This window comes from Seriola aureovittata, chromosome 17 (genome assembly GCF_021018895.1).
Source record: "Seriola aureovittata isolate HTS-2021-v1 ecotype China chromosome 17, ASM2101889v1, whole genome shotgun sequence".
NCBI classification, from domain to species: Eukaryota; Metazoa; Chordata; class Actinopteri; order Carangiformes; family Carangidae; genus Seriola; species Seriola aureovittata.
Window position 1 is genome coordinate 7,969,938 of NC_079380.1, and position 67,581 is coordinate 8,037,518.

At 42.4% G+C, this 67,581-nt stretch overlaps 4 protein-coding genes across 5 annotated transcripts; 3 read left to right on the forward strand and 1 right to left on the reverse strand.

Moving 5' to 3' along the window:
* Positions 1-2,995: 2,995 nt before the first annotated feature.
* ccndx (cyclin Dx) lies at positions 2,996-6,912 on the forward strand. The gene is made up of 5 exons (XM_056400754.1): positions 2,996-3,007; positions 4,681-5,013; positions 5,121-5,336; positions 5,906-6,232; positions 6,400-6,912. Exons 1-5 carry the CDS (start codon positions 2,996-2,998, stop codon positions 6,547-6,549), a joined length of 1,038 nt encoding a protein of 345 aa, XP_056256729.1. The 3' UTR covers positions 6,550-6,912.
* A 512-nt stretch (positions 6,913-7,424) lies between these two features.
* Positions 7,425-13,540, forward strand: nucb1 (nucleobindin 1). Of its 2 annotated transcripts, none has more exons than XM_056402587.1 (13): positions 7,425-7,508; positions 8,942-9,065; positions 9,184-9,291; positions 9,425-9,557; positions 10,128-10,231; positions 10,456-10,641; positions 10,750-10,840; positions 10,916-10,974; positions 11,156-11,248; positions 11,335-11,424; positions 12,622-12,792; positions 12,912-13,032; positions 13,129-13,540. In XM_056402587.1, the coding sequence occupies exons 2-13, from the start codon at positions 8,946-8,948 to the stop codon at positions 13,212-13,214; spliced, it is 1,362 nt and encodes a 453-aa protein (XP_056258562.1). In that variant the 5' UTR covers positions 7,425-7,508; positions 8,942-8,945; the 3' UTR covers positions 13,215-13,540. The 2 variants fall into 2 exon arrangements, with proteins under 2 accessions (XP_056258562.1, XP_056258563.1); XM_056402588.1 differs by having other exon boundaries at positions 13,447-13,540.
* A 6,396-nt stretch (positions 13,541-19,936) lies between these two features.
* ppfia3 (PTPRF interacting protein alpha 3) lies at positions 19,937-51,008 on the forward strand. The gene is made up of 31 exons (XM_056401451.1): positions 19,937-20,105; positions 21,302-22,032; positions 27,315-27,416; positions 27,575-27,814; positions 27,899-27,958; positions 29,377-29,505; positions 29,636-29,728; positions 30,333-30,385; positions 30,514-30,607; positions 30,796-30,930; positions 31,641-31,724; positions 32,027-32,158; positions 34,071-34,133; positions 34,222-34,301; positions 34,884-35,064; positions 36,061-36,254; positions 36,543-36,780; positions 37,820-37,953; positions 38,674-38,828; positions 38,987-39,086; positions 39,185-39,266; positions 39,383-39,583; positions 40,754-40,819; positions 41,330-41,356; positions 41,549-41,724; positions 42,003-42,100; positions 44,683-44,858; positions 46,756-46,824; positions 46,925-47,087; positions 47,668-47,729; positions 48,028-51,008. Exons 2-30 carry the CDS (start codon positions 21,664-21,666, stop codon positions 47,718-47,720), a joined length of 3,747 nt encoding a protein of 1,248 aa, XP_056257426.1. The 5' UTR covers positions 19,937-20,105; positions 21,302-21,663; the 3' UTR covers positions 47,721-47,729; positions 48,028-51,008.
* Positions 48,457-60,550, reverse strand: LOC130185149 (uncharacterized). The gene is made up of 2 exons (XM_056401452.1): positions 60,016-60,550; positions 48,457-54,584 (listed from the first exon to the last, which is right to left on the reverse strand). The coding sequence occupies exon 2, from the start codon at positions 54,563-54,565 to the stop codon at positions 53,114-53,116; it is 1,452 nt and encodes a 483-aa protein (XP_056257427.1). The 5' UTR covers positions 54,566-54,584; positions 60,016-60,550; the 3' UTR covers positions 48,457-53,113.
* Positions 60,551-67,581: the final 7,031 nt, after the last annotated feature.

Here is a 67,581-nt window from a genome sequence, read left to right on the forward strand (position 1 = left end):
ATATATATATATATATATATACATATATATATATATACATACATATATACATATACATATATATATAATATATATATATATAATATATATATATATATACATACATATATATATATATACATACATATACACATACTGACTATGTGATCCTTATGAAGGGATGAAGACTGTTTGGTGAAGACTTTGTTACTAAAGTGTCAGAGGCAGGGGGCGCTGTTGAAGTATTTTTCTTTAATGTACCCATGAATGTTACAATCCAACATGTTTAAACACTATAGCTGTAATTGCAGTGCTTTTTCTTTATCATTGTTGTCCTCTTCCTTCTCCATGACAGCTTGTCGCTTGTTTACATGTCCTCTGTCTCTGCCGTCCTCTCTACTCTCCATCGTCCTTTTGATGCTGCTGTTTTACCTTTTCACAAGTTATTTTATAAGTGTTTTCATCTCTGCTTTGTCACTTTTGTCTCAGTGTACTCTCAGAGTATTATGTTGAGTTCGAGTTAGATTTCCCTGCCGTCCCCTCACCACTGTTGTTCCCTGCATAGGGAAGAAGATGAAAGATAAACTCACTGGCAGCACCGTGTTAGTACTGTACGATGCCATTCCAGTCCTATGCAAAGTTTTTGCATGCCTTATAGTTTTCACATGCGGTGTGGTAATATTTAAAGCCTTGTAATTATATGTATAATGTCATACCATTTTCATCTGCTGATTATTACCAAATAAATGGTTGCATCTTAACAAAGCAGAGTATTCAAACACATTCTTTTCTTTATTTTCTTTTTACTTACCAGTCTGTCTCTCTCAGGTCTGTTCGCAGCCAGGACTTTGAGATTTTGTGTTAATAAAAAAAAAACATGATAAACATGAAATAAAATTCCCAACCTTTTTGTCTTGTGGCCCTGCACAAATGCATGGTTTTCATTTGAATATCTGTCTGAGGCCCAAACAGGAAAAATTATCCAATATTTTACAAAAAAAAAGCAAAGATCAGAGAAACGCCTAAAGAATAAATACATTTTTATGTAGCAATGTTTTTTTTTTCTTCTTCTTCTTTCCTGTCTAATTGATAATGTCACGACTCCTCAGATTTATGTTGTGACCCTTTGGAGGGACCAGACCCCTAAGCTGGGAACCTCTAGAGCAAATTACCTAACTGTATATAAAGAATAATGTAAAGTGCTGAAAATATTTTGTTGATAATACTTTTGTATTTTTATGTATTTTTACTTAAGTAAACCTTGTGAATACAGGAATTTAGCTTTTTCACATCATTGTAAGTACTTTTACGAGATGAGAGTGAAGGATCAGTACCATATGTTCTGTGTGTCAAACCTTAGTCTGTAAATTAACTGGTAACTTAAGTTGTAAAGCAAATGTAGTGAATTAAAAATTACAGTATTTCCTTCTGAAATGTAGTGGAGTAACAACAATAGAGAGGAAATACTCAGGTTAAGGACAAGTTCCTCAAAACATTGGATCTGGCCTGTGTGAACTCATTAAGACTCAGATAAAAAAATTCAATATGATTAAAAGCTAAAGTGTGAATAACTGTTCATAAGACGCTGATAAAACTTTTGGGATCAAACTTATAAATAATAATTACTCCAGTGTAACAGTAACAGCGCTTTGTTTACGTGGTGTCTTAACTTGTGAACTGGTTAAACTTTGCCCTCTCCCCTCTCCTCCCCCTCCGGCCAGCAGGTGTCTGTGCGAGGTGAATGGCTGAGGGGAAAATAGGACCTCTGTTCTCCACTGTCCTGGGAAATGAGCTGGAAAATGAGGGGCGGGCGAGACACACCCCCTTCTCAGGACCCGCTGCACTTTTCTTTTGGCTGGTTGCTGTCTCTTTCCCCCTCGATCCATGTTGTTTGAATACAGCTGCGACGTATGAATTTAGCAGGGAGGTTAAACAGGCCCACGATCTGTCACTCTCTTTCTCATGCCCCCCCCCCTCCATCCACACCAACCTGACCTCACTTGACTGGCAGAGCCAAACTTACTCAGTCCTTCATTCAAACTCAATCTGCTTTCAGCCCCTCTCAAAGCCTGTTTTATGGGCAAAGGCCTTGTCAACAGCTTTAAACCCCATATTCTCTCACTCAGGCTACAATCGACCAAGTGTTGCAGGATTATGGGCTCTTCATCTTGTCATTATGCTGAGTGTCTTAGAAAAGCTCTTATCTGCAGTAGATGATGTGGCTGTGCATCTACTCTCTGCGCTTGATGTTTCAGTCACGGGGTATGACTTCACTCTGGCCGTGTATTTATGATCATTTTACAGATTTCAGTATAATTAGGCTTATTGTCACTTATGTTTCATGGGCTCTTTTATTTCATTTAAATGTAATTCATCCTGATTTTTCCTAGAGTATATCACTGGAATTGTTTTTATCTGCTGTATCACACAATCCAAATAATATATTGCCATCCAGTTTGAAACTTGAGTTTTGAAAAGTGCTCTGTAGAGCTCTATAACATTATTATTATTGTATAATTATTGTATAATCCAATATTATAATATATAATAGTATCACACTATTTTTCTATTCTTTCGGTTCTTATACAGAGTTAATCTTATAATCTGGATACACTTTGCTGATACTTATTTATTTTAGTTAAGTGTCATTTTCAATAATGGATTTCAAGTAAATTATGTTGCCATTTTGCTACTTTTATTTTTAAAAGGTCTGAATCCTTCCTTCCACCACAGAATGTGACAAAATATGAAAGAATCAGTTCTATAAAATGATGCCTGTTTGAGTTAAAGCAAAGTAACTTGAATTAAATTCATTGCTTTCTCTCTATTGAATATAGTATAGTTCCTAAACATGTTCTGATTGATCCCATGAAGTTTATTTGTCACGGAAGGGTTTAAGTTACTTTTATGTTTCATACATGACTGTGAATCTACTGTTAGTTGTAGTCAGTAAAAACGATCATCACCTCCATGATGAATAGAGTATGAATTATTGATGCTCAGCTGAAATCAAGTCATGGTGATCGTGGTGTGGTCGTCCATTTAACTCCTATTACTCCACTGTTTGAAACACGAGCTGCCATTGAAGCCTTAATGTGTGAAAAGCCACCTGTAATGACTGTGTCAAATACAATCTGTATTCTCCACTGGTGAGTGCGACCCCATTGTGACCGTCAGAGGAGTCCCCGGGGAGTGTGTGAAAAGTGTGTCTACCCCATGAATGTGTGAAGTGTGTGTGTGTGTGTGTGTGTGTGTGTGAGGAGCCAGCAGCAGGCAGAAGGCCAGGGGCTGTTGTCTGACACTGATTTGTAAAGGGAGACAATACGGCTCATTGACCTGCCCGGCTCCACTGTCTGTTGCACATACCTCGCCCAGCCCTCCCCGGTGGCTCCTCTGCTCTTTAAACACGAGCAGCAGATTGCCACAGGCGCAGGGAGGGGAGGCCGACGGGACACAGGTTGCTTTGACAATGAGAGTCCTCAGAGAAGAGAGAGAGAGAGAGAGAGAGAGAGAGAGAGAGAGAGGGAGAGAGAGAGGGAGAGAGAGAGAGAGAGAGAGAGGGAGAGAGAGAGGAGGCTCGGGGCCAAAACTTTGATGAGCACATTTAAAAAGAGAAAAGAAAATAATAATAAAAAAAAACTCACTTTAGCTACGTTTTCTTCTCTCTCTGACTGACTGTTATGTGAAATATAAGATTAAAGCTGCAACATTCACTGTTTTCACCCAAATGTTCCTCCAGTCAGACTCAAACAGTTCTATCACAATAAAATCTGTTTGCATCCTTCATCACAAGTGGGTTGATGACAAACTAAAGAGTGTGGCTGCAAATAAGGATCATTTTCTTTATCAATCAACTTTCAAATCACTTTCTTGATTAGTTTATTCATTGGTTTATTTATATTTACGATCTCTGCATCCAGCACTTTCTCCTTGTGTTGTTTGGTTTATGCAAAGTCAGAAAAAATTGAAATAATTCTAATAATTGTTGCTTGAAAATTTGTTTTAAGAGTTAATCAATGATAAGAATTGAATTATTCTTCTTAACAAATTTGATTTTTAAGTTTAATTGTGGTAATTTGGCCTGAAAAGGTCAAATTATCAGTTTTATATATATATATATATATATATATACAGTATATACATGTATAGGATTTAGGGATTTAGCATGTATCCTGTGTTTGGCGTGTTTCCTGCGCTCCTCACGTTGTAAACAAACACCCTCATCCTTTTGTCATCCCATTCCCATTGTCAGAGTCTGGAGGTGACCTTTTCTCTCCTCTCACCCCTCGCAGCCTTTTCTTTTCCTCCCTTCTCTCTTTCACTGTCGAAGACAAGCTGTTGCTCTGTCCCTGCGGGCCACTCCCTCTCTTGTCTGCTCCTCTTTCCTCCTCCCCTGCCTCCCTCTCTCCCCTTGCTCTCCTTCGTTCTCCCTCTCCCCACCTGTTGGAGCGATTGTTGCACACACTGTATTGTTGTCTTCTTATTATTTTATGTCACTCACGAGGGTCCCCACCCCCTTTCTACGGCTTTTTTTCCTTCCCCTCTCAGCCACTCCCTCTCCCTCTCTCACCCTGCTGGGTATAAAACTCAGTGGAGGCAGCTGAGGGGTGATACTCAGTGGAGCACCACAGGAAGACAAAGTTTCAACAAGGACAAGAGAGGATCTGCTTCTGTCCACCTGCACAGCTCCTCAAGTGACAGAAGGACGGTAGCTGCTGTGTTTCTTTCCCACTTGGACATAAACAGTTTAATTTTACCCATCAGGCTGTGCAGATGGACAGAGGCATGTCTGTTTCTCTGTGGTGCGAGGAGGTGGAGGACGACCGGAGTCAGGGTCAGAACGATGCTCCAGCGCAGGGCCACATCAGGGGCTCGTCTCAGCTGCGAGCCGCCTGGGACCCCACTGTGTCGGGGCATCGTGTCATCCAGAGGCTGCTTCACGTGGAGGAGAGGTACATGCCCTCCATGCTCTACATCACCCTCATCCAGCGGGATCCAGAGCGCAGGGAGGAGCTCGCCAAATGGGCCCTGGAGGTATGAAACTCTCTCACGCTCTAGTTTCCTAATTCTCCTCATGATGCTGGATGAGTCGTGTCATCGTGGCAGCTGTGAAACCAGAGTCCTCTGTCTTTTCTCTCCAGGTGTGCTGTGAGTGCGGCTGTGACGAGACAGTGTTTCCTCTGTCTGTCTCTCTGATGGACAGGTTCCTGTCTGCCTCTCTGTCTATACCTGTTTCACCGTACTGCCTGGCCGCCAGCTGCATCCTCATCGCCTCCAAACTCACAGAGTGTGACAATGTCACTGCTGACACTCTCTGTGCAGCAGCTGAGTACAGCTTCCAGTCTTCCAACCTGCGGGTGAGTCCATCACTTATTAGTCATTTTAGAGACTTCAATCAATACAATCAAGGCTGTAGTGATGGATAAGGAACAACAACGATACACTTAAATACTGTAACTCTGGCCACATTTAGTTAAAACAAAGTAAGTGGAGTTTTTGGGGGTCATTTCCAGCTGTGGGCCCCAAATATTATCACCAACAATAATCACACTGCAGTAACACTGTGTTGAGTGTTACATGACTGGACAGTCATAGAAACTATGCTGCAAACTGGGGAACTCAAACTCAGATGCCCATCACTGGTTACCAGAGCCCAAAATGATGCACATGGACAATGCAATTAGAGCTGCATCCAACAATTATAATCATGATCAATTCATCTTCTGATCATTTTTTAGATTAATCTCTTGATGGGTTTGCATCATTGTTTGTTTCAGTCAGAAGACTATCCCTGAACTGAAATGCAGCCTTTAAGACCAAGAGAGGACATTTAATCTCATAATATTCTGACAAAGAATAACTATTCTTATAATATCATACAACTCCACCCTTCCTAACTCTTACACGCACCTCTTCCCTCCATCAGGAAATGGAGCGTGTCATCCTCGCCACCCTCCGATGGGACACTGCAGCAGTGACCCCTCAGGACTTCCTCCCACATTTTCTTGCCTCCGTGGAGCAGACAGGAGAGGAAGATGGTGGTGAGTCTGAGGAGGAGCGGCTGTCCACCCTGCGGCGGCACAGCGACACTCTGGCTGCCATGTGCGCCTGTGACTCCCGGTTTCTGGGAGCACCACCGTCACTTGTTGCTGCAGCATCACTGAACTGTGCACTGCGAGGTCTGGGCAACAAGGGGCCCTATCAGCTGGCTCTTATGAGTGAAGCACTGGCAGAGCTGTGCCAGAGTGACCTGGTGAGTGTATTCAGAGGGGAGTCTGAGGCTGATTTGGAATGGGAGTTGCAAGAATAAAGTAAAACACAAGTTTTGAGGGACCTGTGTGTTTCATAGTCATGCCAAATGCAGGAAGAGATTTGCATCTACTACAAAATCCACTCATTTTCTCTGTCTTGCTTCCCCAGGCAGTGCTGCAGTGCTACAGCGAGATGATTGAATACACCCTCCGCCAGCGGCTGAGGAGTGGGCTCCAGCAGGGCCCCATGGAGAAAGATGAGGAGGTGGAGAATGAAAGGGCCGGGACCCCCACTGACATGAGAGAGATTGATTTCTAAACACTGTGTTGCATAGAAAGTGTAAATCAATCAAAACCCCTCAAGTTCATCAGTCAAACTGATATAAATTGAAAAGGACCTCAACATGCTGTGACATGGTTTTATATATTTTGAAATTATTAATTATTATTGAGTGATTGCTAATTTATTTTTTACTTTATTTATTTCTGAGCAATTTTGCAACTATGTTGTGTTTTCCATGTGCCATATTTTATTATCTATTTCTATTAATTTTATTGTAGGACTAGACGTTATTTTGATGCATAATATTTATACTTTTAATTTATTATCACGTGCAATTGTTGACTCTTTTGATGTTAATTTATTTCAATATGCCATGACTTTGTGTTTTTAAGTACTGAATTAAATATACAGCAAATATATTTTTCAAACAATTAAAAAGTTTTGTACATAGTTTATTGTCAACTGTTATTTACAAATGGTACAATGATGCCTTCACGTGTTATTCATAGGTACGTACTTCAGAGCTCTTTAGGTTTGTTGCAATCTATGTTTGCAATTCATCTGCCTGTAGTGTATAACCATGGATGATACATCCATGTGTACAATATAAAAAATCCCTCCTGGAGATTCACACAAGAGGAGATTTTGATGGCTGCTTTTACTTAACTATATATTTTTATAATCACTGTTTTGAGAATATTTTTGCATTAACAACACAAGACACCAAAAAAAACTGGCCAAAAAAATATTTGATATTGAAATAACTTAATAATTTTCAATTTTTTTCATCATGAGCGGACATTACTTTCACTGTGACAGCTCAAAATGCGATGTTAATCCTAATATCTTTATTCATGAAGAATACAATAATGTTTTTATTATTTCGGACGTCCCTGAATGCTGCATGGTGTCCTGCTTCATGACGTCATTTTTCACCGACAGAGAGTACAGGTCGTGCTTTGAGCATTGGATCAGAAATTAAAAACACATCTGCGGTAAGCGATGATCTACTTAAAGGCGTTTTTCTGTTAAGGGAAATGTAAATTATGGGTTTCATACCAGCAGTTTAAATGGAGAATTCACAAAAAATCGTAAGATATAAACGGGACAGCGCAGGAAGAATTGTGCCAGATTCTTTTTTTCCCCCATAGCTTGCGGCTGCTGTAAGGGAAAACTAGCACCTGTGATATTACCTGTAAAATTGCGTTTAAAGAAGTAATAGTGTTTAGAATCTTGTAAAAATCAAACGTCAATGATCACATACCAAACATTTAATCTCACGGGTGAGTACAGCCACAGAAACATCAGATTTTGTCTTGAATCCCAATCTCTCGAACCCCTTATCCGCATCCGGTTGTCCTTCCTTAAGCTAGTTAGCCAACTAGCTACAAACACGAACGTTGCTATAAAAACGAGAGTCCCATTGAAACGGTTTTTTATATTTAATGAACTAACACTTCTGGCGTCCTTCACTGAATTTATAATTTTATTTCAACGCGCAAAAGACGTTTCCCTGCTCAAAGGTGATCCTTGCGCCAAATTCCATTTGTAGAATCTAATGTTATCAATGCTTAATATCGGTGAATAAACACACGTCCAGAAAGTTTTAATCTTTAGATGAATGACAAATCTCTTAAGTCCCCTGGTAAATTCGGCATATAATGTTCACACCAGCCACCAGCCATTCACGCTAAATTTCATTGGCTCAAACTGAGATCCTGTTATCAGTGGGTACGTTTACACCCACTAGGTACACAGAGTTATACAGGTTATGATTGGGGATTTGTGTGGTATTCATATTCATGCCAAGGTATGCTTTGGACCTGTGACTGTAGATAAATATGATGATGAATAATATTTAAGTGAAAGTCTGGCACTGTTGATATGGAGGATACATTGACCATCTATTGTTACTGTTACTGGTGAAAACATGTAAACATCCAATTCAGCAGAGTTCAAATGCAGCATTGTTCAGGCAAAGATAAATTGATGCTCACACATCCTTAACTTCTCTGTTACAAGCCTGTAGGGTCTGAAGACAATGACCACAAACCTAGATAGAGGTATAGTCGGATTTCCCTGTTTTTAAGGCCAAGCTAATAAAAAAATGGTACTTTAATAAGATAAAATAGAATAAAACAGATTGAGATTCAATGAAAATATAAAAAGCTGAATAAGATTAACGTGAGCATGTGTAGTCTTTGAATAGGCATGATGGATATGTGTAATAAAGATTTCACTAAAAAGAAATTGGGGAGAGTAGAAGATGAACCGGATTATTTTTGAATGAGGTTTGGCTCACGACACATTCCAGTAAATACTGGTGTCATCCGCTATGTGGGAGATCTGACGCTCTACCAGCCCTTCATCTTGGCTAGTTTTTTTTTTTTTTTTCCCCTCACCTCTGCCTTCGTTGTTTATTTTGCAGGAGGATGAAACTGAAACCTGGCTGGCTGTTGCTTCTCTCCATCTCTGCTGGGGTTTGGTCAGTACCCATTGATCGCAATGGAGGCAACCAAGAAGCTAAAGAGGAAGTACCGGAGGAGAATGCGGTAACGTTCTCTACAACCTCTTGGTTTTTTTTGTTTTCTTTTCCAGTTTGACATAATGAGGTTTAGCTGAGATTCATTTTGGTGTGAGTAACGTGTCCTTTACAACACACTGTTGCAGGACACTGGCTTGTACTACGACAGGTATCTCAGAGAGGTGATCGAGGTTTTGGAGACAGACCCTCACTTCAGAGAGAAACTGCAGACAGCAAACACGGAGGACATTAAGGTGAGCATCCATCTCTTGCTGTTTCTCTCTTAATTCTCACCCACTAAGCTTCTTTCTTTACCTTTTACAGGTACCAAGAGCATCTGACATTTGATTTGTTCTCCTCACCTGGGTGTATTGTGTTCTCCGTCAGAACGGTCGTCTCAGTAAAGAGCTGGACCTGGTCAGTCACCACGTCCGGACTCGCTTGGATGAGCTGAAGCGGCAGGAGGTTTCTCGTCTCAGGATGCTGCTGAAGGCCAAACTGGACAGCACCAACACACAGAGTGAGTGGACTCGTTTTCGAAGAGAGTGTGTGTTCAGATCGGATCAGATTTACATGTAATTAATGATCCCTGGATAAAAATTGTGTCGCTTTTGTAAAGTATTATTTTTTTATTAGCAGCTTAATCTTTTATACTACTATATTATATATATATATATATATATATAATATATATATATATAGTGCTCATTTTAGATTATGCAAGTGGGGAAAACAATCAAATACTTACTTTTTTCTTTAAAAGCTATGAAAATGGTGGCATCATGTTTATAAAATACAGTATGGGCAAATCTTGTAGCTGTTCATTGTTTTTGCTGAATTCACTCAGTCAGTGAAAACAAACAGATGAACAGTGTTGTCATTTTCAGTTCATTTGGATACTGTTCGTAATTTTTATGAGCAGAGCAGATGGAAGAAGCAAATGTAAAGATGAATGTCCAGAGAGTTAAGATATTAATCGTTAGCTGAGATGAGCTCAGCCTTCGTACAGAGGTGTTTTCAAGTGTATGTACAGAACATAAAGGAAGTCATATCTAGCCTGTGGTTGGTAATTCATGTATCTTCTGTGCAGGCCTGCAGATGGACCACGCCTCCCTGCTGAAGCAGTTTGAACATCTGGATCCACACAATCAAAACACATTTGAGGCCAAGGACCTCGAACTGCTGATCTCGACAGTAAGATCCTCCAGCGGCGGAGTTTTGTTGTCTCCACGAGTGAAGAGCTGATTGATCGTTTATATGTTTTGATCAGATTTCAATGGAACAGAATCATATTTATACTGATCAGACTCCAGGGTGTGAAAACACAATGGCAGATCTGTTACTGCGGTCTTGCTTTGTATTAAATCTGACCCCACTTGGCCTCAAAGAATTCAAAGATGATTTTTTTTTTTTTTTAGGCCACGAAGGACCTGGAGAACTATGACGCCGAGAGACACGAGGAGTTCAAGCGCTACGAGATGCTGAAGGAGCACGAGAGGCGGGAGTACCTGAAGAGCCTGGACCAGGAGAAGAGGGAGAGAGAGGAGAAGAGAATGCAGGAGCTGAAGGAGAAACACCGCCAGCACCCCAAAGTCAATGCTCCGGTGGGCGACACATGCATCCGTGTTTATCATCAGTGGAAACGAGTGGAAGTGAATCATCCTTTCTTACGTGTTCTTCCCTTTTTTTCTGCTTCGCTTTGTCGCGTTCAGGGCAGCGTCGCTCAGCTGCGGGAAGTTTGGGAGGAGACGGACGGACTGGATCCACAAGAGTTCAACCCTAAAACCTTCTTCAAACTGCATGGTGAGTAACAGCACTTCCTGTTTAACCCCTGTGTACTGATGAGTACAGTTATCACAACTTCTCTGTCCTGTTTAGATACAAATGAAGATGGTGTTTTAGATGAGCAGGAACTGGAGGCTCTCTTCACTAAGGAGGTAAAAAAAACAACCTTCAGCACATCACGGCCGACCCTTAAAATCCCATGACACAGCATCAGAAGTGGATGATCATCAATTTAAAAATACAGCTGTTTGTGTTCAGCTCACCTTCAGAAAATGAAAGTGGTTTACACAGCGTCCCCACGGCAACTAAAATCTGTTCGTTTCCCTCCTGCAGCTGGAGAAGGTCTACGACCCAAAAAATGAGGAAGATGATATGATGGAGATGGAGGAAGAAAGACTGAGAATGAGGGAGCACATCATGAAGAATGTGAGTCTTAGTTATTTACTTTCATCTCCCGCAGTCTTCACCTTGATTTCTCTGCCCGGCTTTGACCGATGTTTCCGTGTCTGAAGGTGGATACAAACAAGGACCGGCTCGTCAGCCTGGAGGAGTTCCTCAAGTCCACCGAGAAGAAGGAGTTCAGTAATCCCAAAGAGTGGGAGGTAAAGAGCCCAGAGGTGGCCTCACAGGTGGGGAAGTGGGTGGGTGGTCAGGCAGTGCTGTGCTGTACTCATGCACTTGGAGCCGCTCCCATGAGTGGCTGCTGTGAAAAGCATCGGTGTAGTGCTTTGTTCACTCTTTACTGCTTGGCGGTGCACAGCAGGACCGGATTGAAGACTGGTTCATACTAACGTGTAGTCAAAGTTATTATCAGCTTCAGAGAGGCGTTTAAGTGTGAAAATCGTGGCGAGGACACTGAATATTTGTAACTTGTAACTTCTCCTGGTAAAGAATAGATTATAAATGCCATATGAAGTACGTGGCATGCCTAGGTTTGCGTTCAGATATTTAGAGTGTACAGTATTACAGCTGTAAAGTAGACAGTACAAAGAAAGGAAAACTGCAAAATGTCAATATCAAATACTTAAAGAAAGATAAGTCATAGATTATTATAATATGTACAATTAGATATTTAAATATAACAAGAAATAACTGCAGATAAGGGATCTTGCACAGATCATTTGTGGTTTATTTCTTCTAAATATGTCGTACTTTTTACTCAACTATATGTATTAGCTTTGAAAACTTAGAGTTGCTTGTAATTTTTAGGATATATATTTTATATGAAAAAAACCATTAATTTATCAATCATGATATATAGATTTAACTACCCAGCAGCGTGTAGAATAGTTCAAGTTAGCTCCACCTGGACCGACTGCCACAGTAAAATACGGCATATAATGGCGTAACATCTTTCATATTACTAATACTTGTGTACTTTTCTTTAAGGGATATTTTCAATGCAGTACTTTAACCTTTAATGGAGTATTTTTTTTATACTGCAGTACTTTTACTTAAAGAAAGGATCTGAATACGTCTTCCACCACTGACGGTGTGTGATATGCAGTTGCAAACATTTCGCTCCAGACTAAATCTTGAAGTCGTTCTGCAGCTGCTTCATAAAAATTTCAACTCCAAGCAATCGCTGCTGTTTCTCTACACTGCAGCTGAATTACTTTCTATTTGAAATAGTGAGGGAAAATATCTTTAATATCATCCAATATACAAAATACACCATGACATCTGATGTCACACCCTAATAAACGTAATAAACATGGTAACTTTCACACATCAGTGTTCACTCACAATGCAGAACCATTTTAACAGTGGCGTCATGTGTTTCTCTTTCCTCCCTCCAGACTCTGGACGCCAAGCCGGTGTACACAGAGGAGGAGCTCCAGCGATTCGAGGTGGAGCTAAGGGACAAAGAGGAGGAGCTGAAGAGGAGGGCGGAGACTCTGCGTCAGGAGCAGGAGCTGCTGAAGGAGCGAGGCAAAGCTCTGGAGGCCCAGAAGAGAGAGTACCAGCAGGTAGCTGTTGCACTACATCTCATACCGACCCTGATCCCTTGATCCCTTGACATAGGTGGAATCATATGGGGTCAGAATTCAATTGCATAAAGTCAACAACCAAGGGTTTTTAATTTCAGGCAGTATTAGAGATGTCCCAGAGACAGAAGGAGCAGCAGGCAGCAGACGGGCAGCCTCCTCCTGCAGGTCCTAACGGAGAACTACAGTTTCAACCAGAGACACATAAACCTGAAGACAAAGGTAAACAAACTGAGATGTGAAATATGTGTTATTGTTGGCATGGGTTTGTGTTGTAATAGTTTCCAGTGAAGTGAACATTCCTCTTATTTCTCACAGAGGCAAAAGCCCCAGCTGATCACGAAGCCGAAGCCCAGAATAATCTGCCTGCTGAGCCTCCGCAGAATCTGCCTTTACACACTTAGTGCACCACACTCGGATAGCCTTAACACACACACACACACACACACACGTGCACAGGCGCACACTCTGATTTGCACTGACACAGAAATCCAGATGGGTTCTAACAAACTGAATTATGTGAACTGGATGTATAAACTCAGACTGGACTGGGCTCGTGAATCTTAAACATATTGTTCTGTGTGTTCATTTCTGTGGTCTACATTAGATTAAAGAGCTGACATCTTGTATTTTCAGAAATCCTCCCATCACAGTGAAGTTTTCATTCATGCAGGGCGCTCGGTGTAAAATCGTCAACAACTTCAAATAAAGTTCATTTAAAACCTCTGAACCAGACTCAGATTACTGTCCCTCCTGTTTCCCATATTACACGTTTATTAAAGCAACGTCTTCCTGGAGAACATCTCACAAGCTGTTAATATAAACTATACAAAAAATAATCTTTAAGCTTTTTTTCTTAAGGTTAGAAAAATACATTTTGTATCTGGTGTGTTTGCAGTAAAGATCCAGTTTTTACACAGTGACTTTTGCAACCATGTTCAAGACATTGAATTATTATGCATTTAAGGTGTAATGTGTAAAATCTGGCCAGAATTTAACTTTAAAATGTTTAAAAAAAATGAACTAACTAAGGAGTATTAGGGCCATGGATGAGAAAAAAAAATGAGAGGAGGAAGATTGTTTTTTCATCATGCACTTTGAGAAAAAAAGTCGAAATTTTGAGAGTAAAGTCAAACTGAGTCAGAAGAGGAAGATTGTGCTCCTGAGCTCCACGACTTCAGGATCAAATAACTTGATCAGTTGTCTTATTGTGTCTTGTAGTACAACATATCCCCTCTGAGTTGCACGCAGGTGTAACCAACGGTATCTTTGCGTTTGTCCATTACCCGCTATTTCAGTTTGCACGACCGGCGGCCACCTCAGACGCAGTTTTCGGCACAATCTCTTCAAAGTCCTAATGCTGACAGCTACACTGTGTTTATGAGCCAAAAGAGAAAGAATTTCTTTGTTGGGACCTGGAAAACTCGTGTTGTAGTGTTACAGAATTCATTCAATTCAGAATCCATTACAGAATGGCTTGTGGTTCTTGAATCTGGCTGTTCAGATAGAGGTGTGAAGTCTTAAGTAGACTGTTCAACAACCTGGGAAACTGTAGGTTACTTCACATGCATGTGCCTTTGATACACAGCAGATAATAGCCAAAATAAATGAGCAATCTAGAATCTAATGTTGGTACCAACACGTAACGTCACAATTTCAAACGCTCTCACTGCAACGTGCATATGTATGTACATGCGTGAGTACATGCGACTCTAGACTCTCAATGTTGTTTTCTCTCTTTTCGTCATTTATGTAAATATATACAGTATATACTGTGTGTGTGTATATATATATATATATATATAAATAGGTTACACTACATCTACAATACTAAAATCTAATTAAATTATAATGGAGTTTCTTAAACTATACTATAGTTGATGTTCATTGTTTAAAACTTTGAGAAGGAAAAGGTTTGATGTGTAAAGCCAATATTTCTGACAGTTAACTTTAGGTGAAACAAAGGATGTACATACTCTTCCACTTTTTTAAAAGAGAGGAATTGTTTTAGCCTTTCTATGTTTTTGTGAAATAAAAAGGTTTAATTGAAAAATCAGAATTCACAACAAAACTTCAGTGTACATTAGATGAGATGATACAAGCCTTTATTGATCACAGCTGCACAAAGACAGAAAAGTAAGAAATAAATAAATAATATAATGATACACAATAGTAATAAAAATATTAACTATACAAGAGGAACCAAAAAAGAAGTGTGTGAGTGTGGAAGCTGGGTGTGTGTGTACATAACACACACCATGGTTTCACCCTGTTTAAATGTGTTTTTCTGAGCCCGGCCTCCTCCTCCTCCTCCTCCTCCTCCTCCTCTTCCTCCTCCTCCTCCTCCTCACCGTGTATCTCACAAGACTGCGGGCCTGTTGTTCGCTGTCATGGCTCCCCGGGGACCTGCTGATCCTTGTTGTTGTCCAGCTGACGAGATGCTCCCCTGGCCGCCGCTCAGTGCATTCCTATCAGCATTCCTCTAACCCGCTGACCTCCTGTGACCCCGCGGGGCCCCTCCTCTCCTGGTGTCCGTGCAGCTGCTTCCTGTCTGTCGCCGCTGTCACTTCAGCCAAATGAAGACGTCTTCAGGAGGATACCTGGGTATTTATGAAGATTGAATCTGTAAGTTTCAGACACAGCAGATTTTCCATCAATATAGAGACAAATATCCTTTTTAGATTAGACCCCATCTGATTTGTGTATGAACATGTAGATTTTATATATACAGGTTATGATATTTTCTCTACCCGTGTCAGCCCTCGTCAGTTCCAGGCAGTTTTAGCACAAATGCAAGTGTTTTTAAGGAGAGAATCTCACATACTCTTCGTAATTTCATTGTTATCCTCCTAGTGAAATAAACATTTTAAACCTAAATTTGCATAGAAGCAAAACTCCCTCCTTATTATCACTTTTCCTACAGATATACATCCCATTTTTCCCATCATGCATTTTTCAAGATCATTTAAAAAACAGAATGTGGCAAAACAACCAAAAAGTAAAGAAAAATGACTGATATAAAAAGTGTCAACAACACTGTTGATAGGAAATCTAAGAAAAATATATACATGAAAGGTAAATGAATATAACAGAGCCACTTGAACACCTTTAAGGATAATATCTTGTATTACATTTACAATCAAACAAACCCAGTATTTAATTCGTGAGAAGATCCCAACACCACTGCAACATTAAATAAAGACTGAATGGTTTCCCATCCCATTTTGTTTATCACCTTTTCTTCCCATTCGGAGCAACAATAAGTAATGAGCTTCTAAAGGAATATTTCCACATGAAATGGTTGAAATCATATTCATGTGTTAGGATTGTCCACATGATCATGTCCGTCCTTATTTCTTCATCTGCCGAGACACAGATTTTTATAAATGTCATACGTCATTCTGAGCTGGTTCTGGCTCTTTTTCTCCTGGTGAGACCTGAGTCAGGTGTGTTGTGTTGCGTTGTGTCCGTTGGTCTGCAGAGGGCATCGTCCACCGCAGCAGCTCCAACATTTCATCCAGCTGCTTGTGACCAGAGGTGGCACCGAAGCTGTCAACACAGTGTCTGCAGCTGGGTTAAGACGTCACGGTAGGAGGGCGTGATGTTGTGTAATGTTGTGTGCACACCATGCTCTGCTACCAGATCATTTTAGTGCTAAATTTCAGAGGCAAATATTGTCCTTTCTATTCCACTACACGTGTCTGTTACTTAGTACATACGGATTTCGCCCAAAATATAAGATGATGTCTTAAAATGTGAAGTGCTACAGATTAAAACTATATAAAATGTATATATAAAATATATGAGGACTTTCACATTTTGCTGATACTTCCTCTGCACTTGTATGTTTTAAATGCAGGGCTTTCACCTGTGACAGTGACGCTCTTCTTTAATACACAGAGGGGTTTTTGTGCATCACATACAATTTGACACACTTTTTCATTAGTTAAAATTACAATTTTTTTCCTGTTTTAACAAATGGTGCAGTAACAGTTACACTGTCAAACAATAACTTATCACTGTGAAAAGAAGCCGTCTTCTTTTGGTACTTGGGATACTGTAATTTGTACTTTAACTTTAGTCAGGTTAAATAGCTGGGCTTTTACTGGAGTGTTATTGCATGATGGTGTTGTTGATGTTTGTATCACCGTAAAGGATTCGAGTATTTCCTCCTCACTGATCATGGACACCGTGACTCATTCGATCCCTCAAAGATGAGCAAACACTGCACTTCTGTAAATGGGGCCTCCTCCTTTGGCTGTTAGAGAGCTTTTAGTGATGAACCTAGTTCAGATGACTCTGCCAAACCACAGTGTCTACGTGCTTTTCCATTCCTCTCTTTTTTAAAATCTCTGATGAAGTCACATGAAGTTGGCCGACGCTTCCTCGTGTGTTTGTAGCTCATTGTGAATTTTTACGAGGCAGTTCATCAAGTCTGTAAACAGGAGAGCTTGGTATTCACTGACTCATCTCTCAGGCTGCTCTGATCAGTCTGTCTGAGACTGATAGTCACATCTCAGTGTGAAAAATAAAACACTGAACAATAAATAAACAGAGTGCATGTCGTAAAATAGATAAATAAGCAGAACATCGATTAGTCAGTTGCATATGCAGGTGATTTCTGGGACCAAAATTACAAAGCTGGAGAGTTTGATTCTGCTCTGCCCCTCTAGTTCCCAAAACCAAGCTGTCAAAATAAAAGCAGTTTCCTGGAAAAGGAGGAAAATAATGTATTTAATTAGTATTTATCCAGATTTTTCCAATATCAGACTTCAGTATAAGTGATTCATAATTCTCATTGAAATTATATCGGTTTTAACTCACAGATATGTTTTAATAAACTGGAGCAGACAGTTTGTTCTTATTGTCCTGAAACTTATCAACATCAACAGCTGTTTCCAGTAGTGTTTTTTTTTTATGTCAAATTTAATTTGGATGTGCTGCACATCAGCCTCTCTGGAGGGGACATTACGTCACCTCAAACACACCTCCTTCTCACCCCCCCCCCCCCCCCCCCCCTTCTTTACCTATGGGTTTTAACATCCGCCTTCGTTGAGCTCTGATTGGCTGAGACACCAGGCCACTCATGACCAGATGATGGTGACTGGTAAATTTCTCACTGACATACCTGTCAGTCTTCTGATCTGAATAGCGGGTGATTCAATCATGAGGAAGAAATATGTCAAAATGTTTATTTTAATTTGTTTGCATAGAATAATTTCATCCCAACAACAGGCCCATTAAACCTCCAAAATGCCTGATGTTAATATAGACTTTTAACAAAAGACTAATTGACGGTCATCTTAAAGTTCTCTGCAGCTGACTGCGACATTTTGAAAGTTCCTCACGCATGCTTCCATGATCGTCGCCTTACAATCAGATAATTATCTGTTAACCTTATGGTACTTATGCATTGCACTTCTCCTACCCAGACGCCAGAGGGAGCAGTTGTTTCGTGAGCTTTCATTAAGTTTCATTTACCTCACAGTGAGAACCAACAGAGAAATGAACTGCGCTGATGATTTGCGCTGATTTCGTGTTTATAGGCAGATAAAAACACCAGTAACGTGCAGTTAGAGGAGAGTGTGGGGGGCGTGAGGGGTTTATACGGTGAAAGCCGGTGAAAGCTTGTTTCTTTAAGACCCAGCATCCTTCAGAGAAGACGGAGAGATGAGGGAGGATTGACGATTGGAGGTCGTCAAGTTACACAGCGGATCGAGGTAGAGGAGCGGAAGCACAATTTTTCGTTTTCAGAATAAGGTTTCAACTTGTGCAAATAGTGAGTTATTTAAAGAAGTAATGTGTTAGTCCTAACTCATTTTTCAACAGAAATGATATGATAGTATATTGGTATCATTTCTATGTCCACAAGCAGACAGTACAGGTCTACTACACCAGAGGACATCTGTGTAATAGACCATTTAGACTTTTCCTTAAGTAAAATTAGCAAAAGTAAAAGTAGAAAAGTATTACCAACAAAAGATATTTAAAGTATCAAAAATAAAAACACGCTACCGTATCATATACTGTATTATCTGATTATTTTGACTATTCCATTATAATTGATGCTGTAGCAGGTCAAGGTGGAGCGACTATACCACTTAACTACCATCCTTTATAGACATTAGTCTTTAGTAGTTTAACCTGTAACAACATGATATTTTGGAACCTAATATGTTTTTTACATAAGATTTGTTAGACAAATGTAGTTGAGTAAAATTGACAATATTTCCCTCTGATGTATAACGGAGTAGAAATATAAAGTAGCTAAAAATGGAAATATTAAAGTAAAGTATAAGAACATGAAAACAGCACAATACTTGTGTACTTGCTCAGCCACTGGTTACCTGTCCTGTAAATCAGTGTGTCCCATCCTTTAAGCTTTGCCTGCGAGTAGACAGATGTTTAACACATTAAACAAATCTTAACATGTCAACCAAAAAGTGATGTTCTCTTTTCAGATTGTTTCAGTTTTAGAGGCTTGAAGGGGGAAAACAAAACCCTCCTTCATTTCTCAATGAAAACTCAAAGATGAGAGATGATGAGATAATCTTTCACTCAGATTTATCTTGTGACCTTTAGGGGTCAAGACCCCCAGGCTGGGAAACACTTTTATAAATCAGGAAGGAAACAAGAGCTTATATTATGATTTTTTTTTTTTGTGTGTGTGTGTGTGTGTTATCAAAGAACACCTCACACATTTCTCTTGTGAGCTAATTCTCATTAGTTTTTATTTACATTTGACTTTATTTTTCTCTTCTCTGCTATACAAGTTTTTTTCTATCATTGTAATCAGTATCCATACAACTTTACATTGAGACACATTTATCAAATAAGAATAAAAACATCAATTCTGATATTAATTAGAGATTATGACTAAAGTCATGATTCAAAGGTTTTATTTGTCAGAATAAAATAAGAGTTTAAAAAAGAGAGAAAAGCTTTAACAATAAAAAATATGAATACATCTAATATGATTATTAAAATGTTCAATTGTATATTGTCCCAGTCTTCAACCATCCTCATTGCCTCTTTTTGGTGAGAACAGCTGTTCCAGACGTTGCGTGTTATATTCTGAAAACCCTGACCGGATGTCGTGTGTGCTTCCTGCGCGCACCTTGACGCAGCGGTGAGCCGAAGCGTCGCTCCCTCAGCAGAGAGAGGGAGGGGATGGGGCAGGCTGGTAACCGGGCTGTAACGGGGATAACCTGCAGCCTCCGTCTCTCGGATGCTCTGATGGAGTGAACCGGGCCACGATGCGCGTTTATTTCCTTTCTCTGTCGGTCATGGAAAGGGTAAGACACACAAAACGCTCGGCGGCGGCTAAAATCCACGGTGATGTGCGGCTCACAGACCTACCCGTCCAGCTGTTTTTATGGGTGGGAGGGAGGGGGGCTAGGGTGGTGTGTGTATGTGTGTGTGTGTGTGTTTGTGGGGAGGGTGGTAATGGGGTGTTGATAGGAAATAGACGCCTTGCGGTCGGAATAAAGCCAAAGCCGCGCACCGTTCTCTCAAATTGAGGTTAATCACATCACAAAAAATAATCCAATTGCGAAATATCTTGTGATTTAATCTGTTAATTAGGCCTACATCATTTACAGGATGATTGGCACCTCCCACCATGATGTGATAGCGGTGTGAGGCTATCTGTGCAGCCTCAGATACATTTTTAAAAAATGGCTGTTTTTCCCCATTTTAGGCCATTTATTTTGTTAAGACAGCAATTCATTTCCCGTCTGAGGATAATAAGCCTCCTGATTCACCAGACTATTTTTACAGATGGGTTCCGGCGCCGTAGAAAAGAATCCCATTTCCTCCTGGTTACAGCCCGTAATTACAATTCATGATGACACCCTTTTTTAAAAAAAAAAAAAAAAAAAAAACATGAATGTATGGAACAGCGCCGCAGCTTTCTGCCACTAAAGGCCTGATAATTGTTCTGTATTCATGTTTTGGAGGCTGCCAAGGTAAAAGCTGCCATCCACGGCTCATTTCCGTACATCATGCGCATTCATTATTACCATTATGGCTATGGACGCTCGGGTACATAAAGCCGAGACATGCACTGATGGATGAATTACTCCAGACGTTGAGTATCGCGATGCCAGTCTGTGAGAGCTGCTGCAACAGCAATGGTTGTTCTGTCTCTGAGGTTTAGGGGAAAAAACGCCTCAGAAAGGTGCATGTGCAGTGTGTGTGTGTGTGTGTGTGTGTGTGTGTGTGTGTGTGTGTGTGTGTGTGTGTGTGTGTGTGTGTGTGTGTGCGTGCGTGCGTGCGTGCGTGCTGCGTGTGCGTGGTGGCCTGGTGGGAAATATATGTGTTATTATTTGTTATTATTAATTAATAATGATGTGTTCTGGGAATGTGTGGCCTTCATCATCATCATCATCATTACCATTATCATCACCACCCTCCTCCTCATCCTCCTCCAGCTGCTCTCATCATCACATCTTGGCCTAAACATGACCTTTTCTTCTTCCTCTCTTTCCAGGTTCGTCTCTCGTCTCATTGAAGCCTGGGCCAGGGGTGGGGGGGTCAGAGGTCGCCCACCCAACCTGCACTTCTCCCTCTTGCCCCTGCACCCCACCCCACCCACGCTCCCCATCCACCAAACCCTCAGCCCCTGTCACCCTGCACTGTTTCCCCCCCCAAATCTCACATACCTTTTGCTCACAAATTCACACCCCTGCCCGGCTCCATCATCCCTCAGCACCTGTTTCCTGCCTGCCAGCCTCAGCCAATCAGCAGTTAGCAGAAAAGTAACTGTTGAGCATTTCATGACGAGAGCAGATCAGTCCTTCTCCGGACACTAGTCGTCTTCTCAGATAACACCTCTCGCATCCAGGCCTCAAGATGATGTGCGAGGTGATGCCCACCATCTCAGAGGATGGGCGCGGCGGGGGAGGAGGCGGCTCGTCTTCGCCCGCTGGGGGTGGAGGAGGGATGGGCGGAGGGATGGGAGGCATGGGGGGCTACAGCAGCCGGGATCCCCGCGGTGGCGGTGGCGGTGGAGGCGGCGGTGGAGGTGGCGGCGGAAGCGATGAAGGAGGAAGCACGGGCAACCTGGAGTCGCTGATGGTGAACATGCTGACGGAGAGGGAGAGGCTGCTGGAGAGCCTGAGGGAGACCCAGGACAGTCTGGGGACGGCCCACCTGCGACTGCGAGAGCTGGGCCACGAGAAGGAGTCGCTCCAGAGGCAGCTGTCCATCGCCCTGCCACAGGTATGAAGACTGGTGGGGGAGGGTGGGAGCTGGTGACACACCTGAGAGCAAACACTGTCACACACTGATCTAAATGTTTGTAGAGACAAGAATCCAGCACCTGTCTCTGCATCCCACATTTTAGTTTGTAATCTGCATGTTAGACTAAAGGAACATTTCACCTCTGAAAGAAAAGACTCAATCACAGGCTGAAAGCTGGAAATGTCACATTAGATTCTTCCAGACAGAATCTCACAACATGTAGCCAAATGAAATGTATTGAGTGCAATATTTACATGATTATCTCTTATATGCTTGTTACTCACAATGCTGTGGGTTCACATGCACATCATAAGGCAGCATTACCACTGAGGAAAATATAGGAGAGCATTTTGGACCCAGAGCTTTTACATCTTTAACAAAGTGTCTTAAGAACATTGCTTTGTATTTAAAGCTTTAATTAGAGAAGGAAAATGATGATTACCTATCAATAGTTTGAGGGGAGGTTGAGATGAAGCAGATGAAAGTATTGGTATGAATTTGCTGTATGTTTTGTGGTTTTATCGACTTCACTAAGATTTAGATTTTATGATCGACACATGATTGTAGTTAAAGGGAAGTGTCTCTTTTATATGTGGTACTAGATTAAATTACAGTTGGAGACTGTACAGAAGTAACTCAAAATCTTGAATCTCTTCGGTGCAGAGTGAGAAAAACACAGGAAAAATGCTGTTTTTACAGTCTAAATTCACATGCCAGCGTTACATCATAGTGACTGTGAGTGAGCCAGGTTCAGTAATTACCAATCAGACAATAACAGGTTATGCACAGGTTTAAATAAGTATATCATTAAGTACCAGAATAGCAGCTTAGCTCGTTCATAATTCAGCCTTGTGAACAGTGAGTGAGCAGAAACACCAGCACCATGATGAACAGCTACACCGCTGCGAGTCGACGTCCCACATTGAAGATCTGTCTTCAGTACAAGTAAACAAGTGTTATGAGAGGAATGTGCTCTTGTACCAAAAGTACTCATAGTGAAAATGGTTCCTATCACAGTGTTGAATTATTGATGTGTGAACCTGTAAGCAGGATTTTTAATGTTGTTGCTGGTCCAGGTGGCGCTGAGTCCTTATTGTTCTGTTGGGGGAGTTTGAAGTGCAGCAACACAGATGGAAACGTCCGCGTGTCCAGTTTTGTCAGGAGAAAACGGCCCGGCCTTCTTATACTGTTTAGATAATATTGGAAAAAGTAATGTGGTGATGCTAAGATGAGGCTGCAATGTACAAAACGTGGCTAAAGTAGAAGATTTTAACTGACAATGGTGATTTTTTATTTTAATTAAACTTAAGATCTTATTCTGAAAAATAACTAGTAACATCCATTGTCTGCAAAAATAGAAAGACTTCAACTAAACTTTTTAATTTCTTAGTTTCTTCACAGCTCTGTTATATAAATATATCTTTGTCAGGCAATGGTGCTGATTCTGGATCTTTCAATAAAGCCTCTCATGTTACTGTTAGAGCCAAAACTATTAGTCAATGAATCGATTGACAAAAAAATTTGATTAACTCGTTTGTGCCAAACACATTCTGGTTAATGTAGTTCCAGCTTCTGAAAAGTGAGAATTTACTAAACTATACATATTTGAGTTTTGGTCTTTTATTTTGAAAACACTGGCAATTTGAAAACTGTCGCCTTTTGTTTCCAGGATATTATAATTATAATTTTACTGTTTATGCCTAGTGAAAGATTCATCCATTAATTGAGAAAGTAATAGGCAGATTAACTGGTAATAAGAATAAACATTAGTTGCAACTTTAATGACTATAATTACTATTATATCTGAGTCACAGAGTTAAGCATCCAACTTTCCTAAAAATATCTATTCTGAATGTATTTCCAAAATCCTGTCCAGGTCGCAGGAAATGACTTTTGTCCTTGCAAGTTTTTGTAAAACACAACCAAAACTATTCCACATGAATTTGTTTGAAAATATAAAATACTGCAAAGTAACATCAATTTATACTAATGTATCTGATAATCCAATTTCTACTTTTGCTTCACGTTGTACAAATTGACAAAGGAGATATGTCCTTCCAGGCTACCGTATTTGTTTGGATTATTCGAAAAAGAGTCACAATTTGAGAAACAAGTTTAAAAAAAAAAGACAGAACATTTTCTCATCCCGATGGTTCAAATCAGACGCTCAGCTTTGTGACTCAGACGTTAAGAAGGTAAACACATGAGAGATGATGGCAAAATGTTACCTTTGCCCCTGAAGCTCCTACGCCAATGTTATCCCACATCCCATTGGCCGAGAGCTAATCATTTTGTAATTCCACTCAACATACAAGGACTCCATCTCTATTTTCAGGCATTGTCGGACGCCTCGGGCAGCGATGATGCCTCCCTCATTGTTAGTACCTTTCTTTCTCTGTCGCCGCGGCTGAAATATCAAAATGAAATAACAGACGTGAGCAGTGCTGCACATTCTTACACATGGCAACTGGACATTAAAGGGCCATATTACCTCAGTGAGAGGGGATCAATATGGCGCACACATCTGCAGAAACACACACACACACAGATAGAGGAACACATGGAGCCCTGTGATACATTCTACAGTAGATGGGTTCACTGAGTTCGTCTGTGTGAGTAGACGTTGCCAAGAGAGAAAAATAGGAGAGAGGGATGGAGAGAGCGACAGCATGGCACAAAGAGAGAGAGAGAGAGAGAGGGTGGGAAGAAAACCTGGTGATATGAAACATACAGAGACTTACAAATCATGAACATTTGCATATTGCTGCATACTAATTAGGTGGCTTCCTGAGTCTGTTTTAGATGTTGTGTATCATGACAAGGGGGGAGATTGAAATGGGTGAAGTGGGAGAGTGGCAGGATCGAGATGGGAGAGAGTTGAAGATGAAAAAGCGCAAGAGGTGAATGCCAGCGCAGTCGGGGAGCTGAATGATTTGCATCGTGTATCTGACCAAAAACGATGGCGACGGAAAAGACACAGAGAGACAGAGAGAGAGAGAGAGAGAGGGGAGTCCAGGAAGTGTCTGATATCGGCCGTCCATCTCGCACCATCTTTTACATGAATTAATACCAGATTTATGATATCCTCTAGGCCCAGAACACGCCATCTGTACACAGCTATTCCCTCCCTCACCCCTTCCCCTTCTATCTTTTCAAATAAGCTTCCTCCTTCCTCGTCCTCCTCCCGTCCTTCCCCTCCTTTTTCAGCCCAACTGAGCACATCAGCTCAGGAGCTTGTTGCAGACCATACACGCCGTACTTTTTCTTTTAAATGCATCGGAGGATGGTGTGAGGTGAGGTTTGCCTGTTTGCTGCCGTGTGTGTTGGGTAAACTGGTCACTGTTAACACAGAGCAAAGATAACAGCAGCACCATGCATGCATCAGTGCCTAATGGCTCGTTTGCATACGCGCTTCTTTTTTTTTCTTTTCTTGAAAAACACACACATTATTCAGAGCACACGAGTCCGGGGACGGCCGTGTGTGTCACGCCACAATCACACACGAGAGAGTGGGAGGTCTAGAGAAACATTGATGGATGGATGGATGGATGGATGGATGGATGGATGGATGGATGGATGGATGGATGGATAGATGGATGGATGGATGGATGGATGGATGGATGGATGGATGGATAGATAGATAGATAGATAGATAGATAGATAGATAGATAGATAGATAGATAGATAGATAGATAGATAGATAGATAGATAGATAGATAGATAGATAGAGGCTGAAAGTGAGGCTCAGTCCAAGTTGTACTTGATAATGTCACTCATCCTCTCTTTGTTGATCTGTTGCCATGGAAACCACTGAGTTGCATTAAAAGCAACAGATTTTAATCATAACTATGGTGTAGCTAGCCGTACAATTATACGTAATTGGAGAAAATTACACAAAATCACAACAATTCAACTGGATTGCTTTGAGTTGGAAATATAAGACATTACACCACGCTGGCCTAATTCCCGTTACTCTCATGCTTGTTTAACCTCCAGGAATTTGTTTTAATGGCAGGCAAACGCACAGCCAGTCGTGGTTATTACGCAATTAAACCAATTTCAGGTGCAACACGTGCAGTAAAGCCGGTTGTTAGATTTTATATTGAGGCCCGGTTTAAGAGTCCTGGTGGCCAAGGACCACGAGCGCTGCGGTAGATATGGCAAAGGTTATACTGTATGTGCAGTCAAGCTGTGTTTTCAGTGAGTCATTTCCTCTTGCAGCCGCAGCGTAGCTGCTTTTTTGTGCATGTGCGCATGTGTTTAAAGCAATGAAATTTTGTGAGAAAGTGTGTGAGTCTCGTAATGAAATCAAGATTTGTCAAATAGTTCACTGTAGTTAATTGCACTGTGCGGGTTAACTGAATATTTTGGCAGTAAAACTTGCACTTTTGAGGTCGTTTTTTATGTTTCTGGTTCTGTGGAATAACTGGCACAAAGTTCGAAGAGGTAAACACGTTTGCAGTCCACTTTCCATGGAGTTTGGTAACAAACTTTTCAGTCACCATCACATTATTTGTTTAAGGCCCTGTGAGGCGTCATTTATCAATCACACAGGGAGAAATTAAGAAAGAGGCTGAAGAAATAAAAGATATCAATACAATGAAGACATAAGACACTGTGTTATACCCTTATTTTCCATGCCAGCTTGTTAGGAAACCCTCTACCTGTTAAACTTAAATAACGCTTCTCTCTGATGGTTTCCTGAAGACTTTCCCACTTATTGTTAGTTTTTGTGTTTTCTGGTGATTGTAGGCCAGTTACCACAGAGCTTTCATTTATCATGGCATCATTTGTTGGTTTCATTCCCTCCGAGTCAGTCAGGAAATAAAAATGTTTTACATGACACAGCGCAGCTTCAAGGCCGTGCAGAGATAAGACATGGAAACCTTCACTCCCCTGCGAGCTCCTCTGTGCCCACTTGTAAAAACCAAACAGCTAAACCAAGTTAATCCCTGCTCTCTGGAGGTGTTCTGGGACATGAAGGATGTCATCAGTGAAAGTTAAATGTTTTACTGGTATTTACTGCCTTGCTAGGTTGTTACTAATCTGTCCACCTATAAAGCCAACCAGCTAAACTCTTTCTGTAAACAGTTGAGGCAGGTTTAAGTAATGTGGGAAAGTACATTGCTTCATTACAAAATAATTTTTGGTTGTACTGAACCTTATAGCTTGATGAGTGTGTGTGAGATCAGCATGGAGATGCAGCAGCAGCAGCAGCAGCAGCATTGAGTCAATAACAGCACCCTCTTGTGACCCTGCAGGAGTTTGCAGTGCTGACCAAAGAGCTGAACCTCTGCCGGGAACAGCTGCTGGAGAGAGAGGAGGAGATAGCAGAGCTGAAGGCAGAGAGGAACAACACACGAGTCAGTACACCTCTATGTCTGTTCAACATTATGTTCTTGTGTTTATTTGGCTGTTAATTAAAGTTCAGGCATTTATCTATCCTAAAATACTTTAAAATGCACCAAAGGTACAAACGTGGTGAGGTTTTATTGTATGCGAACCACATGTGTTTTACCAGCTGCTGCTTGAACATCTGGAGTGCCTGGTGTCCCGTCATGAGCGCAGCCTGAGGATGACCGTGGTGAAGAGGCAGGCCCAATCCCCGGCCGGGGTCTCCAGCGAGGTGGAGGTCCTGAAAGCTCTCAAGTCGTTGTTCGAGCACCACAAAGCTCTCGATGAGAAGGTGCGGGAACGACTACGGGTGGCTCTGGAGCGAGTGTCGGCCCTGGAGGAAGAGCTGCAGTCTTCCTCTCAAGAGGTGAGCCCGTCTTTGCTGAGCGTACTAGTTTTTCCACAGGTTTCACTGAATCACTTCTGATGATTCTCCTCTGTGTCGTTTCAGGTTGTGTCTTTAAGGGAACAAATCAAGCGGCGGCAGCAAGGACTAGACAACGGCAAAGAGGTAATGAGATGCGTTTCATTGACAGTTCTCAGAAAATGTACAGATGCTGATGCCTCATAAAGAACCTGAAACATCCCAGTCAGCTCATGGTGGCCTGTACAAACAAATCACATTTCTCCAATCAAGCAGATATTAATTAGATATAATCTATCGTCATAAAAAATCCCGTACTGTTACTGCTTTAAATGTTCGCCCCGATCCGACATATTTCATGCATTTATCGCTCATGCGTTTCCTTAAGAGTAGCAGTGAAAATATCAACTGGCATCAGATAAGGTGAACTTCTCAACAACCCATCAAAGAGAAAAGAGTGAGGGTCAGGATGGTATAAGTAACAACACGGCCGGGAGTGGACAGGCATGCTAGCAGATCTATGAGGCTAAATGCTAATGGTTCACAATTTAATGTAAAAGGGTCATAATTGTTACTACAGTGTGTTCACCGTCTTATATGGTCCGTTAGTTCAATGAAAAGTTCAGATCACATCCTGAAAGTGGAAATGAATGTGTGTACTGTGTTTATAGCAGTTCATCCATTAGCTGAGTCGAGATATTTCACACAACACCATAAATGTGAACCTCACTGAGGCGCCACGGGAAAGGTCAGGGGATCTCACAGCAATCCATTTCATAGTCGTTGAGTTTGGATCAAAGTGGTGGACTGACAGACCAACTGAAAACACAGCTCTGCTCCCATGCAGGTGATTTCGATTAAGAGTTAGTGGAGCCCATGTAAAATCCTCAGTGCTGCATAATTTCATCCTCACTCACTTAAAGTGCATCTGGTGGACAGAGGTTTTTGCAGCTTAGGTTTATGTGCCTGCATTTGTATTGATGCAATATAACTTCCAGCCATCAGCTGGCAGCTCTGAGCACGCTTCCGACTGAGCAGCACCAGTGGATCAGTGAAGGACTTAGGCGCCATCTTGGATTTTACACAGGTTGTATTTCTTATAGAGCAAGTCGGGTGTTTGTTGCTTCACACTTGTTATTTCTCCTGATTGGCCGCAGACAAGTTCAGCTTCCCTGCAGTGAGTTCATATTTCAGTGAGTTGTTCTGTGCAATTTAATGAGAACCAAATGACTGAAGTGAGTGTGTTTTCCTTGACAACATATCTACTGTGAGTCCTGGACCTGTGCAACTTCCAACTATCATTGCATTTATGTGCAGAGAACCTTGCTCTGTAAAGTTTCTTGGTAAGTTGCACAGATCCTCCATAATTGAGATGAAAATACAGGTAAATTTGGGTGTTAAGAAAATGTAAGTAATTTCTTCCCAAATAAAGTTGAAGTAAAAAATTGTGTTTTTGAAATCCAAATGCAATGTCAGCACATGAAGTGTAACACATGAGCCAGGTGAGACTGGAAGTTATACTGATTGCTCCATTAATTAAAGTGAATCATTATCTCTCCATTCAGCGGCTTCCCAACGGACCTTCCTCCATCTTGGATGACGGAGAAATCGACAGGCAGAGGGAGGGCGAGATCGAGCGACAGAGGTCAGAGCTGGGGCAACTGAAGGAGAGACTGGCCCTCATGTGCCGACAGGTACCTGATTCAGAGACACTCCTATGGTCTAATGCTTTCACCAAAAAAAAAAACAAAATATGGCAAGCAAACCTAAAGGGGCGTGTGCTCGCTCTGCCTCATATCTTCATATCTCTCCACCTCCCGTCAGGTCGGGGAGATAGAGGAGCAGCTGACGTCGGCTAGGAGGGAGCTGGCCCGATCGGAGGAGACCAACCAGAAACTACAGAGGGACGTGAAGGAGGTGAGCGTCGCCGAGACACTACGCGTGTCTGTCACACAGGCAAAGAGAGTCTATTTTGCTCATAGTCACAGAAATATGTAACAGTTTGCTATGGTAACAAAGTCATTTGCCTACTTGGCAGTGGCTGCTGCTACTGTACGCACAAGAGCCTCTACGCTGTAGCCATGGTGACGGTGCCATTGGTGGAGCTGCAGGCGTTTTCACATGGATGCGGCGCTGTTAATCAGTCAGTGCTCTGGTAGCTGACTGAAAGGCGTGTGAAGCATTTTGGGACGAGAGTCAGTCAAGCCAGTATTTCTCCCTTTGTGTCTTCTCCACTCCTAACTGCTTCAACTCACTCGCTGCTCTTCTACCCCCCCCCCCCCGTCTCTCTTGAACTTGTGCAACTGCAATTGGCGCGTCTGAAAACTGTCAACAACAACTACTAACCAGCCATTATCATTCTTCAGCTAATATCTTGTCAGGCCCAGTAAATTCCCTTTGATCAACACCTACTTATAAACTTGACATTTGCCCTCTCACACTTTCTCTGTCTGGGCTTCTTTCCTTTTTATTCCTGTGTCGAAATCTTAACCTACAGTCTTTTTTCTTTTAAATCTGCCAGGCACTTTGTCAAAGGGAAGACATGGAGGAGAGAATCACCACATTAGAACGCAGGTTTGTTTTTTTTTTTTCTTCCTGTGTCCATGAACTCTCAGAGATTTGTCTTCCTTCAAACTATGCTCCGCTCACTGCTCTGTCCGTCCATCCGTCCGTCCGTCTGCCGTTTTCGTTCCGGTTTGCAGGTACCTGAGCGCCCAGAGGGAGGCAACGTCTCTCCACGACATAAAAGATAAACTGGAGAACGAGTTGGCCAGCAAAGAGTCCCTCCACAGACAGGTGAGACGTCTCTTTCATCCCCTTGTGTGTCCGTGTTTCTGCAGTTGATTGGCACCTTGGCCATGTTTCACGTTGGCACACAGAGCGGTATCATCAGTCACCGGTTTAATCATGTCTGCTGCCCTCGGCAATCTTCACTCGCGCTCGGGAGTTTTACCTCCACTCCCTTTCATCCTGTCTTCCTGCAGAGCGAGGAGAAGAACCGGCAGCTTCAGGAGCGTCTAGACGATGCCAAACAGAAACTGCAGCAAACTCTGCAGAGGGCCGAGACGCTGCCTGAGATCGAGGCCCAGCTCGCCCAGAGAGTGGCAGCACTCAACAAGGTGTGTGTGTGTGTGTGTGTGTGTGTGTGTGTGTGTGTGTGTGTGTGTGTGTGTGTGTGTGTGTGTGTGTGTGTGTGTGTGTGTGTGTGTGTGTTTACCTGCAGCCATAACCACCACTGTTTATGTTTTGCGATTTGTTTTTTTAAGTCATCTGAGAGGTTTTGGAAAAGTGTCACACCTGTTCATCCCTGTCTAGAAATAATAATAATTGTTTTCACAAAACAGCCACAGTATGTGCTAATGTTTGCTTGTGGGAATACGCTCTCATTCAGGTGTGCGAGCTTCCGTGTCTGTGTGTGTTTATACATGAATGAAACAAAACACAAGATGTCAAATGACAGATGAATGCCAAATATTTTCGTCGAGCAGTGCCAGTAATTCAAAAGGAAAACGTCTAAGATGAAACCCAGCTCAGGCCACAGACTCAGCGCAGCTATTCGATCCTTGGGCGATCTGCACGTTAAGAACTGCACGCCACTCGCATTCTTTATGACTTTAATTGCTCGTGCATTCCTGTAAACTCAGATTAATGCCCCGCGAGACGCAGGCACCCAAACTTTGCTGTAAACTGTGATCTACACAGGCATGTAACTAATTGGTAGACTCAGTCAACAAGCTGCTTCCTTTGTGTTAATTTGTATTAGTGTCACAACATGGTTTCATGCTGTAACCCCTGCTCCCCTCCTCTCCCCTCCTCTCCGATCATTCAGGCGGAGGAGCGTCATGGTAACTTCGAGGAGCGACTGCGACAGATGGAGGCGCAACTGGAGGAGAAGAACCAGGAGCTACAGAGAGTGAGTCATGCTTGCCTTTCCATCTCTCTTTCTCCTTCTCTGTTTTCATCCTCCCCCTCGTTCCTCTTTGTCAGGCTTTACGCAGCACAAAGGCGCACTAATTTTCTAAACCCTCTATTTGACCGTGCACATGCCAGATAGAAATCTTTGTCTCTCGCTCTCAGTCAAGCAGAATACTTGTTATTAACTCTCCTCCCACTCTTCCTCCTCTCCTTCCTCGCACTCACTTTTTCTCTTTCTTCTTTCTTTCTCTCTCTCTCTCTCTCTCTCTGTTGTCACCCGTGTCGCTCTCTCCCCCTCAGGCGAGGCAGAGGGAGAGGATGAACGATGAACACAACAAGCGCCTCTCCGACACGGTGGACAAGCTCCTGTCTGAGTCCAACGAGAGGCTGCAGCTCCATCTGAAGGAGAGGATGGCCGCCCTGGAAGAAAAGGTGACGGGCTCAAAGTCTTCATTTGATTCAGCACCTGGTTGAACTGCATCAGAGCGAGGTCACTTCCTGCCCTCCAGGAAGTGCATTCCAGGCAATCTTACAACTTCCAAGCAGCAGTGAACGCTACATCCAGAAACAGATGCATTCATCAACATCAGATCCTTTCCTCTCTCTCGTCTCGTTTTTTTATCATTGGGCCTCTTCTTTTTTTTCTTTTTTTTTTTCTTTTTATTTAAACTATTTCTAAAAAGTGGGTAAATCATCAATAATACAAAAAAACATCTGATTTTAAAAAACACAATTTAGAGCACAAACGCAATGACTGTGAAGATTCATCCAGGTCATAGTTATCAAGAAGGGCGACTGGACGTTTCACCTCTTTCACACCCAAGAGGCTTCTTCGCTGAAGATCTGATTCAACCCCTCTTGGATACTTGACAGTTCAAGGTTTTTTCTACCTTACTTTCTCTGGGACACAGTCAGCACCTTATTTGTCCTATATCACTATTTTATTTATCACTTTGCACTCTCTATTACAGGAAGCATTTTCTGAGAAGTCAGCATCATAAAAGAAGCGTATTTACTGTGAACTGCTGTGATTATGATCCTTTCGCAGCAGGAAAAATAACTTGAAAGCGTAGACACATAAAATCTGGGTGAAAATGGATTTAAAGCGACGAGCTCCTTTTTGAAAAAGTGGTTAAAAACTGAAAATGATTAGCCTTAGTTATCGTTTTGTTTACAGTGCAACACAGGGAAGTTTTTTTTTTCTCCCACTTTTAAAAGATACTCCTTTGCGCTATCACTACGTCTGCTAGCTCACTAGGTTTATATAAAACAGGGAACACTTAAACTGATCCTGCTGGATTTTTAACGCAACTTTAACAGATATTTATTGAGTGTTTTTTAATTATTTGAATTGAATAGTGTAAAGTCCAATCCAATCCAGCTTTATTTATAAAGCACTTTAAAAAAAACACCAGAAGGTACCAAAGTGCTGTACATGATAAAATTATAAACACAAGATAAATTAAAAGACATAAAACATCAATAAAAACAGATATATAATAAGAGAAAACAATAAAATAACATAAAATAAGATAAAAAAATAAAATAAAATCACATTTTACGGGGTGTCAAAGGCCATGGAAAAGAGATGGGTCTTAAGAAGGGATTTAAAAACAGACAAGGAAGACGCCTGTCTAATGTGCAGAGACAGATCGTTCCACATTTTAGGGGCTGCCACAGCGAAAGCACGGTCCCCTCTGAGCTTGCGCTTCGTTTTTGGCACCCTCAGGAGCAGCTGATCAGCTGACCTGAGAGAGCGGGTGGGTGAATATGGGTGCAGCAATTCAGAGAGGTAGGGAGGGGCGAGACCATTGAGAGATTTTAAAATGAATCCTAAAATGTATGGGCAACCAGTGAAGTGAGGCTAACGTGGGGGAAATGTGGTCATATTTGCGTGTGCCAGTTAAAAGACGTGCAGCAGCATTTTGTACCATCTGGAGACGGTTGATGGAGGAACCACTAACCCCCACATAAAGTGCATTGCAGTAATCCAGCCATGTGGTGACAAAGGCGTGGATTACTGTCTCAAAGTGCTGCTTTGAAAGAATTGGCTTTATTTTGGCCAGCTGCCTCAACTGGTAATAATAACTTGACTTCACAACTGTCTTGATCTGATTGTCAAGTCTGAGGTCTGAGTCCACCCTAACTCCCAAGTTAGTGACGTTGGATTTTAGGTATTGTATCACACACTGGTTCAGATTAGTCATCTGAACCACCTCATGGTCATGTTCTGTGCGTAGTTTACTCATGTCCTCTTACAACTGACGCCTCGTTTGCAAACCTTCCTGTCACAACCTCATTTGGAGAAAAGTGTTTTTATTTTTATATTCTTCCCCCCCTGCAGAATGCTCTGTCTGAGGAACTGTCTAACATGAAGAAACTCCAGGATGATCTCTTAGCAAACAAGGTGACTGCCTCTTCATTCGTAGCTGAAGCAGGTCAATGCGCTGTGTGTTACTTTTTCTCACCGACTCTGTCTCGTTTTCTACTCCCAGGACCAACTGATAGCGGAGCTGGAGAGGCTTCAGCTGGAGTTAGATCAGCTGAGAGCGAGACCCGGGGGCTCTTATTCCAGGTAGGAGCCATTCAATCATCAGCGCCATAGAAAAAGAGCGAAACCCGAACCGTTATTCTGAGTCTCGGGGCGCGGCTTTGCCCGACTGTAAAGATGCCAGTGATGTGTCTGCTATCTTGTCAGACACTGTAGATGAATCACTTCATGCTGGAGGTGTACAACACTGTCAGCACTCACAGGGAACACATTCAGTTGCTGGTTGCACAAACACACACGCATGATCGTGCATCATCACACCTGACTATGTCCATCTGCAAACCTGATCTGGGAACATAATTCACTTTAACATTTCTAGTTTTCTTCATATATCATGTTCCTTTTATTGTTTTATAGTGGATGTAGTATATTCTGTTTTTTTTTAAGTGATTTCTTACTTCATTCTTCTTTCATATAATCTTCACGTCTACTCCACATATATCACTTTTGGAATTGGCACGTGTGTAATGTTTTCATCCCTCGCCTTGTTCGCTGTATGTTTTTCTTTGTTCTACCATCTTACTGTCAAAATCTTCTTCCCCTTGCAGGGATACTTACCGTTTTATCTTATCTCATGTCATCTTATCTTTCCTTCTATCTCCCCAGTCGCTCTCTGCCAGGTAGCGCTCTGGAGTTGAGGTATTCTCACGGGGGTGGGGGTGGGGGCGGGTCCCTCCCAGCAGGTTCCACCACTCACCTGGATCCCTTTGGTAACGCCTCCACTGGGGGTGTGGTCAGGCGAAGTCACCGGGCCCGTTGGAGCTCTGCACGAGAGGACGCGACCAAAGTGAGAATCGATCCCATTCTACCCACACCTGACTCAACACGTGACGTTACTATTGACGGCACTTGATGCCTCTTAAAAGCAGCAGTTCATCAATACTTGTTACATTTCTGTTACATACTAAATATCTGCAATCTTCTGTCTTAACGTCAAATCTGTTCCATCAGGCTTTAACTCAGTAGAATCAGTTTTATTGTTTGTTTTCACCTGAAAATAAATCTGCCTTTCTCACATTTCTTAATAAAGTGAGAGGGAGTAAAAGAGGCCTAAGAATGAGAAAAAAATCTAAATGAGGTTGGTATCAAGTTTAGTCAAGTTTGGACCAATTCACTCCACCTGTTACTTTCAGGTTGATGACATCATATTTATCCTGATCTCCTAGGGCTGTTTTATTAAAGAAAAACATAAAACATCGTATTTATTCGCTGAAACCTAACCTTTCAAAACTCATCTTCAAGATTTGGATTAATATCCTGCTAACAGCTCTGTGAGGCTGGCAATATTTGCTAATTAGCACTAAATACAAATTACACCTGAGGGTGATGGGAATGTCGTTAGTTTTGAAGGTATTTGGTCATAAACTAAAGCAGTGGACGATTGTTGATATTCTGACCTGATGATGGCGCTAGAGGAAAAGTCAGAGGATCACCAAAGTCGTTACAGTTCATCCTGAGGGGGGAGTGAATGTCTGTACCAGATTTCATACTAATCCATCCAGTAGTTGTTGACATTCATTGTGAAGATCATGGCGATCAGTGAGACTCTTCCTCTGGGGACCATGAATTCTGAATCCATCCAGTCCTTCCAGATCTCTGAGTCTGGACCGAAACGGTGGAGCCACTGATGAACCAGACATTGCCATCCTCAAAGCCTTGGTGCTAGCAGGGCTAAAGAATGTGTTTAGTGTTGAAACGAAGGTGAATGATTTATGAAGTATTTGTGAATGGGATCAGCTGATCAGTGGGTATTAAGTCTTCTATTCTTGCTCTCTGTGTATAGTACCCAGACTGGGAGAGCGGGGGCCTGCTGGGGACCGGGTTCGAGCCCGGCGTCGATGTTGGCTGCTCCGATGATGAAGACGACGGGGATCCTCGGTTTGGCTCCGAGCTGCTGTCCCCCAGCGGACAGACGGACGTGCAGACGCTGGCCATCATGCTGCAGGAACAGCTGGAGGCCATCAATAAGGAGATCAAGTAAGGGAGGGCGGCAGTAACTCAACAGCTGGGAGGGAGGGAGGGAGGGAAACACCTCTCTACATACTGCAGTCTGACACAACACCACCACATGCTACAGCCTCAACAATAAATACATCAACACCTCTCTGACACTGTTAGAACAACAGCTGCAGTGGTGGATGTCCGCAGATCAGCAGGTCGACCTCCTCCTTTAAGTCTGTCCTGATCTGTTCAGAGCTAGCGTTTCGGCTTAATCGTATCATCCAAATGTTTCACTCCTCTCCCTCCTCTTTTCTCTCACTCCAGACTGATCCAGGAGGAGAAGGAGAACACCGAGTTGCGGGCCGAGGAGATCGAGAGCCGGGTCAGCGTGGCTTTGGACAGTCCGCCCATCCCTCCGACCTCCCTGGGGAGAGACAGCACAGGACGGGGTTTCATCCCCTCGTCCATCACATCATCCACCCTGGCCTCCCCCTCTCCCCCCAGCTCTGGACACTCCACCCCTCGCCTGCCTCACTCCCCCGCCCGCGAGACTGATAGACAGGTATCGCTGGAATGTAGAGATGAACTTCGATACTGGTCTGTGTCTCTTTTTTGTTCTTTTTTTTTGTTCTGTCCAGCTCGTCTAGACAGTGAGTCATGTAAATAAAGTATTAGTAAATCATGCAGACGGGGTCAGAGAAGTTCAGTTATTCTTCAGCAGCACGTTAGACTGGCCAAGACTGATTGAAGTAACTTGTAGGGTGGTATGATAGTTGGTGCCAGACACTGTGGTTCCAGTATTTCAACAGTGGGCGGCTGAATTACAAAAGATGTTGCAATAAAGAAAAAAACATGCTGTCATTTGTGATTATGAAAGTGATAATGTTGATGTTCAAAGAAGTGTTCAAGCTATGAAGCTCAGAAAACTCCTGACAGACAACAGAAGCAGGAAACCTGACTCACCCCAATCCTGTTGAAATCAGGGCGGTGAGGGTAAAGTTGGGGTCCGGTCACTAAAAGTTAGACAGCAGAGAAGCTGGTAGAAGGTCGTCTGCTCTGTCAAGTCGCACTCTCTATTCACAGGGTACAAATAAGGAGTAAAAAGCATAAATTAAAAGATCCAGGAGTATTATCAGGAGTAATAACAGTTTCTTGGCTTACACTGGAGTCTGTAGTACCTAAATATAATATGAGGCTTTAGCCAGTAGTCGGCAAGACTGCAGCACCACTCTTATTTTCTGTGGCAATGGATTCATTGTTTCGTTTAGGAAATGTCAGAAAATCTTTATTCCCTAAAGCCTATTTAAATGTCTGACCACCAGTCAAAAATCCAAAAAGTTTACTATCATAGAAAATATCCATATTTGGACCTGTGAATTTTTGCATTTAATTAGCTGTCAAAATTGTTGCCAATTCATTTTCTGTCAGTCAACTAAGTGATTAGGTAGCTTAGCTTAGCACAAAGCATTACCTTCCCGAAGTCTCACTGATTTCCTGGTAACTGCAGTCCAGGTCATGACTCAGGTGTCCTGGAGGAGCGTTACCATCCAAGCTGCATAACATGAGAAATACTTATTCCTTTTTTACACATCCTGTTCCAGAACAACAAAGATGATGATCGGTCCCTCGCTCTTCTTGACTCTACGCCTCCTCCCACGCCTCGTGCGCTTCGATTGGACAGGATGACCCTCACCCACCCAGGCGCGATGCTCGACGACCCCCGGGAGTTTCGCAGGTAAGGAAGCCACACACTAGATATGTCGGCATTGTTTTCTGATAAGCCACAAATTATAATTAATGTAACAAATGAACGGCTTTATCAATGGTTATAACATTACTTACTAATGCTTAATAGGTCAGTTAATAAGAATAGCTTTTGGGGCTGCAGGACATCTGGACCAAAATCCATTAATAAATTGCTTATTAGTATTTATAAGTGCAGACTTTACGGATTATTGTAGAACCTTTTATTAATGATTATTAACAGCCATGTTAGTACTAAGACATCTGATTTAAACTGGGCACAAAAACAGCTCTTACCATCCACATTTCACATGTACTGTATTCCTCTGTATTCCATTTGTACTATTTACTGTATATCTCTATGTATAAGTTAATAAATGGTTGGAAGGTTTTTTAAAGGTTAACAAGTTTATAAATGGATTTTGGTCCAGGTGTTCTGCTGCATTTTTTCCAGAAGGCCATTGGAGAGGTCTCCCCACTGAATTAAAGAGCTAGTAGGGATTTTTCCACAACCTGGCAACCCAAAAGTTGTTCTTATTATTGGCATATAGCTAAATAATGCATTAACCCTTAATAAATCCATACATTTTTTTAAACTTATAAATCCGTTATAAATGGTGCATAATCAGAAAGTGGTACATACATAATCAATGGGATGCTTTTAGTGTGTAATTAGCTTTTTCCCCTTAGTGATTCCCTTTATCTCCTCCAGTCTCTCGGCAGATGGCAGCAGCTCCAACAGCAGCCAAGATTCCCTCCACAAGTCCAGTAAGAAGAAAAGCATAAAGTCCTCCATCGGTCGGCTTTTTGGAAAGAAGGAGAAAGGGAGGATGGGCCAGCCCGGGCGGGATGGATCTGCGTCTCTTGGTAAACAGATGGAGGATAAGGGGGAGATAACACTGACTGTATATGAGTCTGTCAGTATTTTCATTTAAACATTTTTGAGGTGGTCTGCCTCAGTGACTCGAGGTATTCATATCTGTCTTATCTTTTATTCTTGTGACCTTTGACCTTCCTTTGACCAGCATCTACGCCCTCTGAGGACCTGGCCTCTGGGGACCCTATGGGGATGAACAAAACTGGGACCCTGGGTCCAGCAGATAAAGACCGCCGCAGCAAGAAGAAGTCAGTGTCAGGACAAGATGTCCCCTGATTTTATTTGAACATAATTCTCATGTCCTTTCACCATAAAAGCACCAAATAATGCTTCCCATTCCTAACAGGCACGAGCTACTGGAAGAAGCATGTCGCCAAGGACTTCCCTTTGCATCTTGGGACGGACCCACTGTCGTGTCTTGGTTGGAGGTACTGTGCAGTCACAGAAACCTAATGAGAAGGGAGATGGTAATTTAAGAACAAAAGCTGGGTCCTTGTAACATTTCTTTCCTCATTAATTTAATCTCTTGTCTGCCTCCCACCAGCTGTGGGTGGGAATGCCAGCCTGGTACGTGGCGGCCTGTCGCGCAAACGTGAAGAGCGGCGCCATCATGGCCAACCTGTCGGACACAGAGATCCAGAGGGAGATCGGCATCAGTAACCCGCTGCACCGCCTCAAACTGCGGCTGGCCATCCAGGAGATGGTGTCCCTCACCAGCCCGTCCGCCCCGGCCAGCACCCGCTCTGTGAGACCCTGTCGCTGCACATTTGACACACTTAAAAGGAATAAAAATATGTTCTCATGCCATTTAAAAAAAAAAAAAAAAATCCCAGTCTAGTCAGCCTCTCTTTAGGATTAAAGGTAAAGAAGTTCTAAGACTTTAAACACCCTCTTATGCTGATTTATGCATTCATCATATCCATGCTGAGCATAGACCTTTTGTTGAGAATACACAAATGCTGCATTCAGATTGGCTGTGAGAGGCACCAGATGTTTGTAGTTATGAGATTGGTTGAGAGGTTAGTGATCCCTGCTGGGAAACTTGGAGCAGAAACTAGCAATAGGACACAAAAATAAAAACAAAATGTAATTAAAACTTAATGATATCAAACAAAGATGATGTCCAATAAAAAGCAGTTCGAGTGAATTGGAATAAAGGAGGGAAAATGATGCGATTTGTGTGATGCAGCAGGAGTGTCAGTTACTGAGAGAGGGGAGGAAGAAAAGACAGATGCAGGAAAATGTAGAAAGCAAAAGAACGTGAAAGGTATCCTGCGTGTGATAAATGTCAAAAATAATAAAAATACTAATGCGTTTCCCATAGGAGAATGGTAGTAAACTGCACAAACACTGAGTAAATTCCACCTATTTGCCTGAATATAAAACTACATTTTCCCAAACTTCACACAGCGACAAAGATAAACCAGATGTTCAGAAATGTAGTAAAAGTGAGGCACGCAACTTTTTTTTTTTCATGTGTCTCTTTCCAAGAAAGATAGAGTCACGAATAACTAAAACCCAACTTCCTGTGACCGTCGGTTTTTCGAGTTTTGGAGCAAACGCCTGGTTTTGATTCGGCTTGGCTTTTTTCAGTTCCTTACTTTGGCGTCCTATTTATTTACAGCAGGAGTCGTATTCATGAGATGAGACGTTGAAATACTGCTTGACAGATTTAACATATTTATTTTATCAGTTCACACAAACCCGTCGAACCTCTTGTTCATCGAAATCACCATGGCGATGAGAACGCAGTCTGCTGTTTTGGTTGACTAACATCTTGTGACGTGGCTTTTCTTTTCTTTTTTTTGGCAGCGCTTAAATGGACAGGCATTCACTCAGTGCCTCAGGCAGATCAGACAATGTGTGGCGCTCTTTATCTCATAGTTTCACTCTTCTCTTGTTCACATGACCGCAGTCGACCAGTAACGTGTGGATGACCCACGCAGAGATGGAGTCTCTGAACGCTGCCACCAAGCCTCCGGTCAGTGCCCCCGCTGTCCTGCCTCTGTCTGACAAAACCTCTTCTATGTTTTCATGATTATTTTACTTGGGTTTGAATTTATTTTAAGCTTCTACTCTAGTCTGAATCATGTTGACGAGTCTCTCCCCTCCCTCCTCCTCTCACTCTCTCTCTACATTTCTCTTTTTCTATCTCTCTCTCTCTTTCTCTCTCTCTGTCTCTGTCTCTTTAAATATCTATCTTTCTGTGGGCCCAGGCCATAGTGTTGAGCATCTTCTTCTCTCCCTCTGGTTGCTGTTTCAGTGTGAACTGCTTCCAACTAATTACCCGTTCACTAACACACTATTCCTCCCTTTTGTCCTCTTTTCCTGCTGCTGCTGCTGCTGCTGCTGCTCCCTCTTCCTCTGCTTCTCCTCCATCCGTCCACCCTGCTCTCGACCCCCGCTCCCTTTTCCTTCGCCACCTCCACATCACTCTCTCTGGCTCTGTCTCTCTCTGTCTGCCTCTCCTCCTCTCCTCTCGGCACTCCAGGAGCTGAAAGAGTTCAGCTGGGATCAGGTAAGGATCAGCTGCAACTTTCTTTTATTTCTGAAAGGTCAGAATTGACACAACATGCTGCGTATTTTTTTGTCCGTAATTTTATCTCTAGTGAGACTAACCTCAGTGAGTCATGAGCCGCCGACTTGCACCACCATCAGATATCAAGCCGAGCGTGATTCAGCGTTGATCATCTGTGGTTGTCCCCTCCAGATATTGGCCTATGGCGATATGAATCATGAGTGGGTGGGCAACGACTGGCTGCCCAGCCTGGGCCTGCCACAGTATCGCAGCTATTTCATGGAGTCCCTGGTGGATGCCCGCATGTTGGACCACCTGACCAAGAAGGAGCTGAGAGGACAGCTCAAAATGGTGGACAGCTTCCACAGGTAGAGCTCGGCTTGTGCATGCCCGATCTCGCTCACAGCCGTGACTCATATAAATCGTGCTCTTTTGTCACTTCTCGTTTTTTTCTTCTCTGCTGACTCTGCTGTTGTGACACTCTGACTGTTCAGGTGTGTGTCTCCAGGCTCTCCTTAAGTTCTCTTTTTAAAAGAGTTAAGGGCGTCAGAGGCCTCGGATTGTGTTAATGCCCTTTGAGCACAGGTGAGAGTGGAAACACGCCCTCAGTTAACCCTCGCCCCTCTGGCTCTTTCACCTCTCCCAGGGTCAGTTTGCATTATGGCATCATGTGCCTGAAGCGTCTCAATTACGATCGCAAAGAGCTGGAGAGGAGGAGAGAGGAGAGCGCCCACCAGAACAAAGGTGAGCTCCTTTATTTCCCTCTGTCATTATCTCATCATTCATGCCCCAGATGTGGGATGGTATTGAACGTGTCAATGACCCCATCCACCCAACTGATTCTTCTATTCATGCTCTGCTATTGTCTTGTTCAAAGCATACCTTGGTCCTTACTATATAATCCCTTGCATCTATATCCAGGTTAATTATCTACATGATTATTACTATTAGTAACCCATCATTTGTCTAACACATCATTCTGGATCTGTCAACTCATTCATGTGTTAGTTATTGTTCAGTTATTTTTATTGATTTGTGAGAAATGTTATTTATTGTGCCATGCACTTACAAGTATTTGTTTGTCGGACAAGTGTCGATTTTTAGCAAAAACTTAGGTTGAAAAATGAATTATTCATTTTTTAACAGGTTTTCAGCCTCTTCTCTGAGTCCAGGCTTAGACAGATTATGAGACAATGGGCCCCTGGACACAGACGAGTAAAAGGCCCCCATAACCCTTCCTACATAGGACATCCAGACTGAGATCAGTCTTTTAACTGAGCTCTGTGACTTTGAAACAATAAATATTAATAGTCGCTTCACAGGCTCTGACCCAGAGGCCCCAGACACCTTTGGGGCGCCTAGACCTGGGCTACTTGGGCACGAAAATAATTTGCCCAAAATAAGAAGGTTACTGTTCTCTAGCCCTTTTGATCAGAGTCGTAACCCTGGTTTCCTTTGAAAGGTAACTGTGTACATTTTACAACCAAAAAGTCAGAATGAGGATAAGATGTATTGAACTAAAGTTATAGATGCACAAACAAGGGAGAAATGCAAGTTTCTTTTTTGGTTTTGGTTTTTACCTCGCCTATTGTTTTGGCATAAAAAAAGAGATTATAAAGCCTGTAGTAGGACCTATTTTGTTTGAAAGATTTTGGAGACACAAGTCTGACCCAATTCTACCCCAATAGCTGTTGCAGTGTTATGTGGATCCTAAAACGCTTTGCACAGATAAAATCAGGAGACATGGAGCTTTCAAATAGTGTGTAAATTGTCAAGGTTGTGTGAAGACTTTCGGAACAGTTCGGTACAAACCAAAAGGCACCTAAAGTAGCACTGCCAAGGCCAAAGCGTCCCACAGGTGGGACAGTGTTTTTTAAAAGGTTTTGTAGGTTTTGTCTTGTTAGTTTTCCATCATTCTTTGACAAGTTTGACTGTGGAAAAGCTGGTGAAGTCTTAAAGGTCCCATATTTTACACTTTTCCAGTGTTTGAAATTCCAAATGTTGATCCATAAGAATATATATTTGTTTTTTAAGAACCACAAACCATCTCAGTGTAGTTTTACATCTCCTCTCTCAGGCTTCTCTCTGGAGATCTGGTAACAACAGGTGGTGAGACTGTTTACTGAGTGATCGAATAAAAATATAGCAGATTTCAATTAAATGCTCCAAATCCTGCAAGGTTTGACGATGGCTCCATGTGGGCGGGGCTTGTGCCATGGCTGAGAGCAGTGACTGCTTCTTTGTGACATCTCAAAGTTACAGAAGTCCTGATGGCTCATTTTAAGGCTCAGTTTCTGAATATAGACTGTGTGCATTTCTCTGTGGACTGAGCGCTTTCATAGTTTCACGGTATTAATATAGAACCTGCTTTATAATCAAAAAGACACGGACATCTCACTTTTTACATACGAGATCTTTAAAAAGTCTGAAATGTAATTTGGCAAGCACTGCAAAAACCTTGTAGTAACACGTCTCCTTGCTTCAATCCAAATTGTTGATTTTATTATTATTTAATCAGTAACGCCAGGAGCACTAGTAGCATTTGCATTATTACTTTAGCTCTCAAGATCTAAAAATACACTGACATTAAAAGAAAAAAGAAAGTTTTTCTTCCCTTTGATTCACCTCAGTAAACCATAAAAATCATTTACCTTCTTTCATCAGCTTCAGGCTATAAAATAGATTTGTCTCACTCAAACAAAGAATTTTTAAAATCCCATAAACTTAATGATGGCAAACAAAACAGACATTTGCTTTGATTTCTCCTGTCTCCCACAATGTTGGGAGATGTGTGGACCACCCTTTGAATACTCCCCCCCCCCTTTTTTTTTTACTTAAAAGAGATTATAAACCACAACTTCCTAGTGTAATTTGGCTGGTAATGATTACATAAATGTCAACACGCTCAATCATTAAACAAACTCAAATCTTTTGCTCTTTCACCGCTGCGCCTCAGGATACATATGTTGTACATTTACAGTCAGTTCATCTTGGCTCATTTCCACCCAGAATAATTTCCCAAGGGAGGAAATTTGTAGGTTTTTGGATTTGTCTGATGATCAGCTTGACCTGTGCAGTCCACGTCTAGAAAATAAATCAGTAAAGCGGGAACAATTCACAAATATCAGGTAATATAACCCTTGCTGAAGACCATTAATAAGCCCCGAACAGAGCAGCATGTCTCATCCAGCCTGAACTTCAGGAAGTGACCAGAGAAACAATAAGAAACCTGATCCGTCTTATAAAAACAGCGAGCAGACGGCGTACTGTTTGCAGATGGATGCCTCCTCTCCCTCCCCTCACCCTCTCCTCCTTTTCCCCCCCAGATGTGATGGTGTGGTCCAACGAGCGAGTGATGTGCTGGGTGCAGACTATCGGTCTGAAGGAGTACGCCGACAACCTCCGTGAGAGCGGCGTCCACGGGGCTCTGCTGGCTTTAGACGACACCTTTGATTACACTGACCTGGCCTTGCTGCTGCAGATCCCCAATCAGAACACACAGGTAAACGCGCAGGTGGTCGAAAGGTCGCAGGTGACGATGCTTTTCCTCAGCGCTCTGATTCTATGTAATGAGGAGCAGTCAGTGCTAAACACGGGATAGCGGCCAGTTTTTAAGGACAATATTTTAGGCTTGAAGATTTCTTCCAGACATGTATTTTATCATTATTAGTTTGCCCGTTTTAAATTTGAATGAGGTGATGTAATGTTTAGTCACTGTCGCCTCACAGGAAGAAGGTTCCAGGATTGAATCCGGGGCCTTTCTGTGTGGAGTTTGCATGTTCTCTCCCTGCCTGTGTGGGTTTTCCCCAGGTACTACGACTTCCCCCCACAATCCAAAGATATGGATGCAGCTTAGATTAATTGTCATACACCCTCGTCTTTAGGGTAGAGGGTGAGCTGGTAGAGGGTGGGGTGGTAGAGGGTGGGGTGTATGACATGGAACAAACATACCCAGCTGGAATCAAACCATCGTTTGTGCCCGAACAATAGACTATAGGGGCACCTACTCTACCACTACTACAGCATACACATGTTCTTTTGCTCTTTTGTTTCATGATCACTCAGATAGACTTATACATAGGTGGAGACCTTATTTGAATACAGCCAATCAAATCTCGCATAAAGCAGTGACGTCAGCGTCGTATCGTAGGCAGCGCAGACGGTCACACTGAGCCAGTCAAAGTTCTTTTTCCCCGTCTAAATGTGTTTTTCGCCTGACCTCAACCTGAACCAGTTATATCTACTAACTGTAACCTTCACTCCCCTCCCAACCACGGAGGAGGGTGCTACAGGAAAAAAAAGGAGGGACACAGGAGCAGACTGTGACAGAAGCCTGCCAGCCGCTGTCAATCAAACAGACAAAAATGAGCATTTCTGACATTTTCTTCCTTGAAGTAGTACAAACCTAACAACATTTAAAACACATTGATGCATTTTAGACTGCAAAAAGGGATGACTAAATGTTGGTCTGAAAATTTCCACAAAAAAGTTCAGTACCTCATTAAAAATTCTTAAAAGCACATTCTCTTTCTCCCTTGTTGAAAAATCCACAATCTGTGAATATGCAAATAGGTTTAGCTTCAAAGGTTTAACTGCTGTGTGCAGGATGTGTCCTACTTCTACTACCAAAGTCCATTCTCAGTTTACTTCAAGTTTCCACATCACACCTGTCTGAGTTTCACTCTGGACCACAGTTGGCTTCCAAACTAGTTATAATGTCACACGTTAGATTGAAGGTGAGCGCAGAGAAACTTTCTCTGTTCAGCAGATGAATGTGGAAACAGATGTCTCTGTGCCTACGTCGTTCTGCAGAGTGAAGCTCAAACATCCAGGTGAAGTAACAATAAGCAAGACACAGTTTGGATTGGAGTTACCAAGATCAATATACAACCCCTTAATTTAATTCTTTTCAGCATTAAAAAACTTTCTCTTTAATAGCATTTCATTTTGATTATGTTAAAGATTGGCTTTTGTCAGGCAATGGCCTTAATTATATTGACAAAAATAAGTGGTTGATATCAGCAGTTTTTGTTTTAAACCAACACTTCGGAGCCTCAAATAAGACTTTGTATGATACGTGTCCAAAATCATTAAAAGTAACAGTCTGTGCACCCCCGTGACTCGAGGGTTAAGGTGCCAACCATGAATCGCAACATCCCGGCTGCCAGACCTTAAGGTCCAAGACCTTAAGTGCATTTCTTGCTCTATCATTTCCTGTCACCTCCCTGCTGTCTGTAATAAAGGCTTACAATGCCTCATGTGGTCCTTTGGAGTTACAGCTGTACTGGTTTGAAGCATGCATGAATCTCACATATGAGCTAATGAATGCCTGCATCAAGGATTCACCATCTGCAGAGTCCAAACTGATCTCGACACTCTACATCACCTCTCTCCTGCAGGCCAGACAGCTCCTGGAGCAAGAGTACAACTCCCTCATCTCAATGGGAACCGAGAGACGACCCGATGAGGTGGGCATACTAATCAGGAAAAAAAAAATGCAGATTTAACTGATTTAAGTGATGGTTTGGTCGAGCTTGCGTCTTTTCACACACTCTGTCTGTCTGACAGGATGGAACGAAGACGTTCACCCGCTCGCCCTCCTGGAGGAAGATGTTTAGGGAGAAAGATCTCCGGGGCGTGACCTCTGACTCTGCCGAGACCCTGCCTGCTAACTTCCGTGCCTCAGCCATCTCCACGCCCTCCGTTACCCTGAGAAAGGTTCAGAGTGATGGTAAGTGTGACCCTTGACCTCTGACAGCTCCGCTCTCATATTTGCGTTCGTTCAGCTCCTCTGAGCCCCTCGGGCGCGTCTCAATTTAGACGATGTGTGAAAACCTTTCACTCTGTATAGCATTACTCACAAGAAGAGCGGGACGGGAGTCGGGACAAAAGGTCTGTTGTAGCTACGTTACAGGACAGACTCTGATTAGGTGCAACCATTCTGCGGATGTGATAATAAATGAGGCATGTGTTTACATCTTGATTTCGTGGAAATGAGGCTTGAACAGAAACATTTGTCTGTAGGCCACCATACAAAGGGCGTTACATAAGCTGCAAATGCAAAACTGGAGTCACATGCATGAAGCAGTTGGCTGTTTTCATGCTACTCTGCCATTAGTTTGGCGGTGGAATTTTCTTTTTCCTTTAGCAAAGGAACTGGCAATAACAAGGAACAGACGCTTCAAAGTGCAGAGGAAGACTATTATCCCTCATTCCACCTCTTAATAAGAATGCCTGTGGAAGGTCAGTGGTGTTTAAGAGATTGCAGTTACGTTAATGACCCCGTCTGTGTCTCCCGGTCTCCATCGCAGCCAACTCTGGTGCCCGGGGTGAATCTGCCTCAGTGAGGACGTACTCCTGTTGAGGGGCTGAGGTGAGAACTGTCTGCCACATTAATTAAAGTGTTTAGCAGTGCTTCATCTGTGTGGGGGTTTTCAAAAGACAAAAGAGGTTCTCTAAGCCTCCGAGATGGCTTGCACATGTGCCGAGCACATTTATTTGAACCTTGTCGTTTTATGCATTTGTTTGTTGTAGTGGATTGGTTTGAGCCTGGGATTTTAGCAGTTACCCTAAGGTCTTTAAATGGTGAGTTTGGTCTGAGAGGATTTAGGCAGAGTTGAATTAAGGCCACGGAAGCAGTGATGTGGGAATAATGCTGTTTCTCTCCTCAGGGCGCTGACTGGATTGGGACTAGAGGACCCTCTCGCTCATCCACGGAGAAAGAAGCAATGAATATAACCATTTAACTTAAAAATAAATAATCGGTCTGACCATTCTGCAATAACAGAAACAAAGGAATAAAGGGGAAATGACATGAAGAATGTATGAATGTATTTTCCGACCAGACCAGGAAGGTTGAATGGGATCAGCTGTTTTCTCTCTCTGTCTCTCTCTTCCTGTCATTCTGTCTTTGCTCTCTCTCTCTCTCAGTGTGACCGTGCTATGGGGTTAATAAAGGACAACAACGGTGTTGGTTGTGTTCATGCAGGTTTCCCCCTCTCTCTGTGTCTGCACACAGTCAGCAGAGTTGGCAATATCAGGGCTTATTTTCCTACCTTTTAGAGGAAATCACTTGCTGCCATTTATTCTCTTACAGTATGAAAACAACTAAAGGTGTCGCCTTACAACATCTGCTCAGCAACAGATGTTTTTTAATGAGGACTAAGAGGATGTTTAAACTGTAAAATCATTGGGGGGGAAATGGCTAGATGGACATAAATGTGTTACAACTCTAAACAACACCGATGTTCTCCTTTCTACTCATGAGGCGGCTGGTGTCCAGTGTCTGCCACGGTGGCTCCATTGTTGGCTGCTATGGTGCCGTCAGGGGGGTCCAAGTGTCCCCAATTGGTCGGAGTGTTGTAGTAAAACATGTCCGAATTGAGACCGCCATTTATCTCCGACCACATCAGAGGGACCCTCCTGGAGCTTTGTCAATTGGCACCTTGAAAACCGATAGGCTGAGTAATTTCTTGTGAAGGGAGCCCATTGTAGAGATCAAAGGCACAGAGTTTGGATGGGACAGGGTGGAGCGAGGCTACAGAGGCATTGTGTTCAATGATTTTATTTGTTGGTGGCAGGTAATCCATAAAGTTGGCGTTGGTGCCACTTTCTGAAAAGGCCTTCTTTACAAAGGGTTCATACGTTCTTTTAAAGTTTGCTTTGTCAATGTTAAAGGGTCACTATGAGTTCAGTTAACTCGTCATGGAGGGCACTACTCGGCCTGTGGAAACAGCTGAATAACGTGTCTGTGGTTCTGGACTGACACTTATGATGTCACATTGATGTCATCGAGGATATCTCGCCTCGGGTTTGAGACTTCAACAGAAATCCTGTATTATAACCTAGAGGCATGGTGTTAGAAATAGCTGTGCATTCAGGCGCCCCGGTGGCTCACCTGGTAGAGCACATACCACACTAACCGCAGCGGCCATGGGTTTGAATCCGACCCCTGACCCTTTGCTGCATGTCATCCCCTCTCTCTCCCCATCCTTCCTGTCTCTCTCTCACTGTCTCCATCACAATAAAAGCAAAAATGCCCAAAAATAAAATAAGAAAATCTTTATCAAAGTGCAAGACTGAATCGTTAGAGTATATCATTTATTAATGCTTTGTAGATAAGTAAACAGCTACTAAGGTTTGGATGGCAACATTGTGAGAAACACAGCTGGATGGAGTAAATTTTCAAACACTGTAAAAAAAACAATTAACAACTAACAATTAAAATGTTCATTACATAACATTTATACGTGGAGACTTAGTAGACAGCAAAGTCATGATTTTTTACTTTTTAGCCACGCTAGCGACATGTTGCAGTCTGAAATACCTCAGCAGCTATTGGATGGATTTCCCTGAAATTTGGTCGATGCATTCATGGTCCCCTGAGGATGATTTGTAATAACTTTGGTGATCCCCTGACCTTTCATCCAGCACCATCATCAAGTTAAATTGTCAGATTGAACTGGATACTTTGGTTTACAATGCTAACATGTTAACGTTAGCACTGTAAGTTAGCAACAATGTCCTCAAATACAGCCTCACAAAGTCACTAGCATGGCCGTAGCATGACTCATGAGTCTCATTGATGAGCCATTAGGTCTGAGGTGAGAAAGGTTAGTAAGTTAAGGTAATCCCGCCTGGTTACAGTTTGAAATATTAATAAGTTAGTAACAAATGGATATTAGTGAAGAAGACAATGCAAGTTATGAGAACATACACTAGTAAAATGGATTTTTCACAACCTGGGAACCCAAAAGTTCTACAGTATATTAAACATTTAATAAAACATGAATAAATTGTGTATTGTTTTTACAAAATCCCATTAATTAAAAACTATAAACCCTTTGTAAAGTATGTCTCACTGGAAAGCGGTACCTAAGTTTTAAATATATTGAGAAAGACATCTGTTTGAAGCCTGACTCAAACTCAAATTCCTCACTAGCACTCCACGACGTCGCTCTGCGGTTTATGACCTGTAATCATCAGCTCAGGGTCTTGGGTAATCCTTATGATGGGAGAGGCAACAGAGAGACAAAACAGCGACTCAAAGGGAGGAGGTAAAAAAACAACAAAAAAAACCAACAAAAGGATGGACAGAAGCTGGTCATTTTACTGCACACACAAGCCATAACAGAAACCAAGAGCTCTCTGGGGGGTGAGATCAGAGAGAGGCAGGAAGAGAGGGGCGAGCCCGAGGAAGCCCAGGAAACAAAACCTTTAGCCTCTGTGTTTACGATGCATGTCAAACAAACGACAATGACCTAAAAACATTTTTTTGGTGGTGAAGGTGATATGAGGTGTCGTTAAAAAAAATATATATCTGTATGATAAACCTACAGGGGTGGGAGCCTGGGGATCAATTTGTAAAATGTGTGTATTTTTTTCAGTTGTATTTTTTATTTTTTACGATAACTATTTATTTTCTTTAGGTATGTATTGGATAAATGTATGTACATGTTCCGTTCCTTCTCGACTTCATTTGAACTAGTTTTAAAAGTAAATATGAAACATTGAAAATGGTCATTCAAATATGCTACTGTATGTGTACATTTTGAGAACAAATTGTGCAATGATTTAACAGATTTCCATGATTAAAGTGATAGTAATACAAACTGAAAATATCATCTGGGAAAATAAACAATAATGATGATGACGACGATGATTATGGTGATGATAATGAAAATGGTGATGTAAAAGAAAAAAATAAAGCGATCCAGGTGGATCTGCTGATCATCGCAAAACTTTCTCAGTATTTATTTTCCCTATTGATTTGTTTTATTCTTGCTCTCTCTGCAGTGAGTCAACGTTGTGCAGAGGTTCAGTGTTAGTGGGAATTTTCAAGTACCGTCTCAATTACAATTCACAGATATTTGCATTTCTATTCTACGGGATTTTAAAATTATACACCACTACAGTTATGATATATTGACCTTTTTATTCCACTACAGTCATTTGCCAGCTACACTATAGCTACTAGCTGGTTCAGATTTTACACACAAAACATGCAGGACTTTATCTACTTGCGTACACTTATGACTTTTACTCAACTACACTTCAAAGACAAAAATTGTACTCTCCACTACATTTCTATGAAGTTATTGTTACTTTGAAGCAAAGCTTTTAGTCAGTGGAATGAAATTTCTTTTATTTTGAAAAATGTGATAGACCATATGCTGTGTTTATCACAGCAGGAAATACCATCACAGTCAGCTCCTCCATTGTCAGTCATGTTGTGTTCGCTGCATTTTTGAACAGCTCAGTTTGAACTTGACATTGTCCTAAGAGTGGCTACATTTGATGAAGATGAGGCAGAAATATCTTCACCAGAGCACCAGTGGCCTTATCTTAAGTCCATGTTTGAAATTTTAGAGATAAAGATTCCTTTCCTTTTAAAATACACACGTCATCACTGCCTACAAATACCTGCTGTCCAACTTAAGAAAGTGTTGAGGTATGTAATGTGCCTATAATTCCAGATAAACTTTTAAACAGACAGCTTGTAGTAGTTGCTGTTTTTATGCTATGGATGAAATTACTTATGGCCATTTGTTTGGCTTTGTAGCATATTCAACAGGTTTTTTTTATTCCACAGGTTCTTCAGTAAGTCAGTACATCCAGTAGGTTGTTTCAGAGTCATTAGGTCCCATAAATGCACAGAGGAACAATACAACAATGTGTTGACATTAAAAAAAATGTACGTTTGAATATTAAAGTATTTTTAAAAGCAAGTACTCCAGTACTTTAACCCAAGTAAAAATTTAACTGACCATCTTTGACTTGTATCGGAGTAATGTTTGACCAGGAGTATTTGACTCAAGTAATGGAGTTGTGTCCACCTCTGTATGTGGCTGTAGTTTCATGTTTTGCTGCTCTCTGAGAGGAAACTGGTTACAGCAGTAAAATTTTAAAAATAAAGTTTTCTTTATCAAAGAAATCCCAGAGTACTAATTAAGAGTAATTAAATTCTGCATTTAATGAGTAAAAAGATCCTTTATTACCATGTTTGGCAGGCAAACTGAACAAACCAGCAGCTGGTAAAACTACCTTCTTTAGGTGTCATATTAACCACATTTGACAAGCGCCACAGACAGAGATGTATCATCAGCCTGAATGAAATCATGCTAAAATGTGCCCATGCTGTTAATTTGCGTATCAAATACATTTTCCCCATCGGACTCTAAAAGCACTGTTACAACATTCATGGTGATCCATATGAGAACAGTGTGGAGCAGTAAAATGGAGCCTCAGTAGGTGGCGCTCCTTCCTCTTACAACCCGACTGGACCAGAGGCTGGAATTATCATTAGACACTTCTTCTATAAATACACACAGATATACATAGCTTCATACATAAATGTATACTGGTGTCATATTGTACACATACGTAAAGGAATATATTAATATCAAAGACATACACATGCTTACATACTAATCAAAAATAACTTAGATTATGAAAGATAAATCATACAAAAACAAAAAACAGTACTTTTCAAAGTAAAATCTCTATAAATGACAATTTTCCCTAGAGCTAGTATTGAGGTCTTCTTGTTTTTTTCAAAAGTCATTTGAAGCTGTGGTGGATGGAGGGATCAGAAAGGAGAGAAAAACTGTGGATTAAGGCAGGAATAACTTCCATCATTTTAAGCGAGTGAAAGTGCACACAGAGGGATGTCACAGCTGCTCTGCTCTGTGTCACTTTCTACTTCTTGCCATCTCCCTCAATCCCCCTCCCTCCTCTCTCCCTCTCTCTCTCTCTCTCTCAGGCTCTCCCCTTCCTCGCCAAGACCTCCCTCCCCGGTGCCTGATTGGCTCTGGACAGCAACACGCAGACGCAGGACGAGTCGATGCGGATCCACCTCCATCCGGTTCTGTTGTTTTCATCTTTGGTGAGTGCTCGTACGAACGACTGCTTGGCTTTGCATTCGCTCAACCACTGTTTTTTATCCACGCCCAAGCAGCCTGCCCCGGCTACGCCCATCGCCGGGGATTTTGCTGCCGTGCCGGCACCCCTCGACCTGCTAGAATTGCTCTGCTGCTCGGCCTGGCGACAGCGAGTCTCATAGAAGTACTGTTTGAGTGGTCCTGTCTGGGTTTGGATTTCCTGCAAGATGGTGACCACATTACCACGGGAGTCGATGGCAGTCTTCTTGTCGGTGACCCAAATGCTTTCCGTCTCGCACACCGACTTTTCCCCTCTCCGCCTGTCAATCAAGTGCGAGCGTTTATCCCTTTTAACGGGACGGGCAACCTCACTGTTAACTCTAGAAGAATCTGCCCAACTCAGAGTCGTGCCCCTGTCGATCGCCCGGTCCCCATGACCCTCGATGTGTCCGTCCATGTCCTCCTGCTCCTCTCCATCCCCGTCCTCCTCCAGCAGGCCGGTCTCCAACATGAGCAGGCGAGGGGGGTGTTCTGGAGGAGACAGGGATGGTGAGAACAGGACTCGTGGATGTGCGTCCAGAAACATCTCGTCTCCTTCTAGGATGCTGTCCAGCCCGGTTCCCAGACCCAGCCCTGCCTCTAGGGTCAAGCTCTCCTCATCCAGACCTCCTTCAGCTCCGGGTGTCCCCGTCCTGATTGCTGATGTATCTCTCAGCTGCTCCGAAGGAACAGTCGGTTCTGGTCCTCTTTGACCCTTTAGATTTGCAACAGGACTGACGACATTACGGATATCCGCTGCAGAAACCTGCAACGGTCTATCTGTAGAGTCCTGAAGGATGTCGTTCTTGGAAAAGTCCACAAAACTGGTGTAATCTTGCCTGCTGCTGCTGCTGCTGCTGCTGCTGTCAGCTCTGTAGTCCTTTGGTAGAGAATTATCCTCAGAAAAATCTTCGGTCCTGAGTGTTCCTGCTCCTGCGGGAACATCCAAACTGTCACTGCGTCTGTTATCGCTGCCTGAGTTGCCATTTGATTGGTAGGTTTCTTGATTGTCCACTTTGAACGTGGAAGTCTCTTCATGTGCCGAGGATTTCACATAATCCTTACGGTTCTGGAGGTTTTGTCTGTTGGTGTTGAAGTCCGCCTGTGAGTTATTTCCATGGAAGTTGTAGTCCACAGTTGGAGCTGCGAGGCGAGCGACCGGGTCATGACGGTGCTCTCTGCGGTTGTCGAAGCCAGGCTCTGTCGTCGCGGCAGCAATCCTGGACACGGGGTTGTGAGGGAAGGGCAGGGCCGAGGCAATCACCATGGCAACCAGGGGAAGCCAGTGCATCACTCCCAAGACGTATCAGCTGGCGGTTAAAAGAGAGGAGAAACAGAGGAAGAGGGAGACAATTTTATTTTAAACAATGCAAATTGTGGCTTATACAGTTGAACTAAGTACATTAATTAAAATGTAAAATGAGAGGTTTTACAAGTGGCCCGCAGCTTTATGACTCTGGTGCTTTAACTGCTGAGGTATGGCTTTAAAATCTTGGCAGAACTCATGGAAAAATAGGACCAAATACAGCAAGGTCGCCTTCTGCCTCGTCATGTGGGAAGACGGAGTTGGGCTATGAATGTCGTAGATTCTGGCGTCTGAATGGCTGACCTTCAAACAGATACACTGACAATCTGGTATGTATGCAATTCAGAGACTTTACAGCCAAAAGGAAATGGATTAAAAAGACATCTGCAACCCAGGAGAACAAACCTTTCCTCTCAGCTTTTAAGGGCATGATTTTTTCGTTTTCTTTTTTGTTTTGTTTTTTCTCTAGAATCCAAGAGACTCTTTAAAAGATTCTTTTTAAATCTGTGGTAACAAACATGGTTTTTGCCGTAAGTCCACAAAACCACACATGCAGCAGGAGAGCATGCCGGTGTTGCTGAGGCATCCTTCAGGTACTGAACTTGGTCGCACCTGGGCTATGGGCACATTTGTTTTCCTTTAGAAAGGTGGTGCCAGAACATGACTTAATACATCTGTCACCTCAGACCGGAGGAGTTTTACCTAGAGTATGTGCAACCATTACTACTGTAAACTTCCTGCCTGCCACAAGCTGCTTTATCTAAGCTTTGCTCAACTAACAAAAGGATTAGTGGCAGATTTTGTGAAGCAAACTATGAAATGAATACTGCAGTACATGACAGTACAGTATGTTATTAAAAAGTGTAGAGCATGTTACTAAAAGTGTATTTTAGGGCTGCAATTATTAGTCAAATATTGTATATATAATATATTTATCCATTTTCAGGCAAAAAGCATTTGTTATTTTTCCTTGACTTACATTATGATTGGACAAAACACAACATCTGATCATGTCACCTTGGGTTCTGGGAAACAATATAGTCTAATCTTTTATTGACCAAACATTTAATCAATGAATAATCAGCAGATTAAACAATAATGAAAATAATTGTTAGCTGTAGCTCTAGTGTTTTTATTTAAAGCAGCAAATGAGATTGTGCAGTTAGCTGTATGAATTATTTAAACATTTAAAGTTGTAGAATTTAAACTTGACTCTTCATTATTCTACAGCATGTTAAAAGTCATTATAATAACTGTTACAAAACTCAAGTAAAACACTCCCTCCTGTAGTGTTAACATTTCCTGCCATGCATGAGACTTTTCAGCTGTATGAGTTTGTCACGTCTGACACCGTCGGAACAAAACTAAAATTATGAGTCAAATGATTCATTTGTGTTTGAAAGTGAAGTCCACCTGTGAGTAAGAGGAAAAGTATTCCAGTCACCCATCCATGTGGCACGTACAGTGGGACGGCTTTCAAGCAGTACGCTGAAGCCTCTTCAGCAGAGGTAAACATCGATTTAGTTATTTGTTTGAAAGCAGGGAGGAGGTCACTTGGAAAGAGTTAAAATAGGTGGAATGATGAGAATGTGAGTGATGCCGCTTTACTGGCGAGGCTCCGTCAAGGTTTCCTCAGGCTGGAGGGGGGAGGGGGGAGGGGTGGGGGTGGGTGCGTGCAGGGCAGTAGAAGGTAACTGCGAAGGAATGGATGTCATGACTGTGTTTGTTTGCATGTGGCGTGTTTGTGTTTCCCTGTACGGGTGTGTGAGAGTGACTGAGTGGATGTTTCATCAATGGCCATCCGTGACTGTGACTGTGTGACTGTGTGTGTGTGTGTGTGTTTGTGTGTGTGTGTGTGTGTGTGTGTGTGTGTGTGTGTGTGAACATGTGAACGAGTGACAAAACCAAATCCTTTCAGTGGCAGGACTTGTACTCAGCAGGGCCACACCCTGGACACAATGCAGACGCCGAGGAGCAACAAGGTTTGGTTGACACATCACTCCCACAGTCACCTCCGGCACTCAAATTGCCTGCTTGTCATGCTGACGATAAATCACATCAAAGTCCGTAGAGCTTTCGCTTTGCTGTGGCTACTGATCCACGCACCTGCCTGCCAAATAAACCCAGGTGTTTTGGGTGATGAAAGCTGATTAAAAAAGTTATACACGCACATCAAATGCGGCGCGGCCCTGCCAACTGCAATTAAAGCCGAAAACAGAGTGTGGTGTGCAGCCACGGTGAAAACGACCTGGTGGAGCTAGAGGGGACGAGGAGATCATTAGAATGGAGAGAGGAGGTGGTACAGGGTGAATATCCAGGACAAATCTGGTGTGTTCTGCTGCAGGAGACTTATATGCTTCTTAAGGGGCTTTCTCGGAGCACTCAGACACCACACAGAAGGCAGGCGAGCAGACTCTCAAGTGGTTTCTTTGTAAAACAGCAGCAGCAGCAGCAGCACTTCATCACCACGCTCCATTTGCTACAATGACATGCATCATTTGCGCTCCCTGCAAGGCTGGACGAGGACCACGACGTTCTTCCACCCTCTGGACCAGACCCAAGCACTTTGAATCCCCCTCAGACGAGCACACACACACACACGCACACGCGCACGCGCACACACACACACACACACACACACACACACACACACACACACACACACACACACACACACAGAAGCAAAAATCCCATGCTCTCTCTAAAATGTGAGGTTTAAATAAATATAAACCCTCTCAACGCTACACACTTTTGTTAACTTGAAATTCTTCCCAGTGAGCGCAGGAAGAATACTTCAAAATCCCAGGACAGGCCTACACAGACAGACAGAGACCAACCACCTCATCAGGCAAAAATCCATGAATAAACAGACAAAATATGACTAAATAGACTAAACTATGTCTTGACAATCGGACCTAAATGTAAGGCCTCCGCGGACTACACTGGTTCCATTATGAAGTCCTTTCGACTGCACAGTGATGAAATAGCTCAGGCCTTGGTGACAGATACTCTGTTGTTTTTTCACCACTATTGTGGATCTGTGAGATGTTCAGAAACACAGTAATAAGAAACCTGGAGATGCAACTTGTTTCAACTCTTCTCCCAAACTGTGCAATACACAAACATTCCCAAAAGGATATCAGGTAACATTTTTAAGTGACAGCTTGAAACTGATCTTTTACACTTTGCTCTCTCTCCCACCGCACCACTATTTAGGATTTTTTATCTTATAATTGCTTCTATTTATTATTTAATGTATCAGCGATTGCACTTGTTTCTGCTTAACCATCTTCCTGTTTTCTTGTTTCTCCTTATTATAAATCACACAGCTACACTTATAAATATATATAAAGGGTTCTGTATAAAAATGATTAGGGCTGCAATTAACGTTTAGCCATTTTTTTAATCGATTAATCTGATAGTTCCTTTCTTGGTTAATTGATGAATCCTTTCATCTATTAAACATTAGAAAACTGGAGGGAAAACTGCAATTTCAAAGTCCAAGGGGATGTTAGAATACTTGTTTCATCCAGCCAAAACCCAGATAAATTACATTTACAATGTGGGACCAGAGAAAGCAGCAAATTCTCACATTTGAGGAGCATAAACAGGGAAAGTTCTTTGCTGAAAAATGACTTCATTGATTACTTGATTATCAACATAGCTGTCTGGTATGTTCTTTCTTGTTTTTCTTTATTATTGAGCCACTTAAAATAAACATTAAAGCATGAAACAAACCGTCTTGTTGCCATGCAGCTGCTAACACAACAGACTAACATCAACATACAGAACAACAATAAAGAAAAGTGTTTCTTGAGTAACTCTGGCACCCGGTAAGTCGGTCTGACTTCTGTTTCGAGTGTTGCCAGTGTGAACCGCAGGGGTTTAATCCAGATGAGTGACGGAGGAATCGGGGGGAGTTATGGCACACAGGGCCTCTGGCTGCAAGACCCTCCCCAGACGCCATAAAGCGCCTCCACACCTGGCAGTGGCTACTGTGCTATTAGCGTGTTAACCAAGTAATCCCCTCCCTGATGTGTGGCTAATGTCAGAAACATCCATCTGACACAGAGATAATGCATTCTGTGTTAGTGTTAGGACCGGGCCCCGTCCTGTCCTAATCCTGCCTCTTTGAAGTCCTGTAACCTAAAGAGTGACAGGGTGGGAGATGTCTGGAGGCCAGATGATTGGAGGAAGTTTTCATAAAAACAGTTTGCACCTCACATTGCGTATTTCAGGAGATTTTTTTTATGACAGACTCGGCCTGACTAAGCTGTCTGAAATGCATCTGAGTACCACCATTAGTAGCAGTGACAACGGGAGTGACTGTGACACCATGTGACATGGAAAACACATGTACAGGTAAATGTTTGCCCCCCCACACACACACACTCTTTCTGTAAGGGTAAAGTAAAAGCCTTGGCCTCACATGTGCTCATTTACAATGCCCTGCTGTCTCACTGTGCAAACAGCCCATTAATTCCAGGTCTGTGATTGTTTCATACCACACTCAGCCTGCAGGATCCAGCTCCCTCCTCTATAACCCTGGCTCCATATGAACTCTTAGTTATCAGTGACATTTCTCTCAAATCTCTTTCTCTCACACATCAGCACACAAAATGCACATTTCTGACCAGGTACTGTACATGCATTAGTGCAATAAAACAGCATGATAAATATCTTAATGTTTTAAAAGCCTGCCTGACATCATATATTACAATGTGATGAAAAATTGCAAGTGAAATTAGACTGCACAGAGGATGCATGCGCTATAATCTTCTAAATGAAACTATATTCTTAGTGTTCATTTCACTTGCACTTGCACGAAAAAGAAAACCTCCCACGGAGCTTGATCAGCCCCTGATCTGTTGACAATATCGACCTGAGACATCAGCTGCAGGTATGTTTGCAAATGCAACCTGTGTGATCTACCTGCGGGTTTGGATTGTGAGTCGGTAGCTCACACTTCACCTGACTGACTGCCAACGAAAACAAAATGTGAAATAGGCTGCAGCTGCAGGACGGCCAGAGAAAATGTGCAACAATGTAAGACTATCATCGGCGTGTTTTAATATGCTTTGATCGTGTGTGAAGTTGCTAAATAGAATTTTTTTTAAATGCATAAAATAACTGAATCCAAAAGAAAAATGTTCTAAACATGTCAATTGTGTCTGCATGTATGAGTTGAGGGTTGAGTGATAGATAAGCATGCAAATATATAAATGAACGCCAAATAATTAAATAATTTAACTTCTAAGGTTGATAAACTAACCTCCTTCAATAACTTAGTGTTCACTCACATTATGTAACTGCCAGTGTATTTGTCAGAGAGAATAAATCAATAACTAAATTGATATATACATATATTAATTCAAATGCTAATAATAGTGTATAGTGTGTAGTTTAAGGCCTCCTTGTATGATTGAAAACCATACCGTTTAGGTGAGATCCGGACCCCGCGTCCTTCCAGCTGACACCACATTGATTATAGAGTCCTGTCGCCAGTTGCTCAACTGGTTAAAAAAAATAAAGCCAAATAACACTTTCGCACGGTGAGCGCAAAACTAATCACAAACATTTCTTTCTTCTTTTAATAGTCCGTGACATCGCATGTGCCCCCTCAAATTCCGACGAGGAAAAAAATAGGAACGTAAAATAAACCAGAAAACTGTCCCCTATCCTGGGAGCGCCTCCACTATGACAAAACAGTGTGGGGGGAAAAAAGCCCAGAAAGATATCAAAAATGAAAATATGTCTTAAAATGCAGTTATTCCACGAGTTGTTACTCCTCCAAGGCGGGCCAGGGGGAAGGTATCTCAGTCCAAATATCTGAACGAAGAAGTGGAGAGGTGAAGAAGTTGGCCAAATGTTTTAAGATCTGAACTCCGCCTGGAACGCGTAAAGTCTGACAAACCGTTAAGTTAGCACGAGTTACAAACACAACTTCCGGTCGTGGCTTTCAAAATAAAATCTGACTTCAGATAAATAGCAGTGGGACGTTATACTAGCAGGAGTGCTTTTATTTTCAAAGACAAAAACAGCTACTTCCGTCGCAGTTTCTTCTTAGCTACCACTAACTTGGCAAGCTAACGACTCCGGTTTCCCATGGGAATCGCAAAGACAAGACGAAGTTTTTTTTTTCCTCGGGAGGTTAGTATATTGAAAACAGATCTTACTATAAACGTCTGTGAGAGCAAGATGTATCTAATACCGTTTTCATAAACAGAGGCACACAATATGAAACAGTTGTCCAGGTTTTTGGGGCTCAAAATTAGCCAAAAAGTCAAATTTCCCTGCTAGCTAGACTTGATACAGCCAGTTGTGTGACTTCGTATGTGCGTGACAGAGATTTTTTTTTTTTTACCTTTACCACCCCCCTGTTTTTTTTTTTTTGTTTATCCCCGCCCCATACTTCACAAGAAAGCAATTTGATGAATTACCAGCAGTGTGTTCTTGACACAGGTCCAAGACGTGCGAGTTCATTCTGGGTTGGTAACAGTGCAAATTATTACAAACAAGCTGTAGTGAAGCTGGGTGGTGTTATTCGTCAAGGTTCCTCCTCTGCAAGTGTAAGGGTGCAATGTAATCCCCTTTGGCACAATCAAACGGGAGGATGTCGCCTCATGTTTTAATGCCAAATCCGAGTCTGCTTTCAGATTGCTTCCTGTTTGCTCGTGCCAGATATTTTTGTGAGTGCTCACTTTCTGGCTATTTGGCAGGTAAGTGTTGTTGCTCAAGGGCACTTTGACAGGATAATTTGGATCTCGATGACCTCATTGGGTGCTGCTAGTATCTACTTTAATACTTTAAGGACACAGGACAGCATATGCAAAAAAAATTGGCTCTTTTGGCATCTACAGGATGGTTTACAAAAACAAACAAACAAAAAAAACAACACGTAATATGGCACTCAAACACCAGATACATGTTTCAAAATGTATCCTAAAAATACTTCAGAAGATACTCTAGACTCTGGCAGATTGCTTGAAAAACTAGGTCAGCTTTTTTAAATTTACTGTGCAGTATATAGTACTTAATTCAACACATGCATTTCAACAGGGGTGGACTCACTGATTTTCAGGCCCTAGGCAATGCTTGGTGCCGCCTGAATCCCAGCCACTATTGTCATCCCCCCAACCAACTATTATTTATAAATACTTTATCCCTTAATAACCCCAGAAACAACAAGCCTCCAGTCTTACATAGTACTGGCAGAGTACCAATGTTTTATGCAAATATCTAAAGCATTTACCTTCAGCATCCTTGTCCTAGGGTCATGTCCTGTCTCATCCTGGGTCTCAACAGATTTTTTTTAATTTTTTTTTTAATTATAATTGAAACTGAAAACTATTCGCTTTAAAAAAGTGAAAACATTTATTGGTGCTGCTTTTTTTTTTTTTAACACATATTTGTCGTACTACTGCTTACTTTAATGGAAAAAAATTAGGTCACCAAAAACTTTGGTATTTTTCAGAGATTAAGAAATGGGTGGACTTCCAGCTTTCCTGCAGCAATGGAAGTAAATGAAGCCTTAAAACTTAATACAAGAAATTTCTACAGGTACCCCAACTTTTGTTGATGACTCTGTCTGTATAAAGGCAGTGTTGGAACAAACTGTGTTACTGCACCCTCTGATGCATCATACGGACCATACTATACTGCCGACAGTAGAGCTTTATATTTTCATCAGAACAGTGAGAAAAAGGCAAGTAACAAAGGAAGACACAATGGTTGGTGAGAGGTTCATCCTTTAAGATAGTGACCCAAAACATTTTATGAACAGAACCGGACGGAGGTTTCACATGATGGAGGACCAGCACAGTCTGCGTAGGAACTTCTGCAACAGTGTTGGGATGAACTCTTTGAACAACGTTTCAGTTCCAATGTAGAAATTTAGATTTAGGATTTATTTAAAATGATTTGTTCTGTCCTTTTGATTTCAAAAACACTGAGACACTGAAGTGTAAATTTCAGTAACAATTGGAAAATGGAGGTTGGCACTGTACCTTGTCTTAACTTGCCCTGCATGCACTCAGATATTTTTTTTTTTATATGAAACCTTCATCTGTATTCACAGTCACATGCTGATTTTCTATGTGGTTTCATTAAAAGTACGTGAACACAGTTGTTTCTCTGTATGTGTAGGTTGGGTGAGTGCAGGCGGTTCATGGCTCCTTTAAAGTTGAAAGGCTGGAAACAGGAGCTGGTGACTGGCTGCTCTGTCCGCTCACAGGTCTTTGGGGGAAACTCGGCCAAGGCCCGGAGGAGACACAATGGAGGTCTATGGAGGACACACAGGCCGACAGACAGTTCAACGGGTCCTCGGAGCAGATAAGTGGTCCCCTTACAGGCCAGACTGAGGGTTCACTGCTATTGACCCACGAGAAAAGCGCATCTACTGAGCCTCCCCACCTTGAATGGCCTTGTTGAAAAGGAGAGCCATAAATTGGCGGATGAGCAGAGAGGGGAGACTCTGCCTCCCCCTCCTCCCGCCTCAGCCCCCGCTTCTCTCTCTCTTGCTCTCTCACATGCTATCTCTTTCTTTCCTTTACCAAGTAGTGGTTTCCATCTCACCAAACCCCTTTCCCCCTGAATGTTTAAAAAGATGAAAGGATAAGGAAAAGAATGGAGACAAAAGAGGGGAGGGTTGTGTTACAACCCTGCCCCTGAGAGACTGTTCATGAAAGAGTTTGGGGATGGGAGAGATAGGGACCGGAGAGGAGACACAGAAAGAGAAGGGGGATCATGAAAAGAGGGTTTTCAAACTCCAAGCCGCTAAAACGGGTCACTTCTGTATAGAGGGGCTGACTAAAGTGCAGTCTTCACCCAGGGACGGAGACATTTAACACTGTCAATACCCTCAGACGGAAGGGAGCGATGATTTACTCGCCCTCGTTGACTGATTGCGCAAACACACACACACACACACACATACACATACACACACGCTGTCTTTCCCATTTCTTTCTGTTTCTCTTAACCCTACCCTCATAACAGTAGCAGCACTAATCTTCTGCCAGGTTTACCATTAACTTGCCCAAGACAAACACAGACACACACACACACTCCCTGGTGTCTCCCTCGCGGCATTCCTCCCTCTTGGCATTTAGTGTCAGTCGCTTGAAATCCTCTCAACCCTCCCACCATTCTCTCTATCTCCCTCTTTGTCTGAACTTGCCCTGCATGCACTTAGATATTTCCGCCCCTGGGTGCATCAGTGAGAGTTCAAGTGAGAGAGAGAGACAGCGAAAGAGAGCAGGAGAAAGTTGTTAGTTAAGTGCGGACAGGAGTGACGGTCAAATAAAGATGACGATTGAAAGGGCAGGGATGCGCAAATGTCGTCGTTTTAGGCTATTGCCCTCTTGCTCCCTCTCTCACACACCCACACACATGCATACATTCAGACATGCACAAGTAGCTGCAACAATTTCCATTCACAGAACAAGTTTTCCTTCATAGTATCACGGTAACATGTCACATTAAAAGATTTTCTTAATCTCCACATCACCTAAAGCCTTCAAAGGTAAGTCACAAGTCACAAGTCAAACGGCAGGCAGCTAACACAAATATGCCACAGTAGTTTCTTGGTTTTCCTTTTGGGGATTTGTTTTTTGAACAAACAACATTTTCAGTGCCCAAACAGATTTTCAGGTCTATTATTAAAGCCCCATAAAAACAAAAACAGATCCATTTTTATTGTACAGTCATGCCTTGTACACGAGGAACTTGCAAACCTTTGGCATCATCACACACACTGTGTCATAACTGTGAAATCGTTTTCACTCGAATAACTTCACTCTGTTCCATGATCCTATTTTTTGGACCCTGACATCTGCAATTGATGCTCATATTTCAATCCCAAAAAAAACAAAAAACACACTGAGACGTTTTCAAGTTTCCAGATGTCACTTTTACAACCTCTGACTGCTCTGATTGAATCTTTCCCACACGCGGCGCCATCAGACATCAGCTTGGACATCCTCCTTCATTTGAAACGCGGATCTGAGCGTAATTGGAAGGTGGCTATTACGCCAATTATTGCAAATAGCTGAGCCGAGCCGTCATGGCGAGGCTAACAGTCCGTCTGTTCACAACTGAGCCGCCGAGTCGGACCCCCCCGAGGTACCCGGCAAACAGTCCTTTATCATCTCCTCTTCCATCCTCACACACTTTGAATCTCTCCATCTTCCTTCTTCTACTCCCTCCACTTGATTAGTTTTACTTTTTCATCATTGACCTCACCTACTGAACTCCACTGCCTCCTCCTCCCCCTCTCTCTCTCTCAAGCCTCTCTCCAGTGAGAACCGCACTACCATAGCCACCATTACCACACACACATACACACTGAGGTGTAGCTGCATGTGTTTCCAATTTCAGGAGTAATGCGCTTTTCTCCGCAATCTGACCCAATTAGCCGGAGCCTCCTGGAAATGCCCCAGTCGCCAGCCATGGTGGCAAAGAGGTAAAAGGTCAAAGGTGAGGTGATTCACCGGGGGATGGGGGTCAGACTCTCTCATGAATGCGTCACCGCCTGTCTGTCGGGCCCTCAGTCTGTCTTACACATCCCTGGCTGCGGTGCTTCAGCTCCTGTCCAACTTCCCCACGGACATATTTGGCACAGGTGTAGGACTGTGCAGAAAAAGCAACCCAAGCCTGAAATTAAATTTCACAGCTTACTAAAGGTCAGAGAGGATGAGTGACAGAGTCTGGAGCCAGACCACACGTAAACACACAAACAACACACATGCACACTGAGGAAAGTATGCACACACACACACACACACACACACACACATGCCTGTACCGACACACCGCCGCTCTGACAAACAAACAACACATGCGCCTACAAGTCTTTCCTGCGTGAAACTGAAATTAGTGTATGGAATGTTCACCTTCAGGAAAACGGTTTTGGAGGGAGGGGGAATATGAGAGCATCAGAGCTGCAAAGCCCTCATTAGGGGGAATAGAGGACTTAGTTTGGTAATTCTGTTTAATGCTTAATGAGAAACAGGTTCAAGTGGGTGCAGAATGCAGACTGGCGCTGCGCTGCGTTGCGTTACCTGGCAGTCTGCCCCCGCTTCCAAGTCTGTCTGTTTGGATTTTGTGTTATGTTGGATGTTCGTGCAGGAGCCGGGTGATTGTCAGTTTATGAAACGGCTTCAGACACCACCACACAGCCGTCAGCGCGCACGCACGCTTTGCTCGTCTTGTTTACATCGTTTGCATCGCCGATCCCTCTCCTCTTACAGCACCTCGCTGTCTCTCTGCCCAGATCGCCTCTCAATCACTCCTCCTCGTCCCCTTATCTGTCCCCTCCTCAGTGTCTTGTTACAGGACTCAATCCACCTACAGCGGCTACACTTTCATTCCCTTGTCACAGATTCGTTGCAGTCTGGATGAGCCCGGATTAGACATGCAGCCTAAATAGTGAAAGATCTATTTACAGTTACGTCTTCCTTCTGGCCGACTAAATCCACACCTTCCTGTGTCTCTCTACATTTTTGCGCTCGTCCACCCCTGCGTCAGCTCTCTCCGCTCCTGCACGTCCCCTCACGTCTTCTTCCATTTGGTTTGTCCCCTTTCTTGCCAGGGGAAAGATGTTAAACATTGTAAAGTTTACTCACTGTACAACACCCCACAGGGTTGGATTTCAGAGGCAGACTTTGTGTTTGAACTGCTCTGGCAATTAGTAGAGGATAGACTTACAGCGCACCTACTGCACAATGGAGGCACCGGCCCAGTTGTACAAACCCCTGTTCCCATCCTGCCCCTCTCCATCTGTCACTCCTGTGGGACTGTGTGTGTGTGTGTGTGTGTGTGTGTGTGTGTGTGTGTGTGTGTGTGTGTGTGTGTGTGTGTGTGTGTGTGTGTATGTATGTGTGTGTGTGTGGTGTGTGTGTGTGTGTGTGTGTGTGTGACTTCGCATGTGCATGGCGGTGTATCTTTGAATCTTTGCTTGCATGTGTGCATGTATGTTTTCTTACTGTTGTGTCTCCTCTCCGGTCCCTATCTCTCCCATTTATCATTTTAAGCAGTAATAGTTTATAACACACTATAATGTATGTGTTAATTTTTTTTTTCCATCACATTTTACTCCCCAATGTGCACCCATAGGTGGCAACTGGTCTATAAACAGATGATGAACAAAGCAAAACACAACTGCAATAATCTAAAATATTTCTTCATAGGAGAAGTTATCATTTTTGTCAATATATAAAATACTTATATCTCTTATAAACACAATAGTGTTAGTGTTGGTTTGTGTTTCAACCATTTATAAATCATTCATAAATCCTAATAGTAAAAATGATCAAATTACTGACATGAATGTCTTACTGACCTAAATATTTTGTAAATACAATGTCTGTATCCTGGGTAACTAAAATTAGAATAGACTTGGCAACCAGTGACAGCTAACCAGAAGTTCAATCAACCAATCAGAAGGAGAAGAAGGTCAGAGGTGTAGTTCCTCTTCATCTATCCCACTAGAAAATTAATATTATGCATTTCTGTATAAAAAAAAACAAAAAAACTTTTTTAGGCTTATTGTTACCAATATGACAGTTTATTGTGATTTTATGTTTGACTAAGTCATTTCATTTAGTCCAAGTTCACATCCTAAAGGAGTTTTAAATCGAAAAAACAACTGGACTTGATTATTTGTCTGGGAAGACGTTTCACCTCTCATCCAAGAGGCTTCATCAGTTCATGTACGCATCTGACCAGGCTGGGACTGCGTACATGAACTGATGAAGCCAAATAATCAAGTCCAGTTGTTTTTTGATTTAAAACTCCTTTAGGATACTATGACCTGGACAAATGAGAATATGCACAGGCTCCAAGTTCACATGCATCTCACTGCAGCGTCAATAAGGAAGGTCTTATACCATACCAAGGAATGTTTGCATATTAATGTCTGCAAAGTCATGCTCTTATACAACATCATATTTGATAGTTGAGAAGCCGTGCTCATAAATCAAGTTTGGCCTCCTCATGGAGCT

What these genes read in the sequence shown, in the direction of transcription:
- ppfia3 (XM_056401451.1), top strand. Translation starts at nt 21,664, where the DNA reads ATGATGTGCGAGGTGATGCCCACCATCTCAGAGGATGGGCGCGGCGGG. An exon ending in AAGAGTCCCTCCACAGACAG is followed by an intron (nt 30,608 to 30,795) that starts GTGAGACGTCTC and finishes GTCTTCCTGCAG; the next exon opens with AGCGAGGAGAAGAACCGGCA. An exon ending in CCCCGGCCAGCACCCGCTCT is followed by an intron (nt 39,584 to 40,753) that starts GTGAGACCCTGT and finishes ACATGACCGCAG; the next exon opens with TCGACCAGTAACGTGTGGAT.
- ccndx (XM_056400754.1), top strand. An exon ending in TCGCCAAATGGGCCCTGGAG is followed by an intron (nt 5,014 to 5,120) that starts GTATGAAACTCT and finishes TTTTCTCTCCAG; the next exon opens with GTGTGCTGTGAGTGCGGCTG. An exon ending in TCCAGTCTTCCAACCTGCGG is followed by an intron (nt 5,337 to 5,905) that starts GTGAGTCCATCA and finishes TCCCTCCATCAG; the next exon opens with GAAATGGAGCGTGTCATCCT.
- LOC130185149 (XM_056401452.1), bottom strand. Translation starts at nt 54,565, where the DNA reads ATGCACTGGCTTCCCCTGGTTGCCATGGTGATTGCCTCGGCCCTGCCC.
- nucb1 (XM_056402587.1), top strand. Translation starts at nt 8,946, where the DNA reads ATGAAACTGAAACCTGGCTGGCTGTTGCTTCTCTCCATCTCTGCTGGG. An exon ending in AACCTTCTTCAAACTGCATG is followed by an intron (nt 10,841 to 10,915) that starts GTGAGTAACAGC and finishes TGTCCTGTTTAG; the next exon opens with ATACAAATGAAGATGGTGTT. An exon ending in ACATAAACCTGAAGACAAAG is followed by an intron (nt 13,033 to 13,128) that starts GTAAACAAACTG and finishes TATTTCTCACAG; the next exon opens with AGGCAAAAGCCCCAGCTGAT.